Source organism: Cydia pomonella, unplaced genomic scaffold, assembly GCF_033807575.1.
Source record: "Cydia pomonella isolate Wapato2018A unplaced genomic scaffold, ilCydPomo1 PGA_scaffold_81, whole genome shotgun sequence".
Taxonomy (NCBI): Eukaryota; Metazoa; Arthropoda; class Insecta; order Lepidoptera; family Tortricidae; genus Cydia; species Cydia pomonella.
Genome location: NW_026907914.1, coordinates 9,960 through 82,048, shown reverse-complemented (window position 1 = coordinate 82,048; position 72,089 = coordinate 9,960). Strand labels below are relative to the sequence as shown.

General features: G+C 38.1%; 6 protein-coding genes across 7 annotated transcripts; 3 read left to right on the top strand and 3 right to left on the bottom strand.

The window, feature by feature from the left end:
* Positions 1-14,061: 14,061 nt before the first annotated feature.
* LOC133534300 (protein Jumonji-like) lies at positions 14,062-20,959 on the top strand. Of its 2 annotated transcripts, XR_009802005.1 has the most exons (4): positions 14,062-14,947; positions 15,662-15,823; positions 16,382-18,805; positions 20,287-20,959. XR_009802005.1 is itself a non-coding variant. In XM_061873403.1 (3 exons), the coding sequence occupies exons 1-3, from the start codon at positions 14,762-14,764 to the stop codon at positions 16,508-16,510; spliced, it is 477 nt and encodes a 158-aa protein (XP_061729387.1). In that variant the 5' UTR covers positions 14,062-14,761; the 3' UTR covers positions 16,511-20,959. The 2 variants fall into 2 exon arrangements, 1 of the variants encoding a protein (XP_061729387.1); XM_061873403.1 differs by having other exon boundaries at positions 16,382-20,959.
* Positions 20,960-22,568: 1,609 nt separating this feature from the next.
* Positions 22,569-26,652, top strand: LOC133534305 (uncharacterized protein K02A2.6-like). The gene is made up of 2 exons (XM_061873409.1): positions 22,569-26,496; positions 26,648-26,652. Exons 1-2 carry the CDS (start codon positions 24,756-24,758, stop codon positions 26,650-26,652), a joined length of 1,746 nt encoding a protein of 581 aa, XP_061729393.1. The 5' UTR covers positions 22,569-24,755.
* A 2,351-nt stretch (positions 26,653-29,003) lies between these two features.
* On the bottom strand, positions 29,004-31,207 carry LOC133534304 (uncharacterized protein K02A2.6-like). The gene is made up of 2 exons (XM_061873408.1): positions 29,160-31,207; positions 29,004-29,008 (listed from the first exon to the last, which is right to left on the bottom strand). The coding sequence occupies exons 1-2, from the start codon at positions 30,898-30,900 to the stop codon at positions 29,004-29,006; spliced, it is 1,746 nt and encodes a 581-aa protein (XP_061729392.1). The 5' UTR covers positions 30,901-31,207.
* Positions 31,208-31,429: 222 nt separating this feature from the next.
* On the top strand, positions 31,430-38,927 carry LOC133534303 (uncharacterized protein K02A2.6-like). The gene is made up of 2 exons (XM_061873407.1): positions 31,430-35,285; positions 37,852-38,927. Exons 1-2 carry the CDS (start codon positions 33,545-33,547, stop codon positions 38,925-38,927), a joined length of 2,817 nt encoding a protein of 938 aa, XP_061729391.1. The 5' UTR covers positions 31,430-33,544.
* A 7,202-nt stretch (positions 38,928-46,129) lies between these two features.
* LOC133534302 (uncharacterized) lies at positions 46,130-60,696 on the bottom strand. The gene is made up of 6 exons (XM_061873406.1): positions 60,625-60,696; positions 60,382-60,580; positions 59,574-59,848; positions 58,279-58,469; positions 56,567-56,569; positions 46,130-47,403 (listed from the first exon to the last, which is right to left on the bottom strand). Exons 1-6 carry the CDS (start codon positions 60,694-60,696, stop codon positions 47,073-47,075), a joined length of 1,071 nt encoding a protein of 356 aa, XP_061729390.1. The 3' UTR covers positions 46,130-47,072.
* Positions 60,697-69,135: 8,439 nt separating this feature from the next.
* LOC133534299 (putative uncharacterized protein DDB_G0292636) lies at positions 69,136-69,888 on the bottom strand. The gene has a single exon (XM_061873402.1). The coding sequence runs from the start codon at positions 69,886-69,888 to the stop codon at positions 69,136-69,138; it is 753 nt and encodes a 250-aa protein (XP_061729386.1).
* Between the last annotated feature and the right edge of the window lie 2,201 nt (positions 69,889-72,089).

Sequence of the window (72,089 nt, the reverse complement as noted above, 5' to 3'; positions counted from 1 at the left end):
TGCCTTACTTTCACTTAACATGGATCCAAATCTAAGCTGTCCTCTCTCGAAGCTGGGCCTTCTGCCTTGCTCACACCTCGCCACAGTGGCGTAGCGTGCCTTGGCGGGGCCCCGTATAAAAATTTGTTTGGGGGCCCTTAGGAAGGGTAAAGATTTCTCACAAAAACGTACGTTGGGGGCCCCCGTGGCCCGGGGGCCCCGTATAATTGATACGGCAGATACGGCGGTAGCTACGCCCCTGCCTCGCCATCAGTTGTATTGTATGATAACCCACCGCGATCGGACGCTCCGGACGTTCAGCGCGAATTTCTCCTGGATGGTCCACATTTTCCAAGATAGCTCGGATTCCTCGAGGTCCCCAAATGTTAAATGGTTTGGGCATGAAAAAGGGGCCTTTAATTTATATACATAATAAATTTCATGACTGTTACAGAGATTTCGAGGTTGGTCCTAATCCGATTATGCTACATTGTGCGTCCGCAGCAAATTCGGTTCTCCATACAAATGTAGTTACGCTCTCATTTTAAAATGACTTGCTAGATTGCTCTGAAACTTTGTACTTACAATAGGATATGGTATGTCTATGCCTATAATTAATTTAAAACATAAATGTGAAATGAGAGCCAATTAAGTTCAATATTAAGAATATGTGTCGTTGTTGACTCGCCGACAACGGAATTGAGATCTATATGGGTGCCATGTTCTGTGCTGTGTAGAAAATCCTGAAATTATAAAGGATTTGTCTTGGCTAGTTTTTACGTATAGGCTACGTATCACCGAAACGTCACAAACACCACGAAGGTTCGGCTTGTACGGGCCCTCGTTTTTCCTATATTCTTATACGCTGCGGAGACCTGGACTATCCGAAAGACAGAGGAGAAGACGATAGACGCCCTAGAAATATGGTGCTGGAGGAAAATGCTGGGGATATCCTGGACCGAGTTTCGGACTAATGTCTCCATCCTTAAAGAACTCCGTATCAAGCAGCGCCTTTCGACTCTCGTAAAGACCCGCATACTCAGTTTTTTCGGTCACGTCTCGAGGAGGAACAACGACTCCATAGAGTGTCTAGTGGTGCAGGGTAGAGCAAACGGAAAAAGACCGCGCAAAAGGCCACCTATGCGATGGACTGACCAAATCAAATCTGCCATGAAGGGTCCCCTGAACGCATTTGCCAGAATGGCCCCCAACCGCGAAAAATGGCGAGAAATCGTACGGCAAGCAACATCTGCGCCTGATATCAGCAGTTGACCACGACGCTCTGCAAAGAGTACAACGACAAAGAAGAAGAAGACGTATCATATTTGTCTAAAATTTGGTTTGTTGGTACACACACAAGGGATAGTCTCTAGCTAGGTACGGGGTGCCACACTCGTCAGCGCGACGGCGATATTTTTTACCTTTTACCTAAAAATCTCAAATTTGTGTACGGGCTCAGCTCCTGTTTCGTCTTAAGCCTGAATTTAACAGATTCTGACTCACAGGGGGCTTTGAGCATGCTGTTGCGTTCGTTTTCAAATTTTGAAAAAAAGAACTAGCCTAACAACACAATAAATGCTTGTTTTTCCGCATTCTTCACTATATCTCCCTGTCTCACTACTATCTGACCTTCTAACCCAGAGGGGAAAATATACCTTATTGGGGCTACTCCATCTTCCTCATGATAATATATTTTACTTTACTGAAAAGCAATCGGTACATGTTACAAGATGCACATTGTTAAGAGCCGGGGTTAGAACCCACGACCATTGGTTTTAAAATGAAGCTTTGTATATAATTTGTATTTTTATAATAAATCTGTTTTCTTGTTGACATTTTGTGGTATTATATTGCTTTATGTTAATTGTCAAGATAGTTCTTTCATCCTGGACAATTGTCACATGCGTCACATGTACGTTTTATGATAGATCTACATCGACGCAACTGCATGTCATTGTCAAAGAGCATATAATCACTACGTTTTAAGAGACGAGACTTCCATACTAGCGAGTGGAATCAGTTTGTTTCGCAAATCATTACCAAAATGTACGACAAAGAACTGTCAAAGAACCATAGTACCAACATAAGCGATTTAAATAGTGTAGTACGCTACACGCTTACGATTCTTATCGATATCGATAAAATGGGGAGGGTTGAAACATAGGCTCCTGTCTACAAATTTTGTACTCGAAATCAGGTTAGCATCGAGTCCACATTTAAGTTGTATGTTATATAGTGGATAGTTCTTAATTGGACTACTATCTGGTCGGGCTTAATGTGGACCCGAATTATTTTAATACAGTTTTTAAGTCGTGTTTTTTTTATTTTATTAAATGCTTGATTTTCATAATGATGTGCACATACATGTTTGAATAAATGTAACTTTTCTATGGGAAGATGTATCAGGTCTTCGTTCCCAACAAATTTGGCCCACTGCCTGCATCTGAAAACATACAGCCTTGGAAAAACATGATATGCATATGCGCTAATATGCATCTATAAATCATGTTTTTTCGGCATCCAGTTATCAATAACCCTTTATCAATGCTTTAACTTTTTATGTATTTATATGTCTGTTAATCATGAGAACGGGTCTGGCCTTGTTGGCAGCGACTCTGCCTATGAAGCCGATGGTCCCAGGTTCAAATCCTGGAACGGGCATTTATTAGTGTGATGAGCATGAATATTTGTTCCTGAGACATGGGTATTTTCTATGTATTTATAAATACTTATAAATTAGGTCTATGTACATATATAGATATACATTATTGCACAAACTGACTTAGTACTAAAGTAAGAATGGCATGTGTTGTGGGTATATATATATATATATATATATATATATATCGTTGTCTAAGTACCCACAACACATGCCATTCATACTTTAGTACTAAGTCAGTTTGTGTAATAATGTCCTATAATATTTCTTTATTTATCATAAACACATAGATTAATTTTCTTACATTTTAGGTTAATATATTAAATAATCATTAGATAAAAAAATATGTTAACTAATGACCATTAATGCATAAGTAATAGATAATTTATGCATTATTAATCTTCGACGAATTAATTATGGTCATATTGCATGCTAGTTCTAAGGAAATTTCACATATTTAATTTAATTATTTACACTGATATACAAATAAAACTACAGTTATCGATAGTTATAGTACATCCCTAGTTCACAACGAAAAATAATGTAAAATATCTAATTTTCGATGTGTTTATAGCCTGCTGACCCAAAATAAGGTCAAAAGTATCTAAACTAATACTTACCAGTCTTCATCCAAGGGAAATTTCGCCATAAAATCCCTTTTTTCGTGATTTTCTCGAGTGGCTCGCTTGCCACATATTTCACACTTAGTAAACCGTTTTCTCGCTGGCAGTGTAACAAACTCGCTCTTTACTCTGATCACGGTTGACTATTTTCGATTTTTGCACTAAATAATAAAGAAATTACACGAAATACCCGAACAAAACATTGAAGCCTTCAAAACAAACAAAGCAATTAGGCTGTCAGTAGACTTGATGTAAACTTGACAGAATAAATAGCACTGACGTTTTCTTTTTCTTCGTTGGCAACTCAGATCATAGAAAGTACTAGATGGCTGACGGAGGCGTGGCACGTGTCGCCGCGACATGGCCACATCGGGGCCATACCGGCCCGCCATAAGACAGTAGCAAATTAGCTGTCATTGAACAATGTGCGCCTCAATTTTATTGAAATGCCGAATTATAGCGTTATTTTGTGTCGAAATAGGAGTGCATCCAAAAACTATAAGGATCATGGAGTTACATACCACATGTTAGTACATTTTTTTCACGTATTAGTCAATAAAACCACACATTTTAACAAATAAATCCAGTGACATATGATTTTTCTGAGTCAGACCATGTTGTCATACAAACGCGTGGCAATTTGTCTATACATTCTACATTGACGTTTTAGCATGGAAAACTATTTGTAGTGTCCTAAGCAACGGCGCAATGCATTAAACCGCTAACGATATTCACAGCGGCATTATTGTTTCTTGGTACGACCGCCAACCGCTCCCTTCATTGACGCCGCGAAATAGAGTGGTGCTCGTGCATATAATTGATCTTTGAGCGTTATCGATAAAAATGTTTGGATATAGTGTGTATGAAAGTAATTATTTTTCAAGTAAAATTTTACAATTATTTTATATGCACCTAATGTTTAATTTAATACTTATTCATTTGGATTAAAAATCGAATAGGTACGCCAAAAAATAAACTGATTTAATTAAGTACAATTTATTTATAACATTATAGTTTATACCTTTAAGTATATTTTATTCAGGTTCTTAGCAACGATTCGAATAACTGCGCTAGGTATAATCAAATATGTTCATGATTGCAATTTTTTTAAGTTTCCCGTTAAATCCCAGTATTAAAGAAAAATGGATAGATGCTACAGGTAGAGGCCCTAACTGGTTTCCGAGCGAGAAAAGTGTTATTTGTTCGGATCATTTTCAAGAAAAATGTTTCCAGTTACACTTCGCCTCATTTATATAACGATAGAATATAAATATGTTTAAAATAATAGTCTATTGTATACTTAGTCGATCCAAAAGTTCTATCAGAAAGATTTTTACTGATAATCATGATTACTCTTTCCTTATTATTCGTACATATGATTTAAAAGCTTATTGAATGGTGCATTATACTTACAATATAATTTACTAAAACTTTCGCAGTTCTTCATAACTCTTTGTAACATACTGGAATTGCTTTAAATTGGTGACGAAATATGCTATAATAAACTGAAACTATTTTTTTAATGAAACACTGTTTTTTACTCCGTTTTGTGAAGTACAATCCAGGCGAGCGCTCGCGTCTAACGACAATCCCAAAGTAAACAATTTAAACAAACATTACATCAAATAATGACTAAAATTTAAACCAATTTGATTAGTTTAGCATAAAAAAGTTTTCACATCATGGTACATGTTTTTTTTTTTTTTTTGTTAATTAAAAGCTTTGTATTACATTTTATCAGTAAAAACCTTTGTGAGAGAAGTTATGGATCAACTAATATACCTTACACGTACCTTAAAATTCTTAGCTCGCAAATAAGGTCAAAAATTTAAAGGAATATAAATTAAGTCTATGGCAATTATTACTTAAAACAAAAATGTCAAAACTCTAAGGTCATGTTTAGAACATGTAAAATATCGATAGCTCTTTCGAATTGTCCTCACTCTAGTGCCGCCGCTCTAGGTTCCTACGACGCGCGGTTTGGCCAATCACAGCGCGTGAGTTGGTTGTCTGGCCACGCCTTTAATGATGTGGTGGGGGACAGTTGGAGACAGCGAGAGTCGTTGAAATTATGCTTCGTTATAAATCTCCTTACTTCTTATATCTATGGTTGGCAATGATTTGCGAAACAAATTCCATACAAAACTTTTTTCTTCCTAGTTGCGTCAGCCTGATCGGAATTTGGCAGCTAACTCCATCTTGCGTCCAGTAGAAGAATCAAAATCGTACAGGTAAAACTACTCTCTGCCTTAGGATCCCCTTTTAAATGTCATAAATCCAAACATGGCAGCCATACCCATCGACAAAAAAGTCTACCGTTGATCTAATTTCATTTGACAGTTAACTAATACGTATTCGACACGCTTATATTTGACAACTAGAATCCTGACTAGAGCTGGGACTGCGTACCAAAAGTACGTCTCTGTTACTCGTACCAAAAGTACGTCTAAAATACCAGTTTTACGAGTATGACCCCCAATAGGCAGTTTACGTATTTGCCGTGCTTAGGCGTCTTACAAATAAGGATTATTTATACAAATATCGACTTATTATTTCGGTAAGGGTCGGAAATATGGTGACGTTTTGAGTGAAGGCTATGAATCTATTGTCATATTTTTGTTATATATTATTACATTATTTTTAGATACAACAGACACCCAGACGACTATCTGTTAACAAAATTTTATTTTACCTAAAGTAACGGTAAGAATGGAGGTACGAGGTGATAAAAGTTTCATATTTGTTTTATTTCAGAAATCAAAGTCCGTACTTTTAAATACTCGATAAGCTAAAAGTAGTCTATTACAAATAACCTGTTCCAAAAACTATTCCGGTACAACGCCCCGCCTCTAGTGTGGATATTGTTCACTGACAGGTGGTGATAATAGCAATTCGACAAGTCACAATATTTCTCACATCAAATGGAAATCAACACGAAACGTCACTTTTAGCATGTCGAATAAGGGCCCAGTTCGTGGATTAGACACTGGTAAGAACGCGTTTTTGGATTTTTAACATGATTTTACCAAAAATAAAAAATGTCGACCTTTTTATACAATTTAGACTAGGAATACGTATTACTCATCATACCTTCAATAAATCAATGTTTTATTACAAGAACATAATTAAATTACATTTCGGATCCTCAGATATCAGTTTTAATCATAATTAGAACAAATTTTACGCCGGACGTACCGTTTTCGATTTTCAAGCAAAAAAACTGAAAAAGAGGAAACATTTATGCACACCTCCAGGAATGGAGCAAACTCGGATTACACGCATTTTAGGACCAAATTCGAAAAAAAAAACTGATTTTATTGGCCTAATTGTGACATATTATTATTTAAGAAAACGGGACTTAATCGCGTTTGATTAAGTTCTAAAATTACCTCCAACGTCAAGATACTGATGTCGACTTTACCCAGTCTTTTCCGAGACCATGGGGACAACGCAGTTTTTGAAACATCGGGTCAGTGGTAATTTTAAATCTTACCCTATTAAGTCCCCTAATGGCTAAGCTCCTACTGAAGCTCTGCCTTTGCTCTCACATGAATGAGCTTCGCAGGAAAGCTCTAGAGGTTGCAAAACCCTGTGCGGAGAACGGCCTATGCCTTTTATGTCTTCTCACACTTGGACATTGGTTGGCTCGCCTCCGGCCTTATGCGAAGCACAACATTTGCTAACACTTGACCTTACATACTGTTGGAACATTACTGCTGCAGTACTGTCAATTTCCGTGATAAAATGATGTGTTGGATTGAAAATTCTATTCTCAGCAGTAATGCGGCAATAAACGTCACTCAATTTAACAAGAAAATTCAATGTACTCTTGATGAGGGGGCACCATAGTCTAGAAATGCTTAGGGCATCAAAATGTCTTAATCCGGCACTGCAATGAATGAAGCTGTTGTTTTGGTAGATGCAGCTCCCTACATGAAAAATGCACGTGTTTTTATACTTTAAGTCAAAATATGACCTTAATTATGTGGAATCCTTCCTGTGGGATCACGACACGTGACTTTTCATTTCTAGTCAGGTGGGGTAAGAAAAGTTTTACGTTTGGGAGAAGGAACAGTATGACGAGGGTTCTTTTGCCTCTGTGCTTCTTTTACGCCACCAATTCATTAAATTCACAATATAAATACTTTGTTTCTGACCATGATAACAACTATGCTACAATTTTGCATTTCCATTATCAGGAAAACACGTTGCCGAACAAATAAAAATTTGTGATTATCATCAAAACAACTACCTATCTAAATCTAATACCTGTTCATGGGAGAAAGGCACAGGAACAGGCACAACTTATACTCTGTATCTTTAGGTATTTAAATAGCAGCGTTTTACCTTACAATAAAACGCTTATTAAGCGAAATACCTTATTTGAAGCCTATTTAATATTTGAGAGTGCGATGCTGTTTGACAGATGACGTAGCGGTTCACTATAGGTTGACACCTACCCCCTTTGTACTTGTATTTCAAGTTTTAACCCCCTCCACCAGGCGCCCGTGGCCCGCGGCCGCGGAGCTCTTCATTGGGTCTCAAAATATAAATAAAACGAAGTTGCAATATACCACATTCGAAAAAGGATTGCATTTGATATTATTTCGTTTTCAATATGAAGAGACATACCAGTTGACTTGTATGTATAGACTATAGATGTTGCTTATTGCAACCTGCATGGTAGGAGAAAACGCAGTGAGTTAAAAATACCCTCGACGGGCATTATATAAGTGATTTGGTTTATTGCAACTGAGTGTTGTAGCCACAGGCGAATTTAAAAATATAGGCTTCAAATAAGGTATTTCGCTTAATAAGCGTTTTATTGTAAGGTAAAACGCTGCTATTAAGCTTCTGTACCGTTATTTGAAGCCTATTTAATATTTGAGACGTGTCTGTGATCGCCTGGTGGTCAGAAAACGCCAATGTGATTAATTTATACTGATATGTGAAAATGGTGGAGACAACAAGTACAAGTGTACTTAACAATCCGGGTACATGGATGAATGTGAAAAGGCTTAAAGTGTGCAGTGACATATTTTACTTTACAATGTTATTTATAGATAGGACCTATAAATATAGAAAACTGTATGTTTATTAAAATAAATTATGAAAACATAATTATACTTTTTATTTTATCCATCCAACAATAACATTGCGATCATTATATGTGTTTCAATACTTTCAATTGATTTCAAGGTCCACATTCTAACAAACTGACTCATATTTGACCTTATATTACCTTGCCAAAAAGAAAATATACTTGATTATTGACACTTTAAAGTGTCTTTTACCCAGATATGGTTACCAAATATTGGTATTTACTTATGAGGCAGGATACAATTTAACTTATAGGCTCACAAAAACGATTTTTATATACATTTTTCAGAGCTTCGCTTGTTTGCTTTCCAAAAATCCTACAGTCTTAAGGGCAAAGTAAATCATATGAAAAGTGCACTTATCACAACATGCAATATTGTCTATTATATTGTAGAAGTAATCAAGCTCTCAGCCAATTAATTCATGGATTAACATAAGCTGTCCTTATTTTCCCGCTTTTGAACATTCTTAAATAACAATAAGACAGTAAGTGATATAGTAGGTTAATTTGGTAGCGCTATTAACAGCTTTATGTTACTCATCCAAAAGAGTTCAACCCGTTACCACTCTCACCGTTGTAGTTGTGTACAGTGCATAGCCATTCAGAATGTAAATAAGCTCGTAGAATATCCAATTTTCAATCATAATACACAACAAGTCCCCAATCCGCATTGGGCTAGCGTGGGGACTATAGCCCGAGCCCTCTCGCACATGAGAGGAGGCCTGTGCCCAGCACTGGGACGTATATAGGCTGAATTATATTATATTATATAATACACAACAAATCCTATTTGCTGTAACCATTTTAATTTTTCTTTGATATTCGCTACGATGGTAGTCTTACCCCAGAGAGTATTCTAAAATATTTTTGGGCCTAAGCCCATACTTTAACCAGCCTATAATGTGGTTTTATTTTATTACATGTACAATAATTAGGGCCAGTATGGTAAGAACATGACCTTTATCAATTCAATGCCTGCAATACAGCAAAAAATAATACTAGGATTTTTCCTCTTGGAGGTATCATTATTACGAGTATCATGTTGAAATTATGTACCATCATGCAAGATGTATAGGTATATTTAAGGCTTTCACCTGAATATACTTACTTGGCCTTTAGTTTCATACATATTAAAAACATAAAGTGACTGATTAAAATCTTAAACAAGATCTGTATTATTGGCACTAAAAGCTCGTCAATTTCAGTTAGTGAGCTACAATTTAATCTTGAAAACTCTGCCAGGAGAGTGCTCTCCCGCTTGGTTCTTTGTATCGTCTGGTATTTCACATATTACAATGTCTGCGTTCCTGATAAGCCAAGGTTAGGCCTGTGCGTAGATGATAGATTTACGTTCGCTAAAGTGTTTGAATAAATTACAATTCGCATAATTTAACACATATAAGTAATAGCCATTCTAACTGGTAGTCCCAGCTTTGTTCACAAATATACTCGTACCTTATTTCAGGATTACCTACTTGTACTACCTGGTGCAAGCTCAAGGAAGCGCGAGATGTATGGACATAACTATTTATCTTACCAAGGATATGTTATTGACTGACGGGTTAGATAGTAAGGTCAAAGACCTTCGTTAAAATAATCAGTATTTAATCATTTGGCATTAAGTAGCCTTCCTATTTTTATGTTTTTGAAGAAAAACTAATGTTACATTACTTTAAACGAGATCTGAGAACTATATATACTTAAGTAGGTAACTTAACCTGTGGCATGCCCATGCCCAATGGCGCAGACTTGTCTAGCATTTACATTGTATCAACGGTGATATAAAGCAATTCTAATGTTATCTCAGTGAGCTCACTGATTCTCACATATATGTTTTGTAACATACAGTATACAATACAGAAACTTTGTCTTGTACATTATTGTTGCCAAAAACTGAATACTTATGGGAATAATTTCATAGGACACCAATTAATGAACATTGGTATAGAAATAACCTTCGAGGTTGCTTGCCTTTCTTACTACGTCGGTGGCAAACAAGCATACGGCCCGCCTGATGGTAAGCAGTCTCCGTAGCCTATGTACGCCTGCTTAATTCCACCCGGGAAATTTGTAATGTTTTATATTGAATATCATAACCACACAGTCTTTTAAAGTAGATTCGAACCAATAGGTAAATGTATGTATCTCAACCCTTAAGGGTTTGTATCCGTTATCCAAAAAAGCACTTTTGGCTATTAACAAGAAGTCGTCCCGACATCTAGGACATATATTTTAACGCCTGATGTATTCATCTAGATTAATAACCGAAATGGCTTTCTTTCATTTGGACTGCGATGATTAGTTGCATTGAGCTATGATTATATACCAGTTGTGGGTCATAGACATTTTATTAAGTCCTTCACGTCTTTCCTGTAGACAACGCAACGTTAACGGAGTTCAAGCCACGCTATGCTGCTGCAATCTTGTTATGCTGCTACGGGCGGGATACATTTTTCCCAACCTTTGTTGTGTTTGACCCAAATGGGGTTAAATGATGAATAGCCAAGAACCTTGAACCAGTCCAGGGTAATATATTTATATCTTTAAACCATTAGAACTATGTAGCGGCGGGGCGGCCGGTTGATTAAGGCAATTCAAAACAGATTTAAAAATTTTAATTCAACGATCAGTATCATGAACTCTAGATTATCAAGATTATTAGCATGACTGAATGGGCCACGTATGAAGTATGAACCACTTATGGTGATTTTTAATATTACTCACCGGAAAGCCAGTTCAGTGCCAGCGTGAGCTACGCGTTACGAGCGAAGTTGATAACGCGAGAAAACAGTATGTCTCGCAAAGCGCCTACTAAAAGGGAATACGCCTAGCGGGTCGCTGGCAGTGAGTGTGTCAAGGCTTATTTTATCTTTTTAGGGTTTTATGGTCTTCCTGGGCCAGTCTCATGTTTAGTGGGGTGTGTTTTCGCAGCAAAACGATAGTAAAAAATTATTTCTCGAATGCCTTGCGTAGGATTTTTATGTGCAAATAAATGATTATGAATTATTATTGTGAATTAGTCGGAGATTTACATGGGAGTTGAAATCTTGGCTTATAGAAACAGATACATGTTAAGTAGGTACTTATATCATAAATGCTTTGTAGTACCAATATTTGATTAATGATACCTTGAACCAATTGATACCCGCTTGCGCAGCAGGCAAATGGATGTTGCACGCCTTGCGCAGGCATGTTGTATGATCTTAATATACTTTTATCTGATAACAGAATCAAAACCATGTCTGACTTTTAGCCCCAGTGACTAATCATTTTCACACGCCTTGCGCAGGCGGGAAAGGTCTTGGCGTTTGGAACCATGTTCATTGTATTAAGTATACTGGTCTTATAGTAGCCATCTTGCTTCATCTGCTAGCGTAGCAGGATAATGAAAATCGCACACCTTGCGCAGGCGGCAGGTCTTCAGCTGGCTTAATAGTAATATTCACTCGCCTTACGCAGGCGGGAATTATTAGGTACGTTATGTATGTATGCTTAACAGCACATATTTATATTTTAATAAACCTTCTGCTAAGTAGCAGGATAGTTATTGTAGTAGGCCATGGCGGATATCCATAATAGGTACAGGTAGTATAGGTACAATAAGTTACGCAATGGTAGTAAATTTCTCCACACCTTGCGCAGGTGGGAAAGGTTACAGTATGCTAATTTAACATAATGCAATATTGTTCAACTCTGCTTACGCAGCAGGATATGTGTTATGCCTTGTGCAGGCAGCGGCGGTCTGTAACCACCCGACCTCCCAGTCTCAATTACGTTCTTAAGTCATGAAAAGATACTTCGAACCTCCTTTTCTCACAAGGGTTATAGTTATAGCAAAGGGGTAAATAGTGCCCCTCCTGTATGCAGTTATACATGTCAAAACTAAAATTTTATACGTATATAAATATAATAAAACTCCTTAAACGAAATTCACAATAACACAACTGAATGGGGATATGTCAGTTTTACATACAAGAGTTTCACTTTTAAATCCCTTGCTTTAACTAGAAGGCACTTTTAGCAGTTGCACTATTTATTATTACGTACAAATACCTTAATTGAAAATAAAATTCACAAAGATATTGACGGTACTGTGCATCCAAAGTTGGTATTATTAAGAAAAAACTTTCCAAAGGATATAAACAAAAAGATCGAAAAGGAGGTTTTCGATGTAGGTTTGTTAGTTACCTTTCGTCCCTCAGAGCGGAAATAGAAGCCCCGCGACAGCGGGGCTTCGTCGACTTTAAGGCGGATAGGACCCTAATTTGGTAGCCAGCATGATACTAGAGTAACTTTACTGTTTAATGGTACCCATGGCAATACCAAACATGGTATTTCTTTAATGGCTTCTTATTCTAGCTTATTTTAAGCGTTTTAGCCCCAGCTCTCAAGCATTCTAAAATTGGGGGTACTTCCAAATCCAGCCTTTATTGTGATATTTCGATTTAAATGCAAAATAAAATAATTTGTATCACAGCAGCACAGTACCAGAAAGTCTGGAAATGCACGGAAAATATCAGGTCATATATATCTTACGATCATTATTATTGTAATTACCCTAAGGTTACTTAATGCAAAATCACAAGTTGATTAGCATAAACTACGACGTCGCAGAGCGCGTCTTTTTAGTTATTCCTAAGTTAGGCAGTTCTATACTGTAATAGGAACCGCTATAACCTCCCTTTCGGAGGACAATAAAACTGTGGCCTATAAACTGCCATTCACATTTACACTTTTTCAAGGACCTGCTCCGTGCTTAAAATGATTCGATTCGCTGTAGGTCTTCCCTTACCTCTTTTACCTTCTATTTTACTTTCTATAATTTTTCTCAATATGTCATATTTACTATTTATTAATGTGTATGTTAGGTATGTATTAATATGTTTATAAATATGTAGTTTTATATATATATATATATTTATATATATATATATGCCTTTGCACTTAATGCATCGTGTAGTATTTAGTTACGTTTGTAGGATTAGTTACTTCTTTAGCCTTGCCGTCATGTACATATTGTTTTAGTTTGACTACCATTTCTTATGTATCTCTCTCACTTAAAGGTTAGCTGGAAGAGATCCCTTAAAAGGATAAGTTCGCCTTTGTACACATTTACCGTATTTTTTCTGTGTTATGTACTTGTTTTGTGCAATAAAGTGTTTACTACTACTACTACAATGTCTAAATTTTCGGGTAGTTATAACATTTATTGGTTAACCAACCAAATACAAAACCGCCTGGATCTGTCACTGAACAATCTGACTTTAACCTACATTATTTGATCATGTAATGTTTTCATATACCCTCAACTTAAGGAGACATTTGAGGGTAGATTTTGTTTACTTAAATACGTGGTTGTGCCCAGTAAGATGGCGCCACTTTTTGATATTTAACAAATTTAACACATGATTAAAAAAAATAAGGATCTAAGTCAAATGGCGTTCTAAAGGTTTTAATAATGTGTCGAATGATCTCAGTAAATTTACTGTGGCCACGAAGTTTTCTTTGACAATCCACCTCTATTTCAATTTCTCTTTGGTAAAATAGATCACTGCAGATCGACGTGGCACTCAAAAAGGACCATAATTCAGTAATGAATAACTTTTCGATTACAATTTTTCAATTTTACATTTATACAGTAAATAGGCCACAAGGGCACTTTTACACGTCAACATGGAATTTACATACAAACAAAAACAAGCACATCAACAATTATAAAATACAATTAATTGAAAATATTAATGCAAAATAAAGTATTATTGTTTAAAGAAAAAAGTAAGTAAACTATTATTATTACTTAGAGATGTATGAAGTCTCTAAATGTTGAATTACAAAAAAAAAACAAACAGATACAAAAAGAAATCTAAAATTACTTAGAGGTGTAAATATCTCTAAATGTCAGAACTAAATGATTTTTATCAAATTATCCTTAGAGATGTAAAGAGTCTCTAAGAGTCAAAAATTCAGTATAATTAAAACATTCATCAGGATAAAAGAAACATACGAGAACCGAATGAGGTGTCTCTCTAAGACTAATTTGATAAAAGTCATTTAGTTCTGACATTTAGAGATATTTACACCTCTGGATAATTTCAGTTTTTTTTTGTATCCCTTTTTTTTATTATTATTATTTTAGTAATTTTTTTGTAATTGTATTTTATACTTAATTGTTGATGTGCTTGTTTTTGTTTGTATGTAAATTCCATGTTGACGTGTAAAAGTGCCCTTGTGGCCTATTTGCTGAATAAATGTTGAAGTTGAAGCAGACCAGTCTCCACATGGCTTTATTCCAGGTACGGCATCCCTCGCGACGAAAGCGCAAATTTCCGTCGCGCAGTAGAAACACTGTGCCCCGCCTACTGTCAGAACAAGTCCATCTGGCTGGCCTCCGAGATCACCATGGTGCCACCCAACATCCTCAGCGAGCATGGAGTGAAGCTGTCAAGGCTGCTGCAGCGGCCCGGGGAATATGTCCTGGTGTTCCCCGAAGCCCATTCCTGCTCAATAACTACTGGGTTCGGGATATCGGAGAGTGTATACTTTGCATCAAACGCTTGGCTGACGGATGTGTTTAAACTGTTTCAAGTGAGTTTTTTTTGTTGCTATTTAAAGGGAATGACATAATAAAAAAAAATAGGGAGTTATCTTTTTCTTTTTCACACTCCATAACTCCCATGGGAACAATATAGCCCTTTGTCCTTCGGTACACCTGCATGAAATAATAATACATTGTGCAACGAGGGGGGTAAGTGAAATTTTGGATACGAGGGTGGTAATTCCCGACAGCCGGAGGCTGGAGCCACCCGAGTTTGCAATATTCTTACCCCCGGAGTTACACACAATGTTTCTCATCACACTTGCGAAGAAAAAACTAAATTATAAGCCAAATAATTCTTAAATACGGTGATATATCAAACATTCGTCCGCCATTTTGTAATTTCTTGGCAGGTGAGGCATCGAAGGCACAGACATAGTCGGCATTCAGCCACGATTGAAAATTATATAAACATATTTTAAACGGCTGTTAAATTAATCAAATTAAATAATTTTAAACATAAACAAAAAAAGTTAAATTATAAACGTTAGTATTTTAAGAGTAAAACTCATTTATGCTACTCGGTTTGTATGAATAAGTGACATAATTAAAAAAGAAGCTTTAACTCCCTAGGGAGCTATAGCTTTTTCTTGACAATCCATAACTCCCGCGGGAACAAAATAGGCCTTTGTCCTTCAGCACACCTGCATGAAATAAGATCTTTTTCGAGCAAGTGTGACGAAAATAACGTGTTATGGCAACAGGAGCTGCGCAACAGCTGCGAGCCGACCATGTTCTCCCTGGAGCAGCTCCTCCTGAACGGCAGCGCCGACTCCTCGGCCCCTCACCAGGTGTGCTCCGTGCTGGCCACGCTGCTCAGCGCCGAGCTGGAGCACCGCCGCGCCCTCGACCACAAGGGGCTCAAGGTAACGCGCCCGTGTTGCACAGAATACGTCCCTGCCCTGTCTGAGAAAACTAAGTGTATATAGATTCAATCCGCACGGCGGGACCCGCTTGTGGGAGGCCGATGGGATGAAATCACTGTCACAGTCACTGATGGGTTCGAAGGACCAAAAGATGTACGGGTCGTACATCTGAGCTGATATGATTCTTGATGGTTGATTGTGGTCTTGATGGAAACACTGATTTTGGTATATGCATTTATTGATAACCAAGGTATATGAGTACTAGCTAGGAGCACGTATAAACGTAAACTAATTCATAAATCGATGTATGGCGTAATCGCAAATACAGCAATTATTATAAAGTCATTATATTTAATTTAAACGCTGACACGAGAAATGTGCGATGCTTGCATTGTACACAGGCCGTCCCCACATTATGGGACATCGAGGGAAACCTTAGATATAAGACATAGGACATTTTGCTAAAAGGAAACTTTATTTTTAACCGACTTCAAAAAAGGAGGATTAAGAGATGATTGAATTAATTATTGATTCTTTATTCCGACATTTTATTTGCAGGTGCAAGAACGTCCCCCATCGTCGGCGCCGCTCAACACGTCGTACTTCCGCGCGTGGAACACTCGCGACCAAGACGAGTGCGAGTACTGCCGCTCCACCCTGTTCCTGTCCAAGGTTAGACATCACTAAACGTAGCTCGCAGTATCAACCCCCGCCGCCGCCGGTCACGTAGTCCGCGCGTGGAACACTCGCGACCAAGACGAGTGCGAGTACTGCCGCTCCACCCTGTTCCTGTCCAAGGTTAGACATCACTAAACGTAGCTCGCAGTATCACACCCCGCCACCGCCGGTCACGTAGTCCGCGCGTGGAACACTCGCGACCAAGACGAGTGCGAGTTCTACCGCTACACGCTGTTCCTGTCCAAGGTTAGAAATCACTAAACGTAGTTCGCAGTATCAACCCCCGCCGCCGCTGGTCACGTAGTCCGCGCGTGGAACACTCGCGACCAAGTCGAGTGCGAGTTCTACCGCTACACGCAGTTCCTGTCCAAGGTTAGACATCACTAAACGTAGCTCGCAGTATCAACCCCCGCCGCCGCCGGTCACGTAGTCCGCGCGTGGAACACTCGCGACCAAGTCGAGTGCGAGTTCTGCCGCTCCACCCTGTTCCTGTCCAAGGTTAGACATCACTAAACGTAGCTCTCAGTATCACACCCCGCCACCGCCGGTCACGTAGTCCGCGCGTGGAACACTCGCGACCAAGTCGAGTGCGAGTTCTACCGCTACACGCAGTTCCTGTCCAAGGTTAGACATCACTAAACGTAGCTCTCAGTATCACACCCCGCCACCGCCGGTCACGTAGTCCGCGCGTGGAACACTCGCTACCAAGACGAGTGCGAGTACTGCCGCTCCACCCTGTTCCTGTCCAAGGTTAGACATCACTAAACGTAGCTCTCAGTATCACACCCCGCCACCGCCGGTCACGTATTCCGCGGCCTTATAGCCATGCACTTATAATCATTTTCTCAAGTTCCGCGCGTACAGGACAACACTCGTCTTGTTAACACATTACGTAACTATGTCGAAAGTTTAAAGGGCCATATTTACTGTAAAACGTTGTACGATACATGTGAGAATTTCCTATTTTTCGCCCTTGTATCGTAATGTACAGTCGCCATCAGATATATCGGAGCGGTCGAGGTGCTCAAAAATATCTGAACACGCACTTTTAACGCCTTGATAATAGACGTGTGTTCAGATATTTGGCTGTTATTTGGGTTAGTAAATATTTCATAGAAAGTTTATAATATGCGTGTAGATAAAATAGTGTACGTAACTGTACATAATTAGGCATTAAAACACTCGTGTGATCTTTTTAAGAAACTCACTTCGTTCGTTTCTTAAACCCACACTCGCGTATTTTAATGCCTTTTATTATGTAGCAGTTACCATAACTACGATTACAACCCTTTAACTTTTCGACATAGTTACATAATGTGTTAATTTACGCACTAGTGCGGAAAAGTAGCAGCATGTGTACTGTAATAGTACATTGTGCAACGAGGGGGGAAAGTGAAATTTTGGACACGAGGGTGATAATCTAAGACTCGAGTTTGCAATATTCTTACCCCCGGAGCTACTTTATAGCACTAGTGCGAAAATTACCATATTACGCTAGGGAGTTATAGCTTTTTCTTCACAATCCATCATTCTGAAATCCTGCGTCGTTCTGGCCTCTATGGTATGGAGGCTCTACTAATGCAGCGACAGCTAGGGTGGTGTGGACATGTCCTCCGTATGGATGACCGCCGGTTGCCCAAAACCGTATTCTACTCTGAATTGGTGGAAGGCAAACGCAAGCACGGCGGTCAGCATCTGCGTTACAAGGACGTGCTCAAACGACACCTGAATGCTTGCAACATCAACCCTGAGCGCTGGGAGGAGCTTGCTGCAGACAGAGCATCTTGGCGGTCCACCATTTTTAACCACATCAAATCGTTTGAGGAAAACCGCCTCAATGCCTTAGATACCAAACGCCAACAACGTAAAGAGAGACCGAAGCCCTCTTACACGTATACATACAACGCGTCTGGCCAACTCTATTGTAACACCTGTAAAAGAGTCTTTAAGACCAAGTTCGGCCTGGCCAGCCACATTAGGGCCCATAATCGGCGTAATCCGTAATTGCTGAGGTCGCCGTCATCGAAATCGATGAGGAGGACTATATATGAAATAAGATCTTTTTCGAGCAAGTGTGATGAAAATAACTATTATTGTATAGGTGACCGGGCTCACGGGCCGCAAGTCCGCCGTGTGCCCCGAGCACGCGCTCCGCCTGCTGGAGACCAGGAAGCACAAGAACGTGGATCTGCACACGCTCGAGTTCCTCTCGTCGTTCACCACGCCCGCGCTCGAGGAGATGCTGGAGCGGCTCGACGCGCGCACCGCCGGCGACCAGAGCGCCCACGCGGACCCCGAGTAGAGGTCAGTCATATTCACATTTATTTTACGAGGGGGGTGGGGTTAGGGTCGGCAACGCGCATGTAACTCCTCTGGAGTTGCAGGTGTACATAGGCCACGGAGACTGCTTACCATCAGGCAGGCCGTATGCTTGTTTGCCACCGACGTAGTATAAAAAAAAAGCATACATTGTCATTTTTTTTTTTAATATTATAGGACATTACTACACAAATTCCGAAAAACTCATTGGTACGAGCCAGGATTTGAACCCGCGACCTCCGGATTGAAAGTCGGACGTCATATCCACTCGGCCACCACCGCTTCCTTATGTACGAAATATCATTTTTAAATAGTATTTATAAATATTTATATATTATATATATCGTTGTCTAAGTACCTTCAACACAAGCCTTATTGAGCTTACTGTGGGACTTAGTTAATTTGCTTTTCGGTGAAGGAAATCATCTTGAGGAAACCTGCATACATCTGCGAAGAAATTCAAAGGTGTATGTGAAGTCCCCAATCCGCATTGGGCTAGCGTGGGGACTATAGCCCGAGCCCTCTCGCGTATGAGAGGAGGCCTGTGCCCAGCAGTGGGACGTATATAGGCTGAATTATTATTATTTTATTAACATAAAACAATAAATTGTGCCTAATAATAACACAGGTAAGGAGTAAATAATAAAAATCTGTAGAAATAAGAAATAAAATATCAATATTAATTCATGTCAAAAATTTATTGGTTTTTTAAAGCTATTCAGTCAGAAGTCCAGTTACGGAAAAGTAGACCTTCTGGATTAAGAAAGATTTCAATTTTGAGACAAATCCGAGATAGCTAGGTGTGTTTTTTATACATGTTATGTAACCCTCTTCAATTCTCAGTCTAAAGTGAAGTCATTAGTAATAGGCTGAATCAACTTTTTTTGTTTTGTTATTCTGTCCCGTTGTCCAAGGGACAACAGTGGCACAGTTTGTTTGAAGAGACGTTGTATGCCGTTCTATTAACATGCTTAGTAGGGGGCCCATTATGGACATTGGTTATAACGACCACAAAAACGCAAGTTTAATACATTTAAGTACCATAGAATCAGTATTTCAATGAACTTTTGTCCCCTGGACAACTAATCGTAACCATGGCAACGAGTGACGCTAAAAAGTTGATTCTCCCAATAGTACATTGTGCAACGAGGGGGGTAAGTGAAATTTTGTACGAACTAATTCGATAATATCGAGCCTTTTCTAAAAACCCCAAATTAGGTTGCGTTGTTTTATCACAGAGTTCCTATGTCCACCTCTTGTCTCCATCATCAGATCAGCTCGATGGTACCATAATATTGCATTGTCACCCGAGTTACATATGTATGCAAAATTTCAGCTCAATCGGAAACCGGGAAGTTGGTCAAATTTAACTTGCAAGATTTGTTTACAGACAACGGTCAGGTGAAAGTAAATAAAAGCTTGTTAAAATTATGTCTATTTAAAAAAATTGCGATATTTTCTTTTAGACGAAACCAGTGCATCCACTCAAAATGCCTCAGGAGCACACTGCAGCCGTCGACAGAAACGGCCGGAGCCCCTTCACTGATGTTTCCAGGCCGAATAGGGCTTACGATTCCGGGATCCCGCGCATTTAGTCCCACTTGTTGTGGGATTCCGATCCCGCGGGATTCGGGATGTAGTTTGTATCGTCAGCCTCCCATCTTACAAGCCGGGAGATAACGTTGCCATTTTTTTAAACTGCGCACCGCATAAGGTACCTACGCCAAAGGGTACTTAAACTGGCCTACTTCCAAAATGGTTTGCTATTGTGAAATCAGTCAAACAAGTTCGTTAATAGAAAAAAGCGCGGATTTCAAATTGTCTATGGGACGATAACATTTCGCGCATACATTTTTTAAATATGCCACTTTTTTTCTACTGACTGAAATTGCTTGACAGACCATAAGTGTGAATTTTGCGTCCGTATTCGCTAGTGTCATAGACAAAACTACAAGTTCACGTAAAATATAAGCAAAATAAAAACGGGCCTTATTTGGAGCAGGTACCTTATTTTTGATGATTTTAACAAACGTGCGTTTTGAATATTTAGAAAATAATACTTTTTGTTTAAATGAAATTAATTTAGTTTTCATTTATAATGGTAATTTGTAAAAGAGGGGTCCTCTATTAATAACATCACACGAGGGGGAGGGAGGGGTACAAAAATGTGACAGGGGGGGGGGGGGGGGGGGGGACATACCTTATTTTTGATGATTTTAACAAACGTGCGTTTGAAGAATATTTAGAAAATAATACTTTTTGTTTAAATTAAATTAATTTAGTTTTCATTTATAATGTTATTTTTTAAAATAGGGGTCCTCCATTAATAACATCACACGAGGGGGAGGGAGGGGTACAAAAATGTGACATGGGGGGGGGACATACCTTATTTTTGATGATTTTTGATTTTAACAAACGTGCGTTTGAAGAATATTTAGAAAATAATACTTTTTGTTTAAATTAATTTAATTTAGTTTTCATTTATAATGTTATTTTTTAAAATAGGGGTCCTCCATTAATAACATCACACGAGGGGGAGGGAGGGGTACAAAAAATGTGACATGTGACATGGGGGGAGTGAACAGCTTTGTGACGTCACTTAACTTCACATATAAACAAAAATTGTACAGCTAAATAACTAGTTTTTGCAACGATATATAGTTTTATTGCGTGACATTTTATTCCTCATCGGTTTCGTGTCATAAAATTTCTAAATTGATATTAATAAAAATATTTTTTTATTAAAATAATACTTCATTCTAATTGCTTATTTCAGTTATTTCGTTAAAGAGATTGACAAATATGTGACGACACACCAGGGGGGAGGGTTGCCTAATGTGACCAGGTGTAACAAGGAGGCAAAAATTCATGCGATGTAATAAACTGATGACCCCAGACGTGTAAGAAAAAAAAAAACAAAAATAATGATACAAATTGTATGGCATCGTACTTGTGGGCCAGCTTCGTATATGGCGGGGTTTAACACTAACCCCCTTATTCATAAACGTGTACTAAAGTTACGATGCCGCTGATCATCGTTCGTCCCTTTCCGACGTATTGGTATGATGGAAAGGGACAAACGATGATCAGCGGCATCGTAACTTTAGTACACGTTGATGAATAAGGGGGTTCATGAATAAAAGGAGTTCATAAAATGAACCGGGGGCTTTACGTCCAAAGCTTTAAAAGGGATAGTAATAGTGCAATTTGCCGCCAGGGGCAGCACTAGCACATACCGTAAACCATAGAGTAACATACACTACCATCACAAAGTTTAATACCAAACACGGAATATGCATATTTGCATTTTTCATTTAATTTTTTTTTTACGAAAATTCTACTTTGCAGTAGGTACCTACAATCCGAAAAATAAAGCGTTAAACGATTTATTAATCAGAATTTATTAAAAAAGACATAAGGTAGAAGTACTAGTGCTCGACACTGCACTAGTCACCGACATGGGCACTTTATTTCATGGAAATATAGGTTAAATTTGAACAACGAAGATTTTTCTGTATTCGATCTTAATCCTTGTCACTTTGACATAAAGTGCCCAAGTCGAGTACTAGTGCAGCGTCGAGCACTAGTACTTCTACCTTATATATATAATAATAAAAAAAAAATCATAGTTCCTCATCGAAAAATCCTCGACGCTTTTCCACTACAGAGTAATCATTTATGATACTAATAAGCTCCAAGGGTAAGGGTGAGGTTAAGGGTTTGTCCAATGGCTAAGGTCATCCTGTATACTATGCATTAAACAGTTTATAGACAAGTTTTCGCAGATCATTCGTTACAAATAAATATGACATTGATGTATTACGGCGGTTGATTTACAGTTTGTGCTAGTGGCGCCTACGCAGAATTTTGCGTAACCTATTCCGCGAAATCTACTTTTTTTCAATGTTGTAAATGTGTAACATTAAGTTAATTTAAGTTTAGTAATGTAAAACGTAAGATAGCGAAAAACATGAACCATAGCGTAACAAGGGTCGTCAGTACTGAACTATCTACAGTGGACTGTACATAGTTTAGTACGTGGATAATACTGAAAGTTTCTGGAATGAGCCATTTAGAGGTCACGCAATGAAAATCTTGAAAATATAACTTGTTTGGAAATTGTATTATTTTTAGATACAATTTGTTCGGTGATGATTTGTATTTTTGGAATGCTGTTTGAAAATTATATGTCAGGGATTTTATAAATATTAAAAAAAAAGATTTCAGGAGCTTTCAGTATGACCTAAGTACAAGTGATTACAATCACGTCTAAAAATATCGATATGTGTAAAGTGCCAATAATAGTATAGACGAACTTGTTGGCCATATATTAAGGTAGTGTATACATATATTTGGCACTTTGTCCGTATCGTCATTTTGAGACGTGACTGTACAGATATTAACACATTCAGTGCTAGCGCAAGCCGATAAGGTAGTAATATCTTTAGGTATTTAAATAAAAGTAAACAAAATCTACCCTCAAATGGCTCCTCAAGCCAGTAGAGGGTAGATGAAAACATTACATGATCAAATAATGTAGGTTAAAGTCAGATCGTTCAGTGACAGATCCAGGCGGTTTTGTATTTGGTTGGTTAACCAATAAATGTTATAACTACCCGAAAATGTATAAATGATTTGTTTAATTTTATTTAAATACCTAAAGATACAGAGTTATAGGGAAAAACGCCTGCGAACAGAGAACCCGCCTAGCGCGTCGTTGGAAGTGAATGTGTTAAAAACGATTACATAATAATATTAATTATGAATAACCCACCATTAATATACCTCGTTTTTTTGCATTAGAAAAAGGATAAACAATCTTGACGTGCCTTTTTAATAAAAAAACGTTTAAAAAAATAGTCTTCTTGGTGTGCCATCATCTCACGTCGGCGCCCATCTCTCGGAATTTACTTATATATAGGTACTTATGAAACCAAATTAATGTAAATGATAATAAAATATATATAAGTAAATGTTTCGACGACCGGTCTGGCCTAGTGGGTAGTGACCCTGTCTACGAAGCTGATGGTCCCGGGTTCAAATCCTGGTAAGGGCATTTATTCGTGTGATGAGCATGGATATTTGTTCCTGAGTCATGGGTGTTTTCTATGTATTTAAGTATTTATAAATATTTATATATTATATATATCGTTGTCTAAGTACCCTCAACGCAAGCCTTATTGAGCTTACTGTGGGACTTAGTCAATTTGTGTAATAATGTCCTATAATATTTATTTATTTATTATTTATTTATTTATTTACATAATGGATATATACCGAGGTGTTACTATAATTAGGTTAAATCTAAAATAGGCCCTTGAGGCATTGTGCAATCAAGGTAATAAATATCGATACGGACAAAGTAACAAAAATATGTACACACTACCTTAATGTATTGGCATTAAGGTCGCGTATTGAATGTAGTTTTAAGTTGCCGCTGTTGCCCATAAAGTCGTGCATACATATTTTTGGCACTTTGTCCGTATCGATATTTAACACATTCACTGCAGGGGACCCACCTGATGGGCGCTCGTGAACTTTGTTCAGATGCCGGACAACCCGCTGGGCGGGTTGTTTTGTACGCAGCTATAGACCACCGGTTTCTGGGGTAGTGCGCCGTTTTTTGTCTGGCAGTGAATGTGTTGACTTTACCAAGGATGCTGGCGGCGTTTCCATCTGCATATAAATTGTTACATACTTCATGTAAATTATTTTTCAAGTTTTTTTTTATAGACACGTCAGGATTGTTTACTTTCAATGCTAAAAGACGGGGTGACGTGTATGCGCCCGCGCCGCCCCCCACCTCAGTAATAAACTAGCTTCGCTATATACCGGTCGTTGGTCATTTCGCTCCCCAAGTACTTCCCACTGGCGACGAACGGACGTTACCTTGCGCGTGTGTGTGGTTATTATTTAAAAAATCTGTTTTTAAATCATGTCAAATCTCCTCGGAAGTTTAACCGCGTTTGACCACAATTCCCAGGAATGGGAGATTTTTAAAAGCAGATTAGTGCAATATATTAAGTTAAATGCGGTAACGGCGGACAATGAGTGTGCTTTACTTTTAACTCATTTAAGTGACGAGACATACCGACTGGTAAGGAACTTAGTGCATCCGAAGAAAGTCGAGGATTCTAAGTTCGAGGAGCTAGTAGCGGTGTTAGATAAACAATTAGCACCAAAACGTTGTATTTTCGTCGAACGGGCGAAATTTTACGAGGCGACGCGTGACGTTGCAGAAAACATCGAACAATGGGCGGCTCGAATAAGTGGACTTGCTGTACGCTGCGAGTTTGGAGCCCCCTTGGATGAGCTGCTTAGGGACAGATTCGTGCTGGGGCTGAGCGTAGGCCCAGAGCGCGACCGGCTGTTCGAGCAGGATGCTGCCACGTTAACGTTCGCGAAGGCCGTGGAAGTGGCCCAGAAGGCGGCGTATGCTAGGAGCGCACGTACTACGTCTGTTCCTGCTGCCGTCGTGCAAGTCAAGCAGGAGCCGGTGTACCGGGTGGGTACAAGTCGCCCTGGTACCGGGGGGTCCTCCGACTCTCGACGCTGCTCCGTCTGCGGGCTTAAGAGCCACGACGCAAGTAAATGTAAATACAAGAACTACCGCTGCCAGGGATGTGGACAAAAGGGGCATCTAAAAAAGGTGTGCAACGCTGAGAAGGCGAAACAGTGTCGTGTTAACTGCATTCAAGCTGACCTTGAGGGATCAGCTGAGGCTTCTCAGAGTGCTGAAGGTTGCAAGGAGTGCGAGCTATTTAATTTAAGGTACGTTAATTATGCACCAATATTATTGGATGTAGATCTTAACGGTAAAAAGTTAACAATGGAACTTGATTGCGGTTCAGGCGCGAGTGTGATAAGTGACAAATTATATTATAAAACGTTTTCGGACACTAAATTAAAAAAATGCGATTTAAAAATGTGTTTCTACAATGGTCATCAAGTCACGCCACTGGGCTATTTCACTACAAAAATAACATATTTTAAACAAACGCATGACATAGATATTTATGTTATGGAGAATGGTAGTCGTTTAGGTCTATTGGGCCGTGATTTTATGACCAAGTTTAACATGTATTTTGCGATTGACAAACAAAGAATTAATTTTGTTAGTTCGGAATCGTTTCAAAGTGAATTACCGCGGTTGCTAAGCGAATATTCGAGCCTTTTTAGTGAAGACTTAGGTAAATTTAATACATTTCAAGTAGAATTGAGATTAAAAGAAAATGTTACGCCTAAATTCTTTAAGCCTCGTACGGTTCCTTTTGCTATTAAAAATAGGGTAGAGGAAGAAATTGACAGGCTCGTTGGTTTAGGAATATTGGTACCGGTAACATTTTCTAAATATGCGACACCTATAGTGCCGGTTTTAAAGGATAACGGCAAAATAAAGATAGCGGGTGATTTTTCCGTAACGCTCAATAAAGATATGATAATAGATAAGTATCCTATGCCCCGTATCGAAGAGGTGTTCGCGCGGCTCGGTGGCGGTAACCGTTATACGAAACTCGACCTTAGTAACGCATATAATCAATTTGTTTTATCAGACGATTCACAAGAGCTCACTACTATAAATACAACAAAAGGGTTGTATAAGTATACGAGGCTCGTGTATGGACTAGCCAACGCGCCGGCTATTTTCCAACGCGCAATGGAGACACTCCTAGTAGGTATAGAAGGAGTCAGCTGTTGGCTCGATGACGTATGCGTAACGGGACCTACTGATGAATTGCATTTATCGCGATTACGGGAGGTTTTAAAAAGGTTTCATGACTCGGGTTTAAGATTGCAAAAAAGTAAATGTGACTTTTTTAAAAACAGTGTAACTTACCTCGGTTTTGTAATAGATAAAAAGCGGCCAAGTGCGAGTCGGACTCGCGCATGAAGGGTTCCGTACAATTTAAGACGTATTAAAAAAAAATCTTCTTACTAGATCTTGTTCAACATTTTACCACTTTGGACACACATTTTTACACTTTGGAAGTGTCTCTCGCGCAAACTATTCAGTTAGAAAAAAATGATATTAGGAACCTAACTATCATTTTTGAAGACCTATCCATACATACCTTACACGTATATGTTTGATGAAAAAAATTTTTTTTTAAATTTTATGACGTATTAAAAAAAAACTACTTACTAGATCTCGTTCAAAACAATTTTCGGTGGAAGTTTACATGGCAATGTATATCATATATTTTTTTTAGATTTTTCATTCTGTTATTTTAGAAGTTACGGGGGGGGGGACACACATTTTTACCACTTTGGAAGTGTCTCTCGCGCAAACTATTCATTTTAGAAAAAAATGAAGAAACCTCAATATCATTTTTGAAGACCTATCCATAGATACCCCACACATTTTACCACTTTGGACACACATTTTACCACTTTGGAAGTGTCTCTCGCGCAAACTATTCAGTTTAGAAAAAAATGATATTAGGAACCTAACTATCATTTTTGAAGACCTATCCATACATACCTTACACGTATATGTTTGATGAAAAAATTTTTTTTTAAATTTTATGACGTATTAAAAAAAACTACTTACTAGATCTCGTTCAAACCAATTTTCGGTGGAAGTTTACATGGCAATGTATATCATATATTTTTTTTAGATTTTCATTCTGTTATTTTAGAAGTTACGGGGGGGGGACACACATTTTACCACTTTGGAAGTGTCTCTCGCGCAAATATTCATTTTAGAAAAAAATGAAGAAACCTCAATATCATTTTTGAAGACCTATCCATAGATACCCCACACGTATGGGTTTGATGAAAAAAGATTTTTTGAGTTTCAGTTCTAAGTATGGGGAACCCCCAAAATTTATTGTTTTTTTTCTATTTTTGTGTAAACATCCTAATGCGGTTCATAGAATACATCTACTTACCAAGTTTGAACAGTACAGCTCTTATAGTTTCGGAAAAAAGTGGCTGTGACAGAATCGGACAGACAGACGGACATGACGAATCTATAAGGGTTCCGTTTTTTGCCATTTGGCTACGGAACCCTAAAAATGGTCTACGTGCATGTCCTAAGAAAACCGAGGCTATTTTAAACGCGCCTAAACCGGCAAATATTTTAGATGTTCAGCGTTTTTTAGGTCTTCAAAAATGATATTGAGGTTTCTTCATTTTTTTCTAAAATGAATAGTTTGCGCGAGAGACACTTCCAAAGTGGTAAAATGTGTGTCCCCCCACCCCGTAACTTCTAAAATAACAGAATGGAAAATCTAAAAAAAATATATGATATACATTGCCATGTAAACTTCCACCGAAAATTGGTTGAACGAGATCTAGTAAGTAGTTTTTTTTAATACGTTATGAAATTAAAAAAAAAAAAAATTTTTCATCATACCCCTACGTGTGGGGTATCTATGGATAGGTCTTCAAAAATGATATTAATGTTTCTAATATCATTTTTTTCTAACTGGAATAGTTTGCGCGAGAGAACCTTCCAAAGTGAAAAAAAGTGTGGTCCCCCCCCCCGTAACTTCTAACATAACAGACTGAAAAATCTAAAAACCATATATGATATACATTGCACTGTAAACTTCCACCGAAAATTGGTTTGAACGAGATACTAGTAAGTAGTTTTTTTTTAATACGTCATGAAATTAAAAAAAAAATTTTTTTTTCATCCTACCCATACGTGTGGGGTATCTATGGATATGTCTTCAAAAATGATATTAATGTTTCTTATATAATTTTTTTCTAAACTGAATAGTTTGTGCGAGAGAACCTTCCAAAGTGAAAAAAAGTGTGTCCCCCCCCCTGTAACTTCTAAAATAACAGAATGAAAAATCTAAAAAAAATATATGATATACATTACCATGCAAACTTCCACCGAAAATTGTTTTGAACGAGATCTAGTGAGTAGTTTTTTTTTAATACGTCATAAAATTTAAAAAAAAATTTTTTCATCAAACATATACGTGTAAGGTATGTATGGATAGGTCTTCAAAAATGATAGTTAGGTTTCTAATATCATTTTTTTCTAAACTGAATAGTTTGCGCGAGAGACACTTCCAAAGTGGTAAAATGTGTGTCCAAAGTGGTAAAATGTTGAACAAGATCTAGTAAGAAGATTTTTTTTTAATACGTCTTAAATTGTACGGAACCCTTCATGCGCGAGTCCGACTCGCACTTGGCCGCTTTTTATCTATTACAAAACCGAGGTAAGTTACACTGTTTTTAAAAAAGTCACATTTACTTTTTTGCAATCTTAAACCCGAGTCATGAAACCTTTTTAAAACCTCCCGTAATCGCGATAAATGCAATTCATCAGTAGGTCCCGTTACGCATACGTCATCGAGCCAACAGCTGACTCCTTCTATACCTACTAGGAGTGTCTCCATTGCGCGTTGGAAAATAGCCGGCGCGTTGGCTAGTCCATACACGAGCCTCGTATACTTATACAACCCTTTTGTTGTATTTATAGTAGTGAGCTCTTGTGAATCGTCTGATAAAACAAATTGATTATATGCGTTACTAAGGTCGAGTTTCGTATAACGGTTACCGCCACCGAGCCGCGCGAACACCTCTTCGATACGGGGCATAGGATACTTATCTATTATCATATCTTTATTGAGCGTTACGGAAAAATCACCCGCTATCTTTATTTTGCCGTTATCCTTTAAAACCGGCACTATAGGTGTCGCATATTTAGAAAATGTTACCGGTACCAATATTCCTAAACCAACGAGCCTGTCAATTTCTTCCTCTACCCTATTTTTAATAGCAAAAGGAACCGTACGAGGCTTAAAGAATTTAGGCGTAACATTTTCTTTTAATCTCAATTCTACTTGAAATGTATTAAATTTACCTAAGTCTTCACTAAAAAGGCTCGAATATTCGCTTAGCAACCGCGGTAATTCACTTTGAAACGATTCCGAACTAACAAAATTAATTCTTTGTTTGTCAATCGCAAAATACATGTTAAACTTGGTCATAAAATCACGGCCCAATAGACCTAAACGACTACCATTCTCCATAACATAAATATCTATGTCATGCGTTTGTTTAAAATATGTTATTTTTGTAGTGAAATAGCCCAGTGGCGTGACTTGATGACCATTGTAGAAACACATTTTTAAATCGCATTTTTTTAATTTAGTGTCCGAAAACGTTTTATAATATAATTTGTCACTTATCACACTCGCGCCTGAACCGCAATCAAGTTCCATTGTTAACTTTTTACCGTTAAGATCTACATCCAATAATATTGGTGCATAATTAACGTACCTTAAATTAAATAGCTCGCACTCCTTGCAACCTTCAGCACTCTGAGAAGCCTCAGCTGATCCCTCAAGGTCAGCTTGAATGCAGTTAACACGACACTGTTTCGCCTTCTCAGCGTTGCACACCTTTTTTAGATGCCCCTTTTGTCCACATCCCTGGCAGCGGTAGTTCTTGTATTTACATTTACTTGCGTCGTGGCTCTTAAGCCCGCAGACGGAGCAGCGTCGAGAGTCGGAGGACCCCCCGGTACCAGGGCGACTTGTACCCACCCGGTACACCGGCTCCTGCTTGACTTGCACGACGGCAGCAGGAACAGACGTAGTACGTGCGCTCCTAGCATACGCCGCCTTCTGGGCCACTTCCACGGCCTTCGCGAACGTTAACGTGGCAGCATCCTGCTCGAACAGCCGGTCGCGCTCTGGGCCTACGCTCAGCCCCAGCACGAATCTGTCCCTAAGCAGCTCATCCAAGGGGGCTCCAAACTCGCAGCGTACAGCAAGTCCACTTATTCGAGCCGCCCATTGTTCGATGTTTTCTGCAACGTCACGCGTCGCCTCGTAAAATTTCGCCCGTTCGACGAAAATACAACGTTTTGGTGCTAATTGTTTATCTAACACCGCTACTAGCTCCTCGAACTTAGAATCCTCGACTTTCTTCGGATGCACTAAGTTCCTTACCAGTCGGTATGTCTCGTCACTTAAATGAGTTAAAAGTAAAGCACACTCATTGTCCGCCGTTACCGCATTTAACTTAATATATTGCACTAATCTGCTTTTAAAAATCTCCCATTCCTGGGAATTGTGGTCAAACGCGGTTAAACTTCCGAGGAGATTTGACATGATTTAAAAACAGATTTTTTAAATAATAACCACACACACGCGCAAGGTAACGTCCGTTCGTCGCCAGTGGGAAGTACTTGGGGAGCGAAATGACCAACGACCGGTATATAGCGAAGCTAGTTTATTACTGAGGTGGGGGGCGGCGCGGGCGCATACACGTCACCCCGTCTTTTAGCATTGAAAGTAAACAATCCTGACGTGTCTATAAAAAAAAACTTGAAAAATAATTTACATGAAGTATGTAACAATTTATATGCAGATGGAAACGCCGCCAGCATCCTTGGTAAAGTCAACACATTCACTGCCAGACAAATATAATAATAAAAAAAAAATCATAGTTCCTCATCGAAAAATCCTCGACGCTTTTCCACTACAGAGTAATCATTTATGATACTAATAAGCTCCAAGGGTAAGGGTGAGGTTAAGGGTTTGTCCAATGGCTAAGGTCATCCTGTATACTATGCATTAAACAGTTTATAGACAAGTTTTCGCAGATCATTCGTTACAAATAAATATGACATTGATGTATTACGGCGGTTGATTTAGAGTTTGTGCTAGTGGCGCCTACGCAGAATTTTGCGTAACCTATTCCGCGAAATCTACTTTTTTTCAATGTTGTAAATGTGTAACATTAAGTTAATTTAAGTTTAGTAATGTAAAACGTAAGATAGCGAAAAACATGAACCATAGCGTAACAAGGGTCGTCAGTACTGAACTATCTACAGTGGACTGTACATAGTTTAGTACGTGGATAATACTGAAAGTTTCTGGAATGAGCCATTTAGAGGTCACGCAATGAAAATCTTGAAAATATAACTTGTTTGGAAATTGTATTATTTTTAGATACAATTTGTTCGGTGATGATTTGTATTTTTGGAATGCTGTTTGAAAATTATATGTCAGGGATTTTATAAATATTAAAAAAAAAGATTTCAGGAGCTTTCAGTATGACCTAAGTACAAGTGATTACAATCACGTCTAAAAATATCGATATGTGTAAAGTGCCAATAATAGTATAGACGAACTTGTTGGCCATATATTAAGGTAGTGTATACATATATTTGGCACTTTGTCCGTATCGTCATTTTGAGACGTGACTGTACAGATATTAACACATTCAGTGCTAGCGCAAGCCGATAAGGTAGTAATATCTTTAGGTATTTAAATAAAAGTAAACAAAATCTACCCTCAAATGGCTCCTCAAGCCAGTAGAGGGTAGATGAAAACATTACATGATCAAATAATGTAGGTTAAAGTCAGATCGTTCAGTGACAGATCCAGGCGGTTTTGTATTTGGTTGGTTAACCAATAAATGTTATAACTACCCGAAAATGTATAAATGATTTGTTTAATTTTATTTAAATACCTAAAGATACAGAGTTATAGGGAAAAACGCCTGCGAACAGAGAACCCGCCTAGCGCGTCGTTGGAAGTGAATGTGTTAAAAACGATTACATAATAATATTAATTATGAATAACCCACCATTAATATACCTCGTTTTTTTGCATTAGAAAAAGGATAAACAATCTTGACGTGCCTTTTTAATAAAAAAACGTTTAAAAAAATAGTCTTCTTGGTGTGCCATCATCTCACGTCGGCGCCCATCTCTCGGAATTTACTTATATATAGGTACTTATGAAACCAAATTAATGTAAATGATAATAAAATATATATAAGTAAATGTTTCGACGACCGGTCTGGCCTAGTGGGTAGTGACCCTGTCTACGAAGCTGATGGTCCCGGGTTCAAATCCTGGTAAGGGCATTTATTCGTGTGATGAGCATGGATATTTGTTCCTGAGTCATGGGTGTTTTCTATGTATTTAAGTATTTATAAATATTTATATATTATATATATCGTTGTCTAAGTACCCTCAACGCAAGCCTTATTGAGCTTACTGTGGGACTTAGTCAATTTGTGTAATAATGTCCTATAATATTTATTTATTTATTATTTATTTATTTATTTACATAATGGATATATACCGAGGTGTTACTATAATTAGGTTAAATCTAAAATAGGCCCTTGAGGCATTGTGCAATCAAGGTAATAAATATCGATACGGACAAAGTAACAAAAATATGTACACACTACCTTAATGTATTGGCATTAAGGTCGCGTATTGAATGTAGTTTTAAGTTGCCGCTGTTGCCCATAAAGTCGTGCATACATATTTTTGGCACTTTGTCCGTATCGATATTTAACACATTCACTGCAGGGGACCCACCTGATGGGCGCTCGTGAACTTTGTTCAGATGCCGGACAACCCGCTGGGCGGGTTGTTTTGTACGCAGCTATAGACCACCGGTTTCTGGGGTAGTGCGCCGTTTTTTGTCTGGCAGTGAATGTGTTGACTTTACCAAGGATGCTGGCGGCGTTTCCATCTGCATATAAATTGTTACATACTTCATGTAAATTATTTTTCAAGTTTTTTTTTATAGACACGTCAGGATTGTTTACTTTCAATGCTAAAAGACGGGGTGACGTGTATGCGCCCGCGCCGCCCCCCACCTCAGTAATAAACTAGCTTCGCTATATACCGGTCGTTGGTCATTTCGCTCCCCAAGTACTTCCCACTGGCGACGAACGGACGTTACCTTGCGCGTGTGTGTGGTTATTATTTAAAAAATCTGTTTTTAAATCATGTCAAATCTCCTCGGAAGTTTAACCGCGTTTGACCACAATTCCCAGGAATGGGAGATTTTTAAAAGCAGATTAGTGCAATATATTAAGTTAAATGCGGTAACGGCGGACAATGAGTGTGCTTTACTTTTAACTCATTTAAGTGACGAGACATACCGACTGGTAAGGAACTTAGTGCATCCGAAGAAAGTCGAGGATTCTAAGTTCGAGGAGCTAGTAGCGGTGTTAGATAAACAATTAGCACCAAAACGTTGTATTTTCGTCGAACGGGCGAAATTTTACGAGGCGACGCGTGACGTTGCAGAAAACATCGAACAATGGGCGGCTCGAATAAGTGGACTTGCTGTACGCTGCGAGTTTGGAGCCCCCTTGGATGAGCTGCTTAGGGACAGATTCGTGCTGGGGCTGAGCGTAGGCCCAGAGCGCGACCGGCTGTTCGAGCAGGATGCTGCCACGTTAACGTTCGCGAAGGCCGTGGAAGTGGCCCAGAAGGCGGCGTATGCTAGGAGCGCACGTACTACGTCTGTTCCTGCTGCCGTCGTGCAAGTCAAGCAGGAGCCGGTGTACCGGGTGGGTACAAGTCGCCCTGGTACCGGGGGGTCCTCCGACTCTCGACGCTGCTCCGTCTGCGGGCTTAAGAGCCACGACGCAAGTAAATGTAAATACAAGAACTACCGCTGCCAGGGATGTGGACAAAAGGGGCATCTAAAAAAGGTGTGCAACGCTGAGAAGGCGAAACAGTGTCGTGTTAACTGCATTCAAGCTGACCTTGAGGGATCAGCTGAGGCTTCTCAGAGTGCTGAAGGTTGCAAGGAGTGCGAGCTATTTAATTTAAGGTACGTTAATTATGCACCAATATTATTGGATGTAGATCTTAACGGTAAAAAGTTAACAATGGAACTTGATTGCGGTTCAGGCGCGAGTGTGATAAGTGACAAATTATATTATAAAACGTTTTCGGACACTAAATTAAAAAAATGCGATTTAAAAATGTGTTTCTACAATGGTCATCAAGTCACGCCACTGGGCTATTTCACTACAAAAATAACATATTTTAAACAAACGCATGACATAGATATTTATGTTATGGAGAATGGTAGTCGTTTAGGTCTATTGGGCCGTGATTTTATGACCAAGTTTAACATGTATTTTGCGATTGACAAACAAAGAATTAATTTTGTTAGTTCGGAATCGTTTCAAAGTGAATTACCGCGGTTGCTAAGCGAATATTCGAGCCTTTTTAGTGAAGACTTAGGTAAATTTAATACATTTCAAGTAGAATTGAGATTAAAAGAAAATGTTACGCCTAAATTCTTTAAGCCTCGTACGGTTCCTTTTGCTATTAAAAATAGGGTAGAGGAAGAAATTGACAGGCTCGTTGGTTTAGGAATATTGGTACCGGTAACATTTTCTAAATATGCGACACCTATAGTGCCGGTTTTAAAGGATAACGGCAAAATAAAGATAGCGGGTGATTTTTCCGTAACGCTCAATAAAGATATGATAATAGATAAGTATCCTATGCCCCGTATCGAAGAGGTGTTCGCGCGGCTCGGTGGCGGTAACCGTTATACGAAACTCGACCTTAGTAACGCATATAATCAATTTGTTTTATCAGACGATTCACAAGAGCTCACTACTATAAATACAACAAAAGGGTTGTATAAGTATACGAGGCTCGTGTATGGACTAGCCAACGCGCCGGCTATTTTCCAACGCGCAATGGAGACACTCCTAGTAGGTATAGAAGGAGTCAGCTGTTGGCTCGATGACGTATGCGTAACGGGACCTACTGATGAATTGCATTTATCGCGATTACGGGAGGTTTTAAAAAGGTTTCATGACTCGGGTTTAAGATTGCAAAAAAGTAAATGTGACTTTTTTAAAAACAGTGTAACTTACCTCGGTTTTGTAATAGATAAAAAGCGGCCAAGTGCGAGTCGGACTCGCGCATGAAGGGTTCCGTACAATTTAAGACGTATTAAAAAAAAATCTTCTTACTAGATCTTGTTCAACATTTTACCACTTTGGACACACATTTTACCACTTTGGAAGTGTCTCTCGCGCAAACTATTCAGTTTAGAAAAAAATGATATTAGGAACCTAACTATCATTTTTGAAGACCTATCCATACATACCTTACACGTATATGTTTGATGAAAAAAATTTTTTTTTAAATTTTATGACGTATTAAAAAAAAACTACTCACTAGATCTCGTTCAAAACAATTTTCGGTGGAAGTTTGCATGGTAATGTATATCATATATTTTTTTTAGATTTTTCATTCTGTTATTTTAGAAGTTACAGGGGGGGGGGACACACTTTTTTTCACTTTGGAAGGTTCTCTCGCACAAACTATTCAGTTTAGAAAAAAATTATATAAGAAACATTAATATCATTTTTGAAGACCTATCCATAGATACCCCACACGTATGGGTATGATGAAAAAAAATTTTTTTTTTTAATTTCATGACGTATTAAAAAAAAAACTACTTACTAGATCTCGTTCAAACCAATTTTCGGTGGAAGTTTACATGGCAATGTATATCATATATTTTTTTTAGATTTTTCATTCTGTTATTTTAGAAGTTACGGGGGGGGGACACACTTTTTTTCACTTGGAAGGTTCTCTCGCGCAAACTATTCAGTTTAGAAAAAAATGATATTAGAAACATTAATATCATTTTTGAAGACCTATCCATAGATACCCCACACGTATGGGTATGATGAAAAAATTTTTTTTTTTTTTAATTTCATAACGTATTAAAAAAAACTACTTACTAGATCTCGTTCAAACCAATTTTCGGTGGAAGTTTACATGGCAATGTATATCATATATTTTTTTTAGATTTTTCATTCTGTTATTTTAGAAGTTACGGGGGGGGGGGACACACATTTTACCACTTTGGAAGTGTCTCTCGCGCAAACTATTCATTTTAGAAAAAAATGAAGAAACCTCAATATCATTTTTGAAGACCTATCCATAGATACCCCACACGTATGGGTTTGATGAAAAAAGATTTTTTGAGTTTCAGTTCTAAGTATGGGGAACCCCCAAAATTTATTGTTTTTTTTCTATTTTTGTGTAAACATCCTAATGCGGTTCATAGAATACATCTACTTACCAAGTTTGAACAGTACAGCTCTTATAGTTTCGGAAAAAAGTGGCTGTGACAGAATCGGACAGACAGACGGACATGACGAATCTATAAGGGTTCCGTTTTTTGCCATTTGGCTACGGAACCCTAAAAATGGTCTACGTGCATGTCCTAAGAAAACCGAGGCTATTTTAAACGCGCCTAAACCGGCAAATATTTTAGATGTTCAGCGTTTTTTGGGCATGGTAAATTATTACCGCGGTTTCGTACCTAACGCGTCAGGCATGCTGAGCCCTCTCCACGAATTATTGCGCAACGGGGCAAAATGGGAGTGGGGTTCCCGACAGCAAGAGGCTTTTGAAAGCGTAAAAAAAGAACTGTGTTCAGATCGGGTACTGGGTCATTTCGACCCCGCGGCACAGCTGGTGTTATCAGTAGATGCTGGGCCTGGCCTTGGTGCGGTTCTGAGTCAACGTGACCCACAAACGGGAGCGGAACGGCCGCTTGCTTTTGCCTCGCGATCGTTAACCCCTAGTGAGCGAAATTACAGCCAAATTCAGAAGGAAGCTACTGCCTTAATATTTGGAGTAAAACGTTTTCATCAGTATTTATATGGTAGACAGGAACCATTTATCTTAAAAACGGATCATCGACCATTATTATCCATTTTTGGTAAAAAGGTTGGAATATCCGTAATGGCGGCGTCTCGACTTCAGCGTTACGCGATTATACTGTCGGCCTATAACTATGACGTCCAATACATAAGTGGCTCGAAAAATATAGTAGCGGATTATTTTTCTCGCGCGCCGCTGCCGGAATGTGACGATGAAGAGGATGAGGGAAATATTTCTTTTCTAAAATTTTTAGACGCAAGTGTGGCACCAGTAACATTTGATGATTTAAGGCAAGCTACCGAAGCTGATCCAGTGTTGCAAACTGTAATTAAGTATATGAGCCACGGATGGCCACGAAAAATCGTTTGCAGTTCAGTTATGCCCTTTTTCAATTGCAAAGCTGACCTGGAAGTAGATGACGGTTGCTTGTTTCGTGGTCATCGGGTAGTTATTCCGACGTCGTATCGTAATCAGATATTACAGGACTTACACTCTGGTCACTTAGGCATAGTAAAAACAAAGAGTATCGCGCGTAGTAAATTGTGGTGGCCAAAAATCGATTCCGATATCGAACAATGGATAGGATCATGTGCAGTTTGTGTGGCCACGCGACCCTCCCCGCCGCGCGCCGCGCCCGCGCCTTGGCCTCGCCCTCCGGCCGCTTGGCATAGGATACATATCGACTCCGTGGGAGGAACTCCTATCGCTGTCGGGTCAACGATGAAGTACCTGGGACTCGTCCTCGATAGCAAATGGAGGTTCGTAGAGCATTTCAAGCGCCTGGCACCTAAGTTGATGGCTGCAGCCGGAGCGCTTGGACGGATTCTCCCAAATCTGGGCGGACCGGGAGGGGCCTGCAGGCGGCTCTATATGAGTGGCTTACGCTCAATGGCGCTTTACGGGGCGCCAATATGGGCGGATACCCTGAGGTCTAAAAGTGCGGCCCTATTGCGTCGACCGCAGCGCCCTATAGCCCTCAGGGTTGCTCGAGGGTACCGTGACAATTCACATGTGGCAGCCGGCCTGCTGGCTGGAAGCCCGCCATGGGACCTTGAAGCCAAGGTGCAGTCCGCTGTCTATTGGCGGGTGCAGGCTGCTAGGAGGGAGGAAAACTGGCCCGCCCCTCAAGAAGTTCGCCAGTGGCGGGAAGAGGCGCGAGAAGTGCTCTTCGAAAAGTGGTCGGAGCGTTTAGAGATCCCGGGAGCTAGCCGGGACCTGGTGGCTGCTATTCGGCCCGTTCTGAAGGAATGGGTCGAACGCAAACATGGCGCACCCTCCTTCCATCTCACACAGCTCCTGACGGGGCACGGCTGCTTCGGCTGGTACTTGTGTGAGAGGGTGGGAAGAGAGCCAACAACGGCGTGTCACCACTGTCGCGGAGGAGCCGTGGATACGGCCAAGCACACGCGCGAAGAGTGCCCTGCGTGGGCGGAGCCTCGCGCTGTCCTGTCCACGGCTATAGGAGGTGACCTCTCACTGCCGGCGCTAATCCGCCGCATGGTGGACAGTGAGGAGGCATGGGCGGCAGTGACCTCCTTCAGTGTCACCGTCATGACGCAGAAGGAGGCGGCAGAGCGAATGCGCGAGGATGATGCGAGCTCGCTCCCTCAGCGCCGCAGGAGGCCGGGCAGGCGGCGAAGAGCCTTCGCGGCCCGAATGCTGCCACCCTAACGGAACCCTGCGGGTGATGGGTCGGGAGTTCCATCACCCGCCTGAAGAGGTTCCGAGCTGGAAGGCCCTCGCGTGTTCCGAGGTGCCTTCAGTGAAGTAGGCTGCTCGAGCAGCCCGAAAAGATGGTCCCGCAAGGGCAACGCCGGCAGGGTATCGGTGGCCTGCCACCGTGTTCCCGAAACCCCGTCAACAAAGCGAGCGCCAGAACACCCCAGGGGGTTTAGTCCGTGGGAGTCGGACATACCCACTCGGCTTCTCCCGGGCCAGTGGGATCCATAACGGATTCCCCCTGGGTCATCAAAAAAAAAAAAAAAAAAGGATACATATCGACTACATGTCATTTGAGCAGCGGGTATACTTAATAGTTATAGATGCGTATAGCAAATGGCTCGAATGTTTGTTTATGAAAGGCGGTACGTCTACACGATCTCTAATACTCGAGTTGAAAGAATTGTTTTCAAGGTTTGGCGTGCCACATGTTATTGTATCAGATAACGATGTTAAAATTAAGTCAACAGAATTTGAGCATTTTTGTGCGATGAATGGCATTAGATATGTAACATCACCTATTTATCATCCTGAAAGCAACGGACAAGCCGAAAATTCTGTAAGAATATGTAAAAAGATGTTAAAATGTATATTATCTACCGGCAATTCCCATACAGATGTACATAATAAGTTATTAGGATATTTATTTGAATATCGAAATACATCGCATTGTTCTACTGGCGTATCGCCAGCGCAAATCATGTTTGGCCGTAGTTTGAGGTCGCGTTTGGATCTGGTCTTACCTCAACGTAAAAATGATTTTGGTTTAAAAAACCACAATGAAGAGCTGCCTTGTAGACAATTTAAAGTGGGGGATAAAGTATGGTTAAGATGGTTTACAGCAAGAAAACAATTTTGGACTTTAGGTTTTATACAAAATATAATTGGTAACCGGATGTTTGAATTATATGTTAACGATTACAATGTTTTGTGCAAACGGCACATTGATCAGATTATAAGGTATACGGGGACCACAAAATGTGACAGTGATGTAAGAAAAGGTGAGGACGATGACAAGTACACGTGGTTCACTCCACCACCGCCCTCGGCATCGCCGCCATCTTCGCCCCCATTACCAAGTGACGAATTAAGTAATTCGCCTCCTTCTCCAACGACTGTGACTCAGCGGTCGGATCCCGTTTCCGACGAAATAGGAAGTGAGGAGTGTAACACAGAGTTACCGGTGGAAAAGGAGGCAGAGCAAAGTTCAACGGACACAGGTTCGAATGTGGAACCTGCATCCTCATCCGTCGCGGATAGCGCCCCCGCGCCGCCGCTACGGATTGGCCCGACCTTGAGGCCTAGAACTAAGAAAATAGATTATACATTGTAAAAAAAAGGAGTAGTAAGTAAGTGTTAGTTTTAATTCTTTGTGTTTTCTTATTGTTATCAGGTTTCAAAATTAAAGGGGAAGGAGTGACGTGTATGCGCCCGCGCCGCCCCCCACCTCAGTAATAAACTAGCTTCGCTATATACCGGTCGTTGGTCATTTCGCACCCCAAGTACTTCCCACGGGGTCTAGTCACGTCTGAACGCCACGATTGAAGTGCCAAAAATATGTATACACGACTTTATGGTCCATATATTAGGGTAGTTTATACATATTTATGGCACTTTGTCCGTATCGATATTTTCATTAGTGACCGTACCTATAGTATATGTAATTATGTTTAAGAATGTTGTTTCAGTTGCAGCTGTTGCAATGTTCAACTGTAGGTTAAGTTATTTCTCTAAAGATGGTCAAAGACTGAATTAAAAAAAAAGTAGATTTAATATAACATTCGTCCATTTGATAGTCGTAAATGTATCGTAGAATTAATAACGTTTGTGTTAGTAGTCGTGAGTACATAATTAAGGAAGTACATTATATTGATTACTAGAATTCATCCCAAATGATAATCAAAGGGAGGAAGTCCAATTAGGGCCTGTTTCACAATGTCCAATAAAATCCTGAATAAGCTACTTGCCACTTATCTGACGAATAAAGTCAATTTTGGCGTTTCACAATAAAGATATGATAAAGAAAGAACATTGTGAAACATGCCCTTAGACTAGAAAATCACAGAATCAGAGATTGAAGTTGTACAGCAAACCGATTATAAAACAACTTTACATCATATCTTACTTAACTTTACTTATTCAGTTCAAGGAAAAATAAACCGTATTCCATTGGAACAGTGTTTCATTTGTTTTGTTTCGTTCAATTTTCAAATAAAATAAAATCATCTGTGTTCCCTGCACTATATTATAGGACATTATTACACAAATTGACTAAGTCCCACAGTAAGCTCAATAAAGCTTGTGTTGAGGGTACTTAGACCACGATATATATAATATATAAATATTTATAAATACTTAAATACATAGAAAACACCCATGACTCAGGAACAAATATCCATGCTCATCACACGAATAAATGCCCTTACCAGGATTTGAACCCGGGACCATCGGCTTCGTAGGCAGGGTCACTACCCACTAGGCCAAACTGGTCGTCTAAATCGTCGTCTGAATGGCTGGGCCAAGCGAGCGAATGTAAACTTTACTTCAATCAATAAATTTTTCGTGTTATGGCTCCATCAAGGTGTTGATGGTTCTACCAATGTCGAGGTTGGATAAGACACGGCTAGTATATGAATTACGGAAGGTGGAGATAAGGAACGAAATCTCCATGTACCAAAAAGTGTCATCAAAAAAACTTTAAATAGGTGGCGCTACAATACCTAGAGTACTTGAACAAAAAAATCAAATCATACCGCAATTCACTGTCAATAACGCCTAGGTTCTTAGCTACTCTAGCGCTACTCTGGAGAGATTTAGAACTATTATTTATAGCTGACAGCTGGACACTTTTGCAACAGTTCTACCATAAGAGATGTCACTCCTCTTAATTCCACACTCCATAATATGAATCTTATCATATTACGGTCATAGACAGTGTTCGGTGGAGTATTAAACTTTCAAGTGTGAAGGTTACTTTGACAGCGTCCGCCATAACACCTATACATAGGTGTCCTTGGCGCTGTGGGCACGACTAGTGACGACGATTGTAGGTGTTCTTGGCGATCAAAAAAAAGCCCGGTAACGATTTTAGAGCAAAATGTTTATGGTTCCGATTCAGACCACAAGATGGCAGACCCTCCAACGCGCACGGTCCCTATGCTGTATGTATAAGTTACTCTATGGTTTACGATAGGGGCTAGTGCTGCACTCTGGCGGCAGAACATGGCAGTAATACTCCCTATAGATAGATAGGGACAAAAACAAATATTGTTTATCACAAAATATTTAATTCTAAAATACTCTGATACAAGTCGGACATCTATACAACCGTAAACATAAGTATATCGCAGGCTGGTACAGTCGGCAACAAATATATTTTGACGTGTTGATATTGTCAGACCAAGCTAAGATGACAGCGAATTTGATAGCCCAGACGGTGCAAGTTGTAATTTCATAGAAGTTTGACGTTTAAAATAACACTTGCACCTTGTGCTATCAAAATCACTGCCAAGTGCCAACTTAGCTTGGTCTGACTATTGATCCCTTGAAAAAATACATTATTGAATTTAGTTTATTTTATTAGTCATCAAAACATGTCGGTAGCTAAAATGAAGTATGATTGTTTCTAAGTTTGAATTCAAATAATATAAGTATACCTACACATCAATCGCCAACTGTAATCCGTGAAATTATTTACAAATACATTTATTCGTACACAGTATATATTAAATAATTACAGTAATAAATTATTACACACCATCAGATCATCTTACGTCATGTCTGCCCGTTCATGGCACATTTTCATACAAATTGTTTTTTCATATATATTCAAAATAAGCACGTGACTTGTACTACTCACGAGTCGATTTAATTAATATTACTTTGTACCACACGTGGAAGTGTAAAAGGATATAATAAAATAAGAAAAAAATATATAGCGTAATTAATAGAAACGGTAAGCATTGTAACTTTGCCCATCTTTATCTTAATACAGTAAGGCTAAGATGGTCGGCTCTTTATCATTTGTCACCATACCTGTCCCGTTCTAACAAGTACGTAAGTGCGAAAGTGACGGGCATAGTGACAAGTGATAAAAATGGAACCATGATGCCGCCGCTGATAAAAGTATCGTATTTCTGTATAATTCAACTTTGGTGAAAATTGAACTTTAAAGAAAAAGGTGCGTTGTTCATGGAATGGAATGTACCTAAAATTATTTTATTATTAAATTCGACAAAGCTGATGTTGAATTTATCACCGGAAATATATCAAAATACTAAAACTAAAAGTATATTGACAATAGGGTAGAATCGAATCAAGCAAACTCTGTAATGGCATAGTGTGGCAATGTCAACATTTATGTCAAATTTCTATGAAAGTATGACGTTTATAATGACGCCCTCACTTTGTTCAGTTAGCTTAGACGGAGTCTAGTTTTGTACCTGGGCAAAGTTAACAAAATATGATAATTACAAATACAGGTAGCTTATTAAAGAGCGAAACACGATGATTAACTTCAATCTAGTCTTACAGAACTTAACCTACAATATGTACAGTGGAGAATAACTGCTTACTGACTAAACTAGTGTAAATGAGAAATATAATATTAACTAATAAACAATAAGAACAGATCAAGGTAATCATAGTCGTAGCGTTTAATATAAAATTTTACTAAATACAAAGGGATACTAATGGCCTCTCCAAACGTCACAGATAATCGCATGCGATTTGCAATACTTTGCTGCTTTGGCAGAACGATTTCTGAATCCGTTGCTCGATCCTTTTTTTATATATGATATAGGAGCGATGGTAATCGATCACTGCCGCCCATGGACACCGGTAACACTGGGGTTGTGCGTTGTCGGAATTTAAGATTGGAGTACGCTCTTTTCTTGAAGGTTTGAAGGTCGTATCTATGTAAGGAATGAAATCTCCATGTACCAAAAAGTGTTATCAAAATACTTTAAATAGGTGGCGCTACAATACCTAGAATACTGGAAACAATAATAAAATCATAGACAGCGCACTTCACTCCGTCAATAACGCCTAGATTCTTAGCTACTCCAGCGCTACTCTGGAGAGATTTCGAACTATTATTTATAGCTGACAGCTGGACACTTTTGCAACAGTTCTACCATAAGAGATTGCACTCCTTTTAATTCCACACTCCATAGTCGTATCGGTCCGGCAATACCGCAAGCGACAGTTCATTCCACAGTTTAGTAGTGTGAGGTAGGAAGTTTCTGGAGAAAGGCACAGTTGAGGACTGGATCTAAGTGGTGAAGATGGAAATGTCGCGAATCTTGTAAAGCATAAATGTGAAATAGTCTTATTTGCTGATGACACCTCACTAATTTTCAAAGTTGACAGGAAACTGAGCGATTATAGCCATGACAATGAAGCTTTGGAAGCGGTACTAGACTGGTTCACAGCAAATAACTTACTTCTTAATGCGAAAAAGACGAAATGTCGCTGTTCACTGCGAGAAAAGCTGAAGCTATCAACACAATGGCGAAACGCTGGACCTCGTAGTTTTTCTGGGCCTTACTTTATATTTGTAACCTGCAATGGGCCCCTCACTGCAGTAAGAATCTGGCAGTACCCTGACATGACGTGGAGACGGCTCGCCTAGTTTATTTAATCTTTCTTTCTTGATCTTTTTTGATCTTACTCAGCTAGCAATTATCTTATTTCGCATGCCATTCGTTGCAACGTCTGTAGAAGCTTTTTAATAACAGTCGTGTAATATTTTGAAGTCACAAATGTTACATAATATAATGTATTATTTTTGCTTTGTATCTTTCTTTCATAATGTATGATGCTGTATAGCGCTATATACTTCAGCAGTCAAACTAGAGCAGCTGTAAATATTATTCACTACTTACATGCGTCTTAGTACTTATTCCTTTGTTTTTTTACTAAAATAATAGCTAGTAATTAATAGATCTCAACTGCATGTGTCTATAAACGATTACATATAATTAAATCTATTATATATTCAACTACTGAAGAGAATGTAATTATTAAGTAGATTCCATAAGTGAAGTAAAATACCTATAGTTTGTGCCATTCACGATGACTCGCAGATTTGTCAAATCTAATCTTTAGTAACATGATAATGGGAGTCAAGGCGCGCGTCTTCGTGAATGACACTATGTATACTACAGTACTATGAATTATGACAGTTGAAATGTATAAAAATGACAGTCTCATATCTTACTTCGTTGTATACGTCATGAAATCATTTATTGATAATTATATTATAGAAAGTATTGTTCGTTAAATCCCTTATATTAATGTTTAAACATAATTAACAAATAACAATTGTTTAAATAGCTATTTGGTTCAGTACTAGACTCTGTACAAAGCATCGACTGTTTAATAAATAACTATAGATTGGAATAAATTTATAAGTGGAAAAATTACTGTTCTGGATGAGACTTGAACTCACTCAACTCACTCACTCGTTCGCAGACGTTTCTGTTTTTTTTTTTTAATAATTATAGCTTGTCCTTTATCATTAAATCATATAAGTAAACGAGTAATGCAGCTATATATAAGTATATAATGAAATCTATAATAATAAATAATAATCTCAATTCCCTTTCCAGAAATCAGAAATCGTATCATTTATCATCCCGATACCTTCCTATTAACAAAATAGCACGGTTACAGCAGCTTCGTTGTTACGTCGAGTAAGATATATATCGTAGTAAAACTTCTGTAAGTATTGGCACATCGAGTTTAATTGACTTGAAGAATTTTCTTGCCTAATAAAATACCTAATTGTAGTTTGTTTACATTATTTTAAATACCTAAAGATACAAACTATAGTGCTAGTTAATTATCCGAAATATAAAGAATACAAATTAGCTCTGCTTTAGTTAATTCTATTCTATTATGGTTATTAGCGCCATCTATCCCGCTAGCTCGGAATCACCTGAGTCAATTCAGTTAGAAGGTCGAACCATACTGTTCTACCTTAGGAGTGGCCAGGGGGCGTCATAAGCCTTCAGTAAATGCATATAGGTACTTACTTGGAAAAAATCGACTTATGCCGCCGTGCACTGCCTGGGGCACTGGAGACCTTAAACTTTTTCTTTTTCTTAGTTTTATATGACATTCATTTCAGTTTATAATTTTATTTCGCTTGGTAGATGTGCCGTTCTGATGAGTAATAAAAAGAAAACAAATATAAAGTTACGTAAATGTCTACAGGAAAAACCGTTACTTAAATAGATATGTATACATTTATAGGTACGACGACGAGACGACTACGTTTTCGCTACCTACACGAAGCTGTACTATGTAATTATTAACAGACGAGCTTTGTACAAAGTCGTGTCATCCTACTGTTCGTCACACTGCGCTTTGTTAACCTGATATTTTATTTTATCCAGCCAACAAAGGACTTCTGACATTTCATACCTACGTTCATCATCTACAATCTAACGCCATTTCGACCCAATGGAAGCAATATTTAAATTACGGTGTCTAACAACCATTTCAGTCATAGTTTAGGTGAATAATTTCAACCTCGCATTTCACTGAGTGTTATAACAACGTCTAACTTTGCACTTGGTGGAATGTAGATACTCAAGTGACCGGGCAAAGTTGCGTTAAATTAAATCATAGTTAAAAACAACTGTATTTATTTTACCTGCAAATTGCGCCCTTCGTATTTTCTTGAGGTCCAGTGTTCTTCTCTCCCTCTCTCTGAGCGAGATGGTTGTGCGCGCTCGGGACCGCGGATACCATGTTTATGAATTTTAATTTTTTTGTATGTTTTAATGATATTAAAAAAAGTAATCATTAAGTGATCAAACATGATATTGACGATTTTTTTCAAGCAATTTCCATATTTTTAGCTATTGTGGAAAATTTGTTATACATTTTTAAAGTGCTTATGTTCGTGATTTTTTTCTGTCGAGCGTAAATCAGAAACTGATCATTCTATCATCAGTCAATCTAAAAAAGTTCTATGAGTACTGCATATTAATGAAAATAACATATACATACACTGCAAAATGTGACTGTTTTATGCACAACACACTAGCGAAAAAAACGTCAGACTGAAATGATTTTTACAACAGCTAGTTAATACCTAGGCTTATGATTGTGCTGTGGACGATGCGGCGAATGCCAATCCGGATGCCTCGGCTGGCGATGATGGTGGTGATGATGATGTCTCCTCTTGTCCCTCGGGGCTGGGTAGACGTCTGACACGACAAGTTCCGACCCGTCTTTCGGCGCTTCCCTGTCGTGTCTTCTACCTTTAGCGCCGGTTGCTTCGTGGAGCTCCTCCCAAGCTTGCCTGTAGTACCTGTTCAGGCCCGAACGGGACTCCGAGGACGAGGAGTCGAGGGAGGCGACCGTGTTGCAGTCGGGGGACACGTGGTGGCGGTAGCGTTTGCCGTCGTGGTGCTTTCTGCAAGGAGAAGTGTGGATTAGAAGGGGAAGGATTGGTTTTAAGACATGACTGCGGATGCTCCGTTTTAGCCAGAATACTTTTATATGTGACGTTTGTTTATTTGTATTTAACCCACCTTATTTCTGTAAAAGCTAATCATAATCATTTGTTTGTTGCATCCATGGTAGATTCTTTTTTGTAATTTGAACATGGCGGTATTGTAGCATCCGAAGTCACATAATAAAACCTTAGATTTTTAAGTATTTTATGAGAACAAAAGATGTGCGATTAAACAACAGTATCTAACAAGAATCAGTAAGTTTTTGTGAAATATTCTTTTAAGGAATAAAACAGAACGAAACGTTGCTACGATGCGAAGTTTGGTGTAGGTAGATCATTCGAAACGTTTGTGCGATACATGGTGTTTCTAAAAAGAACGCAGAAGTGTCAAAAATGTGCGTAATCGTATGTATGTACAAATGAAATACGTGTTGTAAATCCGTGGCTAGATACCATGTGCTTTTTGTGATTTTCCTTTGCGTATTTTGTGTTGCGGTGAGCTATAAAACGTGTAGTATTTCCAAGATGGCGTGTGAGCGGTGCTAGTCTGTGCGTGTGCAGTGGATGACATGATGGCTTTTGTATTTGTAAAAGCGCTGTTGTTTCAAGTGACCGCCAATGCACAGATTACCTAGTCCGAACGCACGACATCGTTTCTATTTTTTATCATATCGACTGCGATAAATTTATAGATTATGCTTGAATTCCTACGTCAGCGCTTCCCTGCACTAATAGTAAATATCGATGCCTTGCTACTGGTAATTAGATAACTCTTATAGTTAAAAACGATTTCTTTACCTTTTTCTTTACATTGGGAGTGCTTCTGTTTGTCAAAATCAGCCACCATGTCAACCTTACACACTGTAAACCTAGCGAAAGGCACGTCGTTGATTCAAGCGACGCAACGGCGACAAAAGAGCGACATTAAACTTTCTTTCTGCTGGGCAAAATTGGCCTCTATCACGGTAGTCAAAGTGGCATTTTATCACTTGCCGTGTCGTCGCTGAGTTGCCGAAATTGGCGACGGGCCGAATTCCACGGTAACTTATGAATCACCAAAGCTATTGAATAAATTTTAGGTAAAGTAAAGGTACTAAAATTTGCTGTATTTGTATTGAAGACTTGTCTTTTCAGTTTTTTCCTTGTGTTAGCTAGATGAGTACTGAAGTATTTTTAACAATATATGTATTAAACTAATAGGGCATACTTTTAAAATAACATGTTGCGACAAATTTTCAAATGTTTACCTACTGTCGTATCATATTTTCAGAATTTTGACATCTACAATGATATTTTCACACTTTATCATTGCAAACGCTTGGTTTGACTATGCACGAAAATTTTAAAATGACAGCAATGATCCATAAGCTACCGATTAACCACAACTTGACTAGGCGTGTCACGCGACTCCCAGCTATAGCTACTGGCGTATGAACGTGTGGTGGGCGTTTACTGTCCTAGATAAAGACACAAATGCTTAATGACAACAACATTTAATAAATTTAATTACATCAGGTCTACATATCATATTGGATACCTTTCCAGGTTGGGCAAAGACGAGGAATTTGTAAATATATTTTTGGGATGATATGTATTTGGGACTAATTTAAAAATAAAATAAAAACATGTATACACTGATGCGGCAATCGTACGAAGCAATCAGAGAAATAAATAATTGTGCTAAATACTTCACACGATTATAGGAATATGTAGCTTTTTCCAAAGACGTAAACGCAACCATCATACGCTAAATAGGTCATATTATTTAAGCATCGACAAAGGAATACAAAGACGCGTACTAAGTTTAAGTTCCGTAACAGAAAGTTTTGATTCCTTTGGTAAGACGATTCCTCACTTTTCCCGTACTTTAACATCTTTAGTAGTTATGAGAAAAGAGTTAGTGATTGTAGAAGATTTTTTAAATTTTAGAAAAAAATGTTGCTTCGAATCTGACAGTTGATGTAGATGGCGCTGTCCAGCTACGTAATATGCCGTCACTCAGGTGGTCAAAGTTGCCGTTTGACAATCCAGTAACCACAAAACATAATATCGACATTATTCATTGACTTATTTGAAAATTTTATCTTTACGGAGCGTTTTCGCACATTCTGCTCCGATATTGGACGGCGTATTGATCAAAGAGGAAGTCAGCTGGTTGAGAGTACTTCATAACATCAAAGCCGTTTTATTATTTTTGAGATTTACCTAAATAATTGTTATATAATTAAATGAACATACAAAAGCACATATTTTACTTTCCCATATTCATAATTTGACACCCGACAGAGGGTCGATTATAAAAACGTTCTAAGTAAGAGATTTTTAACTGTCATCTGTCAAACTCTGACAAGATTTTTCTTAGACTTAACTTTCACCCAAATGCCACGGAACGCACGTTCCGTGCGTCAACGCTCAACGCTAACGTTGACGTAAACGTTACGTGGCCAAGGCGTTACAATCATTAACTCTCTGAGACCCCGCCACGCCAGTAGCTCAGTATGTACCTCTACAGCGGGTTGCTGAACCGTCCTGCGCGCACATGGCGGTGCGCACGCGCAAACTCTCTCCGCCCAACCTGCTGGTCGGGGAACGGGAGCGCCAGCAGCGAGCACCAACGCGGCGCCGGCGCCGCTGTTCGTCGCGCGCCGCCGCTAACCAATGGCCGACGTAGTTAAGGTATATGTCGCTAAATGGTGTTGTTTTATAACTATTTGCTAAGTCACCGATAACCAGTGAGGAATGTATACGGTAGTTATTGTCGCAAACCATAAGTGACAAGTTCTAGTTTTAGATTACTGGGTGGTTAGGTAGGTTTAAAAGCGGGATTCCGTTAGTTTGCTGCGCTGCGGCACAAGCATATTCAATACAAAAATGCTTGTGCTGCACACTGGTGGAGTCATGCCTAAACACTGTAATCATCAAAGACATATCTTCGGTAGCGCTAAAATCAGTAGGTAAGCACACACACATAGAATTATGCTATTGATTTTAAAACGAAATACGGAATTCATATCTATGATATACTTATTTGTCACCTAGCGAAATTATCGCATTTAATATATTAGGCGTCCCATATGAAAAATACCAAACTAAATGTATGACTCGCTCAATCTCGTATGATACCTATAATGATATACCTATTTCTCACAATTTGTGGGAATGCGTCGTTAGATGGCATTATGTGGTTATGTGGTGGTACGTCTCCTACGTTTGAGAAGTTATACTGTAGTATTATAATTCATATTAACCTGGTGGGCAAAGTTATAATATTAATATCGTCAGAATAAATTCATCAAAAATATTATTCATCGACACAACGCCTCGAGTCTCATTGTATTTATGACGGCGGTCCAGAAAGTCAATCAATGATGATCGTTTTAATAAGTACGGGCAATGTTAAAAGGACATTATAATAAATAAGTAATGCCATCTATATGAATAGAACATAACTACAATTATTTCTCTCAGTTTTTGGTGAAATTTGCGACGCCTATCTTATAGATCTAGCGAATGTATAATGCGAGTATACGATTTAATGTCTATAGTAGGTAAGTAGCTATTTAAATTCCTTCAGTTTAAATACAGAAAAAAAAGTCCCAATTATTAGACGGGCTGATCGTCACCAACAGAATCGTAAGAAACAAAAAGATAAGGAAATCGTAAAAGGTGTTTTAAAAGTTCATTTTAAGATATAGTAAATTACTTGAAATTTTATGCTGTTCGCCTACACAGTATATCAGTATATATGTCTTTAGATCCCTGGTCGGCCCAGAACCGTTCTGTGGAAATACAAAACGGGATGCATATTCTCTGCTCAGCAACTTAGAAAAAACAAGAGCAATCGATTGGTGGAAATTCGTCAAAGGACAAGAACACTCGAAAGCTCTAATCAAAGGGTTCAACAACAAATTTGCTAAGGAGCTCTTAGAGCTCAAAAGACATAAAACCTGCGCGGTGACCAGAATATTGACTGGACACTGTAAGTTGAACAAACACATGTTTCAAATTGGGAAGAAACAAGACGCGACATGCAGGTTCTGCCATGAGTCAGAGGAGACTGCAATGCACATTCTCTGCTCCTGTGGACCACTAATGTCAAAAAGAAGTACCCACTTAGGGCGGCACGTATTGCAACCCTATGAGGTACAGAACATTACGGCCCAAAGAATCTGGAATTTCCTGGATTCAACGGGCATCAGTAATGAACTTTAAAGGGCTGTCACAATAGATCACTACCTGGTCGACGTGGCATCAAAGGCCCGAAACCCCAATAATAATAAATGTCTTTAGATTATGAAGACGAGTCAGGAAGGAAATGAGTGAATTGTCAGATCATTGAAGCGTTCTTGCATCCCGCTAGACTCACAATTAAACCTCACATGATACTTTCTGAAAATGCTAGTAGTAGGTTCAATTTTCTAAAGCTGACATTGGAATTTTATCTTACATTGATTGTAATATTGTATTTCTTGACATTATATAACAAATTTTGCTGGGTCACCCAGTTATATACAATATAGGAAAAGTGCATGAACTGTAGGAGGCAGCACAGGAGCCGTCAGATTTTTGGCGCGAGGCGTAAATGTGATGTTTATTGTTCCGATGTAGCCCACAAGATGGCAGAACCTACTATGCACAAGAAAACACGTGACGTGTAAATGTACATGTATATAATTCCGATTCCGACCACAAGATGGCAGACCCTCCAACGTGCACGGTCCCTATGGAACAGAACGAAAGGCAAAGAAAGAGACCCATTAATGTTTGAGTCATACTGAGTAACTTTTGCTGTGGAACAAACCCTGAAATCGCAATATGTTCTTTTTTATATGTTCCCCTCCTAACTTACAACTTTTCGCTCTTACAGTATACAAAAGCAATACTTCATTCTATAATTATTTTGACGACCAGTTTGGCCTAGTGGATAGTGACCCTGCCTACGAAGCCGATGGTTCCGGGTTCAAATCCTGGTAAGGGCATTTATTCGTGTGTTGGGCATGGATATTTGTTCCTGAGTCATGGGTGTTTTCTATGTATTTAAGTATTTATAAATATATAAAATTTATATATATCGTTGTCTAAGTACCCTCAACACAAGCCTTATTGACATTACTGTGGGACTTACTCAATTTGTGTAATAATAAAAATAAAATAAAAATTGTTTATTTCAGACATGTGTCCATATAAGTATTAGTAAAACTTAAAAAATAAAAACTTAAAAAGACTAGGTTAGTTAATTTACATAAGTACTAAGTATAATGAGAACAAAAATTCGTGAAACAAATCCATTGGCAGAAGCAAGCAGTCAAAATAATTTATTCACTACTTGGTCCTACCAATGACCACATCAACCCAGTACTTTGTTAGCGGGCAGTCCAGGCGCTCCGCCAACACCCTCAGCATACAGTTGCTGCTGCCACGCACTCGCTTTAGCATCGAGGCAATTCTTTTCCGCCTTATGGCGAAAAAGTCATCCGCCCGTGCCTCGGCAAACATGCCTGATGCACTGCAGTGCTTTGGCAGCCTCAGCAGCATCCTGAGGATGTTGTTGTACTGCACCCTTAATGTGTTATAGGACCTCTGAGTAAAGCTTACCCACAGGCTGCACGTGTAAAAAGTTTGACAATATGCTTTAAAAAGTGTCAACTTGACTTGATTGTTACAACGTGCAAACCTGCGGGCAAGCATATTGCCCCTCACTGCCAATGCCCTTCTTTCCCTCTCCAGATCGAAATCGTCATTCAGTTCCTCAGTTAGCATGTGGCCCAAATACTTAAACTGTTTTGCTATTTTAAGAGGCTCGCCCCCCAGCATGATCTTTGGCAAGGTGTTTGGGTTATATTTTTTCGCCTTAAATATAAGTACCTCACTTTTACTCGCATTATATTTAAGACCATGCTGTAGAGCGTAGCCTTCACATACTCTGAGTAATATTCGGATGGAGTCGACCGACGGTCCCAACAGGACCATGTCGTCTGCATAACTTATGTTATTGAAACAGATATCACCTATATGACAGCCGACATGTGTCCTGCTGAGCCGTTCGATCAGCTCATTCACATATAGGCTAAATAGGACGGGGGATGACAGCCCCCCCTGCCTTACACCACAATTCAGCCTATACATATCTGAGTCAACCCCTGCCCATCTGACGCGATTGACCTGGCTGTTGTACCAATATTTTAATAAAGCCACGCACTCCCTAGGAAGATTGGTTTTTTGCAGCTTGTCCCATAGTATATCGTACACAACCAGGTCAAACGCTTTGGACAAGTCCAGAAAACACGCATAAATTGGGGTGTTCCTGTCCTTGTAGTACTTGACAGCCTGCTTAACGCACAAAATTGCACTTTCAGTCGACAGACCTGGCCTGAAGCCGAATTGAGCGTCGTGAATTTTAATATGTTTACAAAGTTGCACGGTAATCAAGCTGTCAAGCACTTTTGCTAGTACAGTGGCCAGAGAGATAGGTCTGTAGTTCCCCATGTCCGAAAGATCACCAGTCTTGTTTTTGACCAACGGAATTACCACTAAACTAGTAAGTTGCTGGGGCAGATAGGTGTGCCTCATACACAGAGTAAAGAACATTGCCAGCACTCGCGGCAAGTGAACCCCAGCGTACTTGAGGTGCTCGATGCTGAGCCCGTCATGTCCCGGTGATTTACCCCTTTGCATGTCTTTAATGATTTTGTCAACTTCACTAGCTGTAAATCTCAGGGAGCATTCACCCATGACAGTCTCAGCATCACCCACCTCACTCACATTTGAACTCAGCAAGGGACTCACGGCAAACAACCTGCTGAAATTGTCCGCGATAGCCTTCCTGTCGCTTTCTCCCCCCACGCTCACAGGGACCCCTGGTTTCTTGTTAAATTTATTAGTGTTTTTCCAGAAAGCCTTAAAATCCTTAGCTGTGCGGTTCGAGGCAAGAATATCACTCTTAATTTGTTCTTGCCTGTCCTGACACCACTTCAGCTTGGATTTAAAAAGCTTCCTGGCTTCACACATGTCCCGGTAAACGGGCCCCATTTTAGGCCTATTGGCAGACACCCAGATTTGAAATTTGTCCCTGGCATCCCTGTGAGCATGAGCCACGTACCTGTTCCAGCCGGCCACCTGTCTCTGACTGCAGTGTTTTCCCTGCGTTTTCTTGCTAGACTTTTTTGCTGCCTCCGTCAGCGTATTCACTATATAACTATGCATATTATCTAATACTAGTTTATGATTAGATTCGCTACATAGCCTATCTGCGCATGACGTCAACTCAGCAGGAAAGTCTAGCAATTTTAACTTACTGTGGCAGATTGCTTGGTAGAGCTCCACTTGAGCTGCCTCTCTTTCACCCCAAACTACGCCCTCATTCCGTGACGTCACGCTATCGCAAACAATCTCAACTTTATCCAGGTCACACTCCATTACAAGCGGCAAATGGTCGGACCAATACACGTCGTAGTCAACCTTGACATTTCGCACTGTTTTTCTCGCTGCCTCTGTGACAATGCAGTGATCCAACCATCTGTCACAACCGTGGGCTTCACTTGTAAAAGTATACGTATCAGAGTCAGCGCCCAAAAGCTCAATATCTATACAATGCCACTTTTGTGTTTCACAAAACTGCAATAATTCATTGCAAAAAAGCTCATCGGGATGCGCATTAAAATCCCCTAAAATGTACACTGCCGCAATACCGGGATTGTCCTGACTGATAGCGCTAATTTCACTTATACACTCAGTGAATAACGGTAAATTTTCCGGGGAATTAACTGGCATATACACACTAAATATTAGAACCTCAGTATTTGCCATTGATATCTTAATGGCCGCTAGCCTAACACTACTACACTTCACAACCGATACGTCCTTAAACGCCTTTTTCCTCCATAGTACCGCTACTCCACCGTGCGGACGCCCAGTTAGTAAACCGGCACCGCAGTCGACCGCCGTAGTCCCAGTGTAAGCGAAGTCGTTGTGTACCGTGCCGAGCAATGGCAAGTCGTGCCCCAACAGCCATGTTTCTTGTAGTAATAGGACATCAGCTAATTCACACAACTCCCTTACTCCTGCTAACGACCGCTTTAGAGACTTACAGTTAAAACTTATCATTCTGGTTATGCTACTACTCATTTCGCTTCGAAAGATCCAAATTTCCACTCTCATAGTCTTGACTCGACCGCTTATCTTGCCTATCCCTGACGATAAAGCGCCTGAAATAAACACCCTGCGGCCACAAAGATTCATCCATAAATATGTCTAATTTTGCACTTGAGACGAACAGCTTATAAGAGTTATAGTCCCTCTGTCTCCTTGTTCTCACTTTTACTAAGGACACTACTTCTTTAGTTTTATGTTGAATATATTCCTTGATGTCATTCTCCGACACTTCCTTATGCACATTGTATATAAACAAAGGTATCTTATCCTCAGCCGCTTTAAACTTTAGATTAACGGTAGGTTCCGCATTACCCTTAGACCCAATAAATTTGTTCTTAAGTTTTTTTCTTTGAACCTTTTGCCATTCCTCGTCAACTTTTTGCGGTTTCCATTGCTCCCCATTTTTCAACAGGGCCGCAAATGTTTGTTTATCATTATTTCGCTCCGTTCCGCATACCTGTTTCTTTGCCGATAATAAATGATTCCTATTAGATATGTCCATATTTTGCTGCACCGGAAACTCAACCTTATTGCCCGTTGACTTGGTCGAGAACGCCTCATCATCATGCTTCGTTCCCTCGCTAGACCGGTCCGGCGTAGTACATTCGGGCGGTAACTCGCATACGTCATCGTGCGCTTGCGCTAATGGCTCTGTACCTCTAGTCGGCCAACTAATCTGCGCTGGCGCTTGACCTTGGCACGGTGAATGCAACCCGGCTCGGTCATTGCCCCCTGACTCGCCCGGTGATCTATCGCCTAGCGACAATATACCCATCGGGCCGCTGTTTAACAAATAAGCACCGCGTTTTGTATTAACATTGACTTGCCCGCGCACTAGAGCTGCATATTTATCTTCATTCCACTTGCTTTCCAGATTTTCTAACTGTTTATTTTGTAATAATGTTCTATAATATATTAATATAATAATATATATAATCCAATTACAAGAATGTGTCGCCAATATAATGACCTACTAGCCGGTGATCATTGCCGGTGATTTTGACCCCCACATTGCTAGGTTTAAGAAATGCTTGGCCGACATCCTTCTCTCCTCTCACTGACAGATGACATCAGCTTTGACTTGGGTTTGTCTCATTTGCGATGTTAAATCTTAATAATGTAAAGTAAACTCTGTTATAGTGTAATGTTTAAATAGTTATTTTATTTGTTGATATGGTGTTCAATCATTTGTAACATTTGCGCTTACTTGTAAAGCATGCTGTGTACATGCTGTTTGTGTTGTTTTGGATCTCGTGCTAGATTCCAAGCCACGATATGCAATTTCCCATTTACCCAATAAAGTTAAATAAAATAAAGTAACTAGTCCAAACAAATTTACGGAGTCCTCAAATGTGTTCCAAGCATTTCCCTTTATTCCTAATCACTAGATATACTCGTACCTTACTGCCCGGTCTGTTTATGATTATCAGATAGTGTTATTTATATATTTTTCATTACGGCGATCTTTTTGTGAATTCACGCTGTTTAGATACATTGTGACATTTGTAAAATACCATGCAATTTTCAATAAAAATAAAATTGATCTAATCTAATCTGATTATATTTTATGTTCAACTTAGTGTGGGTACAAAACACTTTGCCACGTTGCACTCACCACGCCGTAACCGATAAAATATCTAAACACCGAAACGGTATTCTAGCCTTGTTGGTTGGTAGTGACGCTGCCTATGCCTATTTTTATGCTATTGCTTTCGCTTTGGTCGTACAGTCAGCATAAGCAAAAGTAGCGGATCAAATAACGTTTCATAAGTATCTACCATTCTGTAATAGCTTAACAAAAAGTGTCGTCTTTAATATAGAACAACTAAGACTGTAAAAGATATACTTTTGAGCGCAAATTTTAACAATTTATCTATATTTGGAAAAGTTATCCGGAATATCAGATACTTTTGGCACGTTGTTTCATCCGCTACTTTTGATGCTGACTGTACACACACAGAATTCGATTTACTACCAAAAGTTACGAATATTGATGAAACTCATGCTCACATTTTTGGTACATACCTACATCTACAGAAACAAGTATTAAGTAATTATACCAGCAACTTAATTTTTGTTTTTCTGTGTGTGTAGCTATAACGTAAGTGTGTATATATTTTTTCCAACACTGACAAATATCTACTAGAATAACATACATTTATTTACTATATTTAACTAGGGACATTCCCCGGCTTCGCACTGGCTACACAAACAAATTATACACCTAAACCTTCCTCATGCATCACTCTATTGATTGGTGAAAACTGCATGAAAATCCGTGCAATAGTTTTCGAATTTATCGCAAACATACATACACACAGACAGACGCGGCAGGGGACTAGTTATGTTTTTTCTATCACTTATTTACCACTGTAGAGATTGAATCACAAAGCTCTACATAAATAGTTTTTTTTTATATTATGTATATATACTAATTCTATATTAAAAATACTGGTAGAGTGAATCTCAATACCATGATCATCGCTGGCCTTTCACATGAATAATATGATCGTTTAAGCAATTCATAATAAAACAATATTATAATTGTTACTTGCTCCGGGTTTCGGAATTCAGGTCATGCTCGCGCTTCTTTTACAGGTGGAGCCACTCAATTCAAACTGTGATTCAACCTCTACAACATACAGTTCGAAATCAACTCACGCCGACTCCGTTGAAACTCACCTCCGCACCAATATGACGATGGTAGTGATGATCGCTACGAGGAAGACGATCGCGCCGAACGCGCCGAGCGCGACCACGGCGCCGAGGTTGAGGCGCGCGCCGACAGTCTCCCGCCGTTCGCCGTCCACTGATTGGGGCACGTTGACACGGGGGGTTTGCTCGGCGCGGATGTTGTTACCGCTGCCGAGAATCTGAGGAGACGTTACAGGTGTTTCATAAAAATAAATTCAATGACATGATTAAGATTCAAAATTAAAAGATTTACTTATTTATATTTTTTTTAATACCTTTTTAAGATAATATTCTGCAAAAAAAAATCATATGTCAACGAAATTGTTTTTTTTTACGGGGTAGGCCTTTGTATGGAAGGTTGGCTGACTTGAAACACCCCATGGAAAAATAGTATTTTATACAATCGGGATATAATGAAGAGCTTTCAGTCAACCGACGAAGCTTTCAGCCAACTGAGTGTACGAGATTGAAAAGCTTGATTATATGATTATTGTAAACAATACTAAAATTACCTAACGTAATACTTACTGTATATAGGAAAACAAACATACAGCTAAAATACGCGAGCAGCCATAATACCTTTATACACGCCCGGCGGGCTGGTTGACGACACCTTCTCGTAACTCATGAGGGCCTGGTACTTACTCCTTACTAAATTCAATTTTTGAACAGTTTTTTTTTCTCGATTTTGGCCACAGTAGCCTGTAGAGACTAACATAAAACGAAAAGCGGTCTTCGTAATCTATGGATATTGCTTTTTTAAGGGTTCCACATACGCGTTCTAACCTATGAAGCAATAGTTGTTACTATAGAACTTAAAATACATAATGATTTGAGCTATCGTTTTGTTTCGTCCTATCTACCGCGGCGACAAGTGATTGGTCAAATTCATTATAGTTGACTACAACGTTTGCTTATGAATATTATAGTTGAGTCAGGAACCCATAGTGAAAACTATATTTCAGTTTGGTATACGAAGTCTTAATTCAACCATTACAGTAGACGAACAGAAAAATAAAAATTTGGCGACAAAAACATTTTTTTTTTCTTTTTCCTAATCAGAACACAATACCGAGGGCCTACCGCGAACACCGAAGTGCGCAAATTGCGGGCGTCTTTCTCTGTCACTCTAATAACGCCTTAATTGTGAACGGATCCCCAATATTTTTGTTACAGTCGAGGTCATAAATATGTAGGTATACATTTTACACCTTATTGCAATAGATTAAGGTGAAAAAATTTATACATATTTATGAACTCGACTGTACACCTTGTGTACTTACTTGGTTCTCCCTAGGATGACTGGCCACAATAATATGCGGCACATGGCTGGTCGGCGACTCCTGCGCGTCCGTGACCCTCGTTTCATATCTCGTGGTCGGCCGTTCCGTGGTCTTTGGGCGGGGACGGCGCGTCTCCGGCGTGACGAACGGAGTCGGCGCGGGGCGCGGCGTGGAGCGCGGCCGCGTCGGCGGCGCGCGCGACGTGACGGGGGTGGTGGGGGCGGCCGTGGTGGGGGGAGGGAGCGTTGTGGTGGTCGTTGTTGAGCGCTCCTCGGCTGTGGGATGAATAATAACACAAATATTACGGACGTATTGTTTTGAGGATAAATGTTGGTTTTTAGGGTGCAAGATTTAAATGCCCATCGAGAACACTTTAGAGAATACTCAAGCGTCGCCATTTTGGTAATGGGCAAGCTGTGTATGTGTGCATATAGGTAAATGTGTGTGAACAGACCTTGGTGTTACGTATGTATGTACATAGTTGTGTAAAACCGTAAACTGTGACGTCACACTTTTTTCAAAGAGCGTTTGGTGCGCGATAGCATCCATCTAAAGATATTTTGTTAATTTAACATATTTAAGGCCTTTTTAGCGTAAAAGTTGAATTTTAGGACATACGTTTGGTTAATATAGAACGTATTACAACCGTTTCAAAAATTTTGAAAACACCTTATTATTTAGTACTCACTTTTTGTGGAAGAGCGGTTGTCTCTTAATACAGGTATCTTGAATACTTAAATACAGGCACCAGCATGGATATTGAACTGTTTACTTTAAGTTACAGAATATTAATTTTTTTTTTACTTACGTTGACATTTAGGCGGCTGCTGGTCCCAAACGCCGCTCGCTAGACAGCTCGCGCGCCGGGCGCCGACGAGGCGGTGCCCGCGGACACACGCGTACTCCGCGACGGCGCCGAACACGGACGCGTTGTGGGACAGCGTCACGCGCCCGTTGGGGACCTGCGCCGGGGGCTCGCAGTGGACAACTGTAAATGAAGAACAGGGCTATAACCGCGAAAATAGAATTTCGTCAATTGCGTTCATTCCACCTCTCTTCTATATCGCCAGACGAGCCCTGATCTGCCCCCCATCTCGTAGCCCTCGGTACAGATGTAGTGCATAATTATTTTATTTAAGGTATTATAATAAAAGCATGAGCAGTTACAATAGTATTATAAATTTGATCATCACCAATTAAAGATCCTGGATTTCCTAATTCTGCTCGAATAAGTAATCTTAGAGAAGTTCCTACTATTCCGGCTCAAATACCAAAATAAAATATAATGTTCCAATATCTTTATGATTTGTAGAATAAAGTCATTTTCGCTAATAAAATGGCTGAGAATTAAGCGATAAATTGTAAATTTATTAACGAGAAAAATTTCTCTTTTATTATAAAAGTCTTATAGTTAAAATTATAATATAAAATTGCAAATTTTAAGGTGGAAAAATTCTAAGGCTTAAAGAAATTTTTCTTTATAAATAATTTTGAAGATTATTAGTTTAAATTAACTTAAAACCTTTTATAAATAAAAAAAAGTTCTAGTAATTATTCCTAATAATGAAATTATTCTTAAAAAATTAATAAAAAAAAAAGAATTATTTTTAATTTTAATTTTAAATCATTTTAATTTTAAATAATTAAATATTAAAGAAGAATAAATAATTCGAATATAATATAATAATATAATTAATCTTATTATTACAAAAATAAATGTTAAAATAAGAAAATTATTTTTTAATATGAAGTTAATTACTATTCATTTTGGAAAAAACCCAATGAATGGTGGTAACCCACCCAAAGATAAAAAATTAATTATAAGGGATATTTTAATTATATTATTTAAATTAATAATAAATAATTGATTAATAAAATAAATATTAAACATAAAAAATATTAAGCATAATAATCTATTTAAAAAACTATAAAAACAAAAATAAAATAATCATAAATTTTCTCTAATTATAATTGATGATAATATTCACCCTAAGTTATTAATCGATGAAAAGGCTATTAATTTACGTAAAGAGGTTTGGTTTAATCCTCCAATAGCTCCGATAATTACATTTAAAAATAAAATAATAATTAAAAATTTATTATGATAATAATAAGACAATAAAATTATGGGGGAAATTTTTTGTCATGTTATTAAAATAAAACAATTTAATCAAGATAAACCTTCTATAATATTAGGAAATCAGAAATGAAAAGGGGCTGAGCCTATTTTTATTAGTAAAGTTGAATTTATTATAATAGATATAATATTTATTTCTAAATTTATAAATAATATTTTTATTAAAATAATAAATAAGAAATTAATCGATGCAATAGATTGAATAAGAAAATATTTTAAAGAGGCTTCAGAGGCAAATAAATTTTTTGAGTTGGAAATTAGGGGAATAAATCTTAATAAATTAATTTCTAATCCAATTCAACATCCAAATCATGAATTTGAAGAAATGGAAATTAATGTACTAAAACATAGAATAAATATAAAAAATATTTTATTTGAATTGATAAAAAAAAAAATATAAAATAGAAAATAATTTCAGAAAGAATTTAAAGTTCTTTGTAAATATATTTTAGTGTATGATGCACAATAATTTTTGATATTATTAGATATAGTTTAATTCTATAAAGTATAATAAAGGTAGAATTCTACATAATTTATCCTATCAGAATAATCCTTTTTTTCAGGCACTTTATTTTTAAAAAAAAAGGGATTTCCTTTATATTTGGGGTATGAACCCAAAAGCTTAATTTAGCTTATTTTTAATTTAATATTTAAAGAAAAAATATTAAAAATGGTTTAATAAAATATTATTATTAAATATTTATTAATATTATTTTAATATTAAATATTTAATAATAATAATAATAATAAATTATAAATAAATATTTAAAATTAAATTTTATATTATTATTTATATAAATTTTTATGTAATTATGAATATGAATATTCAAAATTTAATATTGAATATTAATTAATAAAATTTTAAATAGCAAATGTAATTTTTAATATGAATATTATAAATAAAAAAAAAAGAAATTATTTAATATTTATTATTATTAATAAATATTAATATAAAAAAAATAAAAAAAAAATCTATACAAAAAAAAATTATATAAATAAATTTTTTATGATTTATAATAATTTTTTAAAAATTTATTTTACATATAAATTTTAGTATAAAATTTTAATTATTTTAAAAATATTTAATTTATGAAAATAGTAATTAATATTAAAAATTTAAGAAATTAAGATTTAGTAATATAGAAATTAATAACAAATTTTGTGCCAGCAGTTGCGGTTATACAAAAATTAAATTAAATTTTATTAGATATTAATAAATAATTAAATAAATTAATTTAAATATTAGATTATTAGGTGAAATTTTAATTTAATTAAAATTTATAAGAAGAATTAATTATGATTTAATAAATTTTATTATAAACTAGGATTAGATACCCTATTATTAAAAATTTAATAAAAATACTAAAATAGTAAATAATTATTTATTGAAACTTAAATAATTTGGCGGTATTTTAGTTTATTTAGAGGAATCTGTTTATTAATTGATAATCCACGAATAATTTTACTTAATTAAAAATTTTGTATATCGTTGTTAAAAAAATATTTTTAAATAATTATAATATTTTAAAATTTTAAATAAAAATTAAATCAGATCAAGATGCAGATTATAATTAAGAATATAATGGATTACAATAAATTTATTTATATGGAAATTGAATTGAAAAATTGAATTGAAAGTGGATTTAAATGTAATTTTATTTAATTTGATAAAATGATTAAAAATTAAAATATGTACATATTGCCCGTCGCTTTCATTTATAAGTTGAAATAAGTCGTAACAAAGTAGAGGTACTGGAAAGTGTTTCTAGAAAGATCAAATTAGAGCTTGAAATTTAAGCATTTCATTTACATTGAAAAGATAATATTATTTTATTTAATTTGAGTGGGGGAAAATTAATATAAAAATTTATTAATAAAAATAATTTTAATAAAATATAATAATGGGGGTTAAAGTATTTTATAAAAAAAAATTATTTAATTTATAGTAAATTAGTATTGTGAAAGAAATTTGAAATATTTGAAATAAAAATTATAAAAAAAGTAAATTTTAATTATTGTATCTTGTGTATCAGAGTTTATTAATTTAAAATTTTTATAAAAAAAAATTCTCGAATTTAAAAGAGTTAATTAAATAAAAAATTTATTGTAGCAAAAATATTTTTTATATTTAATTAGAAATGAAATGTTAATCGTTTTTAAAAATATCTAGTTTTTTCAGAAAAAAATTTAATTTTAAATTAGTTTAATTAAAAATTTTATTAAAAAAATTTTTAAATAATTAAATTTAATATTTTAAGGGATAAGCTTTAATTTAAATTTTTATAAAGAATTTAATTTTATTTTGAAAATTTTAAAATTTATATTGTTTAAAATATGTCTTCTGAGAGGAATTTGAGTCGTTTTATTATTTTAGTTTTATTATTTGTTTTTTTCTATGATTTTATTAATTATTAGACCTAATATAATTAGAATTTTTTTTAGGTTGAGATGGTTTAGGTTTAGTTTCTTATTGTTTAGTAATTTATTATCAAAATGTTAAGTCTTATAATGCTGGGATATTAACAGCTCGAATAAACACTAATACATTACCTGAAACTCCTCAGCCGTAGGATAGTACGTGGGTGCCTCTAAGACCGTCCCCGCCTTTTCGTCCAAATAAGCCTCCTCCCGCCCAGTCCCCTCCGTGGCCAAGCACCCCAGCTCATTGAGAAGTTCTGTCAGCAGTGGATACAATAAACACTAATATATTACCTCAAACTCCTCAGCCGTAGGATAGTACGTGGGTGCCTCTAAGACCGTCCCCGCCTTTTCGTCCCAAATAAGCCTCCTCCCGCCCAGTCCCCTCCGTGGCCAAGCTCCCAAGCTCGTTCTGAAGTTCTGTCGGTAAGGAGTTGAAAATCTTGTTTAACAGCGCTGGACTATTCGTCAGATTATCTATCAAATTCTTCCGCTTCTTATATATATCGTCCTCAGGTACCAAGCTGACACTAAGTACGTTCCCAACTTCTTTTTTTTTTTGTATTAATTTTGGCTAGTTGAGAGCTTGTAGGGCATATGTCCATGTATTGTATGCTTTCGGGGCTCTGCGCGGGGGGGTCGGGGGTGGGCTGGTTGCGGCGGCGGAGGCCCGAGGGAGGCCGAGAGCCTTCTAGTTCGTCGAACTCGTACACGTCCGGGTTTGGCGGCGGAGGGTCGCGGGAGCTGGAAAAATAGGTTCTATAAGTATATACCTGTATCATATGAAGGGGATAAATAAACCCGGGATTTACCGTAATCCCCAGAATATGCTTATTAATTTACTTATTTAACCTTTATTGCACAAAAGAAAACCTTACAGTACAAAAGGCATTCTGTACTCTACCAGTCAACCGTAAGGCCAAGCAGAGATCTTATCATACTTACTTCCTGAGAAGTCTCGTGTTGGTGGCCACCTCTTCCTGGGCAGGGGCTGCCTTCGCCGCACGCTTCGGTAACGTTTTCTTCTCTTTGACCGGAGCAACTTTCGGTTTCCTGTATTTAAAAAAAAATACAAGCGTAACCTTTAACATACACAATAATCTTTAACCCTTTGAATGCCACATCTATCGAACGCGGCGTGTCATCGTGAGCCATATGGGAACGCACGAAGTCTGATTATCCTCGGTCAAAAGGTTAACAAAAAAAACTGACTTAAACGGGACTTAATTTTTTTTTTATACTACGTCGGTGGCAAACAAGCATACGGCCTGCCTGATAGTAAGCAGTCTCCGTAGCCTATGTACGCCTGCAACTCCAGAGGAGTTACATGCGCGTTGCCGACCCTAACCCCACCCCCCTCGTTGAGCTCTGGCAACCTTACTCACCGGCAGGAACACAAGTAACACAACACTATGAGTAGGGTCTAGTGTTATTTGGCTGCGGTTTTCTGTAAGTTGGAGGTACTTCCCCAGTTGGGCTCTGCTCTAGATCTGGAATGACATCCGCTGTGCTGTGCCCTACCACACAAGGCGAGATGACATTCACATTGCCCATACCTCTCTTTTGGACAAAATATTAATAGCGTAAAGTTAAGTTTTTAATATACCTCCGACGTTTCGAGGACAAGTCTGTGGTTGCCGAGCATTTACTAGTCAAACAAATCACTGGATTGAGCTGCATAACCCTAAAATCATTTCTACGGATCGTAGTGAAGCCATTGAAATTAAAAAAACAAATCAATTTCAATCGGAAAGATGGTTTTAGGATCTCATTCAATTGTAATCCAGTCATTAGTAAATGTATCAGCGAAAACAAATATCGTGAGTGTTGTGTGTCGAGTGATTAACATCCCTAGTGCGCAAAACGGGTGCGGGTAGCACGAAAAACTCGCGCGGCTAAAACATTGGTGTCAACTTTAGCTAGTATTCTCCGAGGCCACGGGGACAATGCCGTCCTCGAAACGTCAGAGGTAAATACTGCCTCAATCGAGCAATGGAGCTGCAGAAGACATACACGAAGCTTCATGATACATCTTCTTTCACTACATTAATAATAATAATCCAGCCTATATACTTTCCATTGCTGGGCACAGGCCTCCTCTCATACGCGAGAGGGCTCAGGCTATAGTCCCCACGCTAGACTATGCGGATTGGGGACTTCACATACACCTTTGAATTTCTTCGCAGATGTATGCAGGTTTCCTCACGATGTTTTCCTTCACCGAAAAGCTAGTGGTAAATATCAAATGACATTTCGTACATAAGTTCCGAAAAACTCATTGGTACGAGCCAGGATTTGAACCCGCGACCTCTGGATTGAAAGTCGGCCGTCATATCCACTCGGACATCACCGCTTATTATAGGACATTATTACACAAATTGACTAAGTCCCACAGTAAGCACATTAAGGCTTGTGTTGAGGGTACTTAGACAACGATATATATCAATATTTATAAATACTTAAATACATAGAAAACACCCATGACTCAGGAACAAATATCCATGCTCATTACACGAACAAATGCCCTTACCAGGATTTGAACCCGGAACCATCAGCTTCGTAGGCAGGGTCACTACCCACTAGGCCAAACCGGTCGTCAACGTTGACGCACGCGGCCACAGCGCCCACAGCCCATATTAACTTTCGTCCATTCCGAGAAAGTTCACGATGACCACCGCACACTATAGCCGTGGCGTTCAAAGTAAATATTACTTTTTATGAGGAAATACCAGATTTAATAATTTTAGTTATATATCTCCTTCGCACTGACGAGGCTCCTAAAATGAGAGCGATAAGGACAACTGCAGCTTATGCGAAAAATCCAGCGTAAAAATCTTTGAAATCGAGGTTTCGTTCTCGCCATTTCCCCCCTCCAAAACTTAAGCAAATTGTAACCATATTTTCTCACCTCACTTTCTAAACCCACATTTTCTATTTCCTCCTGTGGCACACAGTATGCTAAAAACTCTTTCTTTAGGCGCACTTGTTATTTGTATAATGAATCTCTTAACGATATAGATATTTTTGTTCATAGTTTGTCCGTGTTCAAGAACAAAGTTCGGCAAATTTTGTTTTCTAGAAATTGATCAATTTGGTTCCAGTCATATTTTTCATACTTTTGTATGTTTTCTTAACTTACTTGCATGTAGCACACAACTAAACCGGTAATTTATAATTGCGTAATTTACATTTCCATGTAATAGTTTTCTTAGTAATGTAGGAAACTTTAGGCCTATTTTTAGTTGATTTACTTTAGACATATTTGTAAAAGGCTGTTTGTTTTCTAAATAAATTAAAATATATATATATATATATATTTTGGAAAAAAATGAAATAGTTATTTTCATCACACTTGCTCGAAAAAGATCTTATTTCATGCAGGTGTGCTGAAGGACAAAGGCCTATTTTGTTCTCGCGGGAGTTATGGATTGTGAAGCTATAATTCCCTAAGGAGTTATAGCTTTATTCTTTAATTATGTCACTTATTCATACAAACCAAGTAGCATAAATGAGTTTTACTTTTAAAATGCTGACGTTTAAAATGTAATATTTTTGTTATGTTTAAAATTATTTAATTTGATTAATTTAACAGCCGTTTAAAATTTATTTACATAACTTTCAATCGTGGCTGAATGCCGAATAGGTCCTCACCTGCCAAGAAATTACAAAATGGCGGACGAATGTTTGATATGTCACCGTATTTAAGAATTATTCGCTTAAAATTTAGTTTTTTCTTCGCACGTGTGATGAAAAACATTGTGTGTAACTCCGGGGGTAAGAATATTGCAAATTACCACCCTCGCTTCCAAAGTTTCACTTACCCCCCTCGTTGCACAATGTACTATTGTACAACAAGAGAGCAAAGTTTGATATTTCTTCGAGTGCTTATTTTAATTAGTTAAATAGTGATGAAGACGGATTAGATTTTATTTTTCGCAGTAAGGGACTCAAAAGCGCACGAGATGTAAATAACTTTGATCTCGTGTAGTACACAAAAATTTCACGACAGCAGTGTGAACATATTTGAAAGGTAAAATACAACCTGAAAAAATGTAATCCGCCTTCATCACTATTTCACTCATGTTTTATTAAGGTATTCTAACAATTAAGTTTAATTACCGCAATAAATCAAAACGAAAGAAATTTCAATTAAATAATACCTACGGAAATAATGAAGTAACGAACATCAATTGACAGTTCAATCGACAACTTTTTTTTGGAAAAAAAAAACTTTGTAAGATACGGTCCGAATTGCGGATACAACTAATTGTCAAGTATAGTAGATATCGTTAAAAGTAGAATTATTTACTTTGCGTAACAATTGCGTATTTTTTTAAGTTCAAATACGTAAAATATGGTTTTTTTATTAAATTTTTATTTCAATTAATTATTACGATTGAGGACTAGTAGGGTGTTTTGGAACGGTACGATACGGTCTGACTTATTTCGGGGGTCTAATATCAACCGTCAATATACCGTTGAATTACGTATCTTATTTTTGTCTCTTTCTTTTTGCTAATGACGTGAAAGGGACAAAGACAATAGAATCCAAATATTTCGAACTTGTATCAGGCCCTGCACGTGAAATGACATTCGAATATAAAGGTTACTTGAATGTTATTTTGTCTCACTCGGTGAGCAAAATGCGATTTTGCAAACTGTTTTTAAGCAGAAAATTACCCTTGTTCCAGCTGCTGACGTGAAAAATAAATTTGATTTCTTTTTCATGTTTTGATTTTTGCGTTTATTGTTGCAGATTGTATGCTAAACGTCTGTTCACGGAGAATTAATTTACCTGTGTTTAGCGTTGTTTGAAGTAACCTAGTTCTTATAGAAACAGGAATATCAAAAAAAAGTACAAATATAGTTAGTGGTGATATTGAATACCTATAAAAAAGAGCTCATCTCTTTTTTATAGGTATGACCACAATACAGAGAACGTATGAACGGGAAAATCACCACTAATGTTTCCACTTAGCCGACCATATTAACAGTTAAACGGATAATCTATACATACCTGCCCCTTGTTTCTTTCTGCACAGTTTTCTTCCCCACTCCCTTTCCTTTAATCCTCTTTGTTGCATCGTCTGGTTTACTGATGTCATCGTTTTCCCTCTTATGTTTCTCTCCTGCTTTCTTGTCTTCTTTGTCCCTCTTATTTTTATGTCCCGCTTTCTTCTCTAATTTGTCTCCCTCACCTGACTGTCCCGCTTTCTTCTCTATATTGTCTCCCTCATCTATCTGTCCGGTATTTTTGTCTTCTTTGTCCCTATCATCTTTATGTCCTACTTTCTTGCCTTCTTTGTCCCTCTCATCTTGTTGTTCTACTTTCTTGCCTTCTTTGTCCCTATCATCTTTATGTCCTACTTTCTTGCCTTCTTTGTGTCCCGCTTTCTTGTCTTCTTTGTCCCTTTCATGTTTCTGACCTGCTTTCTCACTGTCCTTATCTGTCATAGCTTTGTTTGTATTTTGGTTCTTTTTCGCTTGTACATCAATACCTGAATCCTCATTATCAGAAACGTTATTTTTTTCTGAAGATTTTTTAGATTTCATTTCTCTTTTATCTGAGACTTCGAATCTGATTTCTTCAAGTTCTTTCCTAATGTTTTCGTCCATTATTTCCTTTTCTCGTACCAAATCCCCTTCGGACTGTGGGTCTTGGAACTCTGGGGTCGCGGTCCACCCTGGTGGAGTTCCAAGCCAGATGATGTCACTGCTGATGTCAGACAGGGACTTGAGAGACCGCGATGCCCTACACATGGCACATGGCATGGCTGGGGGTAAACACCAGTCTTCCACTCTGTGTAACAAACGATAAGTGTTGCAAAATGTTTCATTTTATAACATTTCTTAGTCTAACCCTTTGAACGCCACGCCTATCGTGTGTCAAAGGGTTAACAACGTAACAACATTGAGAATTAAACGATGTGAAAATAAAACGAGAAGACCGAAAACTTCTATATTCTCCTAAGGCCCACCGTCCTATACATAGTACAAATTAAGGCTGCGATTCGACGCAAGCTGTGCAAGGATGGGTTTGTCATAAATTAATACTAGAACTTTATTTACGTATTCTCGTTTAGCGCCACTACAGTGGAAGCAGCTGAGCAGAGCGAGGTGTTTGTACATACAAAACAAGCGATGGAAATAGTATTTATGCAACCGTTGTCATAGAGACATAATAAAAACCGGCCACGAGCATGTCGGGCCATGCTCAGAGTAGGGTTCCGTAGTTACTCTTCCGTCACAATAAGCTAAACTGGAACTTAAAGTATGGTACATTGTTAACCAAGGGATGAACTGTGGGTGTACGTCTTTTTACTATGAAGGGGAAACTTTTTGCGATAACTCAAAAACAGATAAACTGATCATATCCGCTATAGTTTTCATTTAATGTCTTTCTTAAACTCTATTTCCAAGATTTTTTTCATATTTTTTGGACCTATGGTTCAAAAGTTAGAGGGGGGTGGGGGACATTTTTTTTTTCTTTCGGAGCAATTATCTTCGAATATATTCACTTTATCAAGAAATGTTTGTTGAAGACCCCTATTAGTTTTGAAAGACCTTTCCAACGATATCCCACACTGTAGGGTTGAAGCAAAAAAAAAAATTTCACCCCCACTTTACGTGTAGGGGAAGTACCCTAAAAAAAATTAAATTTTTAGATTTTTATTGTACGACTTGGTCGGCTTTATTGATTTATATATCCATGCCAAATTTCAGCTTTCTAGCACTAACGACCACGAAGCAAAGCCTCGGACAGACAGACAGACGGACATGGCGAAACTATAAGGGTTCCTAGTTGACTACGGAACCCTAAAAGTACATAGAGTGCTCACTGTATACATCAGTTTTGGTACCAAAACGCTTATTATTTTCGTAGTCGACATCTAGCGTCGAGTAGCGGAACTCTCAGTACTGCTACTCGACACTAGATGTAGACTACGAAAATAATAGTATTTTTGGTAACAAAATCGTTGTATGGAGTGACCACTCTTGGTCTTCTTAATTTTATTTGTCGTTGTTATAAAAAAAAGTCGAGTGGCTTGAGCACAATGTAAGCCGGAGCCGTAGGCGTCGGAATTGGAAATAAATACGCCATGAGCATACAATATTTTTCCTATGAGTCAACAAAAATAATATGTTAACTAGTATAATCATATAGGTGGGAGAAGAACTTTATAGCGTCACTCGTTGCCATGGTTACGATTAGTTGTGCAGGGGACAAAAGTTCATTGAAATACTGATTTTATGGTGCTTAAATGTATTAAACTTGCGTTTTTGTGGTCGTTATAACCAATGTCCATAATGGGCCCCCTACTAAGCATGTTCATACAACATACAACATCTCTTCAAACAAACTGTGCCACTGTTGTCCCTTGGACAACGGGACAGGATAACAAAACAAAAAAAGTTGATTCACCCAGGTAAACAAACCAAAAGTATGCAGCTAAGATACGCGAGCATACCTTCTTACGCGTCCGACCCGACCGACCGGCTGGTCAGCGACACCTCGTAACTCATGAGGCCCTGGTACTTGATCTTTGCTAAATTTGGACAGTTTTTTCTCGATTTTGGCCACAGTAGCCTATGGACACTAACAAGCAACGCTATGCGGTCTTCGTAGTCTATGGGTGTTGCTATATTACGGGTGTCACATGCGCGTATCTGACTTATGTAGCAATGGTTTCTACTATGCAACCAAATGAATATTTTGTAAGTTAACAACAATGCACTTAGTTTGAAACTATATTATGTTGATTTTGTTAGGTTGGTAGCCATTAATCGCAACTTTATAGCGATTTCACAGCGCAAGTGCTGTTATGAGGAATAGACAATATAGACTTTTCTACAAATCTTTAATCTATGTTCTAATATTCGTGTTCATGAATGTATGAATGACAAATAATAATATAAATAAAATATTGTTAAAAATTGTTTTTTTGTTTTTTTTTACTATT

Excerpts from the sequence above, each read along its gene's own strand:
- LOC133534303 (XM_061873407.1), top strand. The coding sequence starts at position 33,545 with ATGTCAAATCTCCTCGGAAGTTTAACCGCGTTTGACCACAATTCCCAG. Across the intron at positions 35,286-37,851 it reads AATGGAGACACTCCTAGTAG|TTTGTGTGGCCACGCGACCC; the intron begins GTATAGAAGGAG and ends GATCATGTGCAG.
- LOC133534299 (XM_061873402.1), bottom strand. The coding sequence starts at position 69,888 with ATGTGTAGGGCATCGCGGTCTCTCAAGTCCCTGTCTGACATCAGCAGT.
- LOC133534304 (XM_061873408.1), bottom strand. The coding sequence starts at position 30,900 with ATGTCAAATCTCCTCGGAAGTTTAACCGCGTTTGACCACAATTCCCAG.
- LOC133534305 (XM_061873409.1), top strand. The coding sequence starts at position 24,756 with ATGTCAAATCTCCTCGGAAGTTTAACCGCGTTTGACCACAATTCCCAG.
- LOC133534302 (XM_061873406.1), bottom strand. The coding sequence starts at position 60,696 with ATGCACTACATCTGTACCGAGGGCTACGAGATGGGGGGCAGATCAGGG. Across the intron at positions 59,849-60,381 it reads GCAGCCGCCTAAATGTCAAC|CCGAGGAGCGCTCAACAACG; the intron begins GTAAGTAAAAAA and ends TTCATCCCACAG. Across the intron at positions 58,470-59,573 it reads GTCATCCTAGGGAGAACCAA|ATTCTCGGCAGCGGTAACAA; the intron begins GTAAGTACACAA and ends ACGTCTCCTCAG.
- LOC133534300 (XM_061873403.1), top strand. The coding sequence starts at position 14,762 with ATGGTGCCACCCAACATCCTCAGCGAGCATGGAGTGAAGCTGTCAAGG. Across the intron at positions 14,948-15,661 it reads ATGTGTTTAAACTGTTTCAA|GAGCTGCGCAACAGCTGCGA; the intron begins GTGAGTTTTTTT and ends TTATGGCAACAG. Across the intron at positions 15,824-16,381 it reads TCGACCACAAGGGGCTCAAG|GTGCAAGAACGTCCCCCATC; the intron begins GTAACGCGCCCG and ends TTTTATTTGCAG.